The sequence below is a fragment of the Chenopodium quinoa genome, unplaced genomic scaffold, assembly GCF_001683475.1.
Source record: "Chenopodium quinoa cultivar QQ74 unplaced genomic scaffold, ASM168347v1, whole genome shotgun sequence".
NCBI classification, from domain to species: domain Eukaryota; kingdom Viridiplantae; phylum Streptophyta; class Magnoliopsida; order Caryophyllales; family Amaranthaceae; genus Chenopodium; species Chenopodium quinoa.
The window spans coordinates 9447371-9519459 of NW_018743331.1; the positions used below are offsets into that span (position 1 = coordinate 9447371).

The window sequence follows — 72089 nt, forward strand, 5'->3', positions numbered from 1 at the left end:
GCCGAACCACTGTTGGGCAATGACCTTTAGTGTAGCTGGGAAGCATCTACACCATGCGACATCATCCAACCCTTGTAGATACATGAAGTTGGTGTAGGCCATCAGGTGGTCTTCAAGGTTGGTGGTGCCGTCATAGGCTCCAACCAAGACATTCTTAACCTTGGCCGGCTGTGCCGCCTCGGTTATTTCCTTGAAGAACGCAGAGGGTTGTTCTCCAAGTCTCAGCAGACGTAGCAGTCAGTCTAGGGGTTGGACTTGATATGCCGCATGTCCTCAAAGAGGGCAGGTTGCTGATAAGGTTGGGCAAACAACCCGTATGTTTGTTGGGCACATATGGAACCGAGCCTATCATTTGAGGACCTGTGTGGACAGACTAGCCGCCTGACAGATGCTCCTGTACAGATTAGGAGTAACTCATCGAGGTATTCCTGAAGTTATCTGGCATTGTCGGCGTTGAAGCTGTGTCAGACGGTTGATTGTTTCGCTTTTGCTGAATGAAATGCCGAGCATCGGCTTAAGTCTTCTTGCTGCCATCCGGTTATACATGCCAAATGGGCTTTCTCTAATTCGCCCCTGGGAGACGAATATTCGTCCAGTCAATTAAGGGTCGGTCCCCCTCCTTCTGTTTTGGATACGGAGTGGGCTGCCTGTCCTTGACCGGCTTTGTCTTCCCAGAGTGAGAAGGTTTCTTGGACGACTATCCTTTGCTTGGACCAATCGTTTGGGTCTTGATGGGATCTCTCATCTCACCTTCAAAATTCGTCATGAACTTGACAAACTCCCAATGGGTGATGTGAGCAGTCTGTCCTGTAATCTAAGGCTAGCCGGCTGACTTGCTTGGACCTGCCTGATTATCGCACCGTACCTTGTTGTCCTTGGAACGGATGCGTCTGGTGGTGAGGGATCATCTTCGGCCGTAAATACTTCGACCTCTGGATCCGACTCTGTATCATGGTCCGAACGGACCTCAGCTGACGGATGCTTTTCCTCAGGAGGCGGTACAGTCTCTTGAGAAACCATCTTAGCTTAGAGGTACTCTCCCCACAGACGGTGCCACATGTTTCAGGGTTTTTTGCGAGATATCCTACGGGAGAGTTACTTCACCAAGATTGGCCCCTCGCTCGGCTGTACCTGCAACAAACAAAAGCTCTGAATGTTCGTAGTTTCGCCTCCGACGATCAAGTTAGTGCGTGTACGGAGAGTAAATGCAGAAAGTAAGTAAATCTTCTCGGATCCCGAGATCAGGTGTTTTCTCTGATGTGAGAGAATTGATTGTGATGTAATAAATGAGTGTTGTCCCCAAAATGGGGTAAATGTCCCTATTTATAGTTCATTGGGAATAATGCCCTTACGTAGGTCACTTAACCTAGATTTGGTGGGTTGCGCCGCTTTTGCGGTTTCTCGGGAAATGGGCCTTGAAAGCCGTCATTCTCTTTGAATATATGTATGCCACGTGTCAAGTTCAGGTAGGTCCATTTGGATTCCTCCTAGGGTGACACGTGTCACACTCTCATTGGTGCACGTGGCTAGGGTAAAAATCCCCAAATCACAAAAGCTAAGCCGTTTTCTCCAATATTTCTTGTGTTTAACACCTCCGAACATAGTTGATGTGTTATTTGTGAACAATGTAAATATATGTGTGCTATTTTATTGTTGATATTTAATTTTTATTTTTTTTTAATTTGGTCAATGAGTTGAGATTTGATTTAAACTTGTTAATTAGTATTTACGGAGACCGTTTAATAAGTTGAGGTGTCTATTAGAGATATAGAACCTAGTCCGCCCTTTCTTGCTGCATTATTTGGGATATTGAGTTTGTTAAAGTTTACCAAAATAGCCCTTTTTATATCTCATTTTGGTGTATTCTTGGATGATATCATAAAAAAAAAATTTAATATTAATTGTCTGATTGTCTGATTGATATTAATCATATAAAAAAAATTGTTTTGTTTAATACAAGATATCATTCATTCTCTAGATGATATTAATTATATTTAAAAAAAAAAAATTGTCTTTGTTGGATGCATGATATCATTTATTGCCTGGATGATCGTTAAGTATTTAGGCTAGATGGTATGATCAATTGTCTGGATGATATCATTAATTGTCTACGTTGGATAATATAATTAATTGGCTAAATGACATGGTTAATTGTCTAGATGATATGATTAATTGATTTGATGATAACTTTAAGTGTCTAGGCTGAATGATATGATCAATTAGATGGATAACATGGTTAATTATTTGAATGATATAATTAGTTAGATACATATACGGTATATTCTAATTAATTTTTTATTTTTTTTTTGTGAATTTTTTGAGTTACATTTTTTTAGATTTTTATTTAATTTTTTTGGCGAATTTCATTTATGTTCATATTGTATATAGATAATCTAATTTCATATTAATTTTATAAAATTTCCAGATTTATTTTCATATTGTCTAGCATTATGGAAAAAATAAATAAATAAAATCAGGTCCATCAAGTCTAAAACTGGACCGAACCAAACTGGATGATTCAGGTCCCGTCTCCGTTTTGCATGAATATGTGATTCCGGTGTCTGGTCGGTAGAAATATGTGTAATAAAAATGGCATTCAACAAGTTGTTTTCCACTAGATCTATATGCACATGACAATAGTTAAAATACAAATTAAACTTTAAAAAATTGTTAGTGCCATCTTCAAAAGAAATTAAAAATAACTAAATGTACTTACCAATAGCAGATTGCGAAAAATTATGTAAATTCCACAACAGTTCAAATGACTCTTCCCTTTGAGAAATGTTGACGGGGTGTGAGAGGCATATGTTTGCTCTGTTTGGAGAAATGTAGAAACCCTGACTCGGTTAGCAAATTTTTCTATGACGTCGTTTTTGTATGTAGACGTTAACAGTCCCTTAACGTTCGTCGAGTAACATTTTTTGTTTGATAAAAGTTCTTATGTGGCAATATATATATATATATATATATATATATATATATATATATATATATATATATATATATATATATATATATATATATATATATATATATATATATATATATATATTTATATATATATATCCAAAGTCATCACATTGTTAAAACAGCCTTACTCCCTTTGATGCCAACTAAAAGACTGTTATGCTCCTAGATTGTTTTGTGTTAATCAAGTAAACAAATTTGTATTTTCTCCGGCATATGACATGCCTTATCATTAGCTCATGTGGCGTTAAGTCATGTTTGGACTAACAGACACTACTTGAACTAGAGAGAAGCCCAATGTTAAGCGGGGTTGATATAATCCATTTGCAATTGGATGCAGCTAGACCACGCCCTATAATATGAACATTTAGTAAAAAAAAAATATAACACGTAAAAAAATGAAAATTCAGTAATAAAAAAATGAACACGTAAAAAAATGAACATTTAGTATTAACATGTTAAAAAAATGATTATTTAGTATATTAAAAATGAACAGATTATCATATAATCATAAAATTATGGACCACGACCTTAAAAATGAACATTTAGTTAAAAAAAAAACGTAAAAATAAAATGATCATCTAGTAATAAAAAAAATGAACACGTAAAAAAAATGAATATATAGTAATAAAAAATGAACATGTAAAAATAAAAAAAATATATGAAAATTTAGTATAATAAAAATAAACATTTATCATACAATCATAGAATAGCTGAACCATACCTTATAAAATGAACATTTCATTAAATTATATGAATAGATTATATGAAATGAACATTTAGTACACAAAAATAAACACGTAAACAAATGAACACGTTAAAAAAAATCATGAACATTTAGTATATTAAAAATGAACATGATTTTCATATATTCATATAGGTTTAAATTCATTGTATATAATAATCAACAAAAAATAAAGATAAAATATATCGTTAAATTATGTTCAAATTTAAAATACTATATGTTCATATATTTTTTTTATTTACAGAACACAAATTCAATTATTATTATTTTAACTCTAAAAATTTGAATATCTACCTTAAATCTAATCTAGGTTTATTATAAAGACAATAATTATCGATCTATAACATAATAAATTAGGAATCATAAATGCAAAATTGATAAAAAATAACAATTTTACAACATTCACATATTTATAATTATAAAAAAATAAGGGAAATTCTCAACGGTGACCCCCAACTTCTGCTACGCACTAATGGTGATCTTTTTTTTTATTATACAAAATGACCCTAATTAAGAAATTTATCACACATGACATTAATGAGTATGATTGATTTTAAAAAATACTAACTATGGTTAGCTTTACAAATAAAAAACTAAATAAAAACCACCAACCCAGCCACCACCTTCACCCTCATCCCCACCAGATGTAGTCAGCACCACCTCCACCCTCACCGGAGCCACCATCTCCACCTTACCTTAGTGTTGCAACCACCGCCCAAACCAACCACGCAAATCACTCGCAATCCCCTGCTTCCCCAATTCACCAACAACAATAACAACAACAGCAGCAAAACAGCAACAATTCACCACCACAATCAACATCAATTCCCAACAACCACCACCTTCCCCTGCTTCCTAACGCAAGCAACACCAGCCACCTCCCTACCTCCACCTTCAACCCATCACCGCACAACCCCAGCGCAACAACTCCCTCGCACAGCAGCCCGCAACCAACCTGCAGTCGCTTCCCACGAGACAACCACCGTCGGCTGTCGAATTAACCACCAGCCACCTCCAATTCGACCACAACAACCACCATTGCACTCAATCCAGAGCAAAGCCACCGCAAGAAGTCGCGCCTAACGCTCCAATTCAGCCAATGAATTAGACCCTTCAGAGCGGGCGCTCATTCCATTGAAGCGGTCGCTCCTAGTTTGATCTACAAAATCCAAATCGTGTTTGGGTTTGGCGGTCTGGGGGTGGTCGTGGTTCTGAGTTCGGCGACCTAGTGGTGGTGACGGTGAGAAGGATGAGAGGGAGGGAGGGTTGTGGGCGGGGATTTGGGAATCTGGCTTGGCTGTGGTCGAGGTGGAGTTGGCGCAGTGTCATCGGCGGTCGGGGGAGTCTGGGTAGTGTCGGCGGTGATCGATGGAACCTGGGGCAGTGTCACTGGAAGGAAGATGGTGACTAGGAAGGTGGTGGCTGGTTTTTGGTGGTTGGGGTTAATTTTTTTTTAATTTTTCTTTTATTTTTTTAAATAAAAATCTAACCATAGTTAATATTTAATTAAATAAGTTTATGAGTGAGATGAAATTTTTAACTAAGGTCATTTTGTATAATAAAAAAAAGGGAGGTCACCATTGGTGCGTAGCAGAAGTTGAGGGTCACCGTTGAGAATTTCCCAAAAACAAACTCAAAATTACCTCAAGTTTCAAGATCGTGACGAAGAAGATGATGATGATGATGGAAAATACAATGGTGACAAATTGGAGAATACCCGAATTAGAAGGACAAAAGAAATATAAAGATTGAAGGAAACTGAGGTAAGAAAGAAAATTAACTTATAAAAAAGGGGGAAAAAGAGGAGAGAGAAAATTTCAAATTGTGAAGAAAACAGAGGAGAGAGAAAATTAATAAAGGGAAGAAAAACGAAGACAGAGAATTAAGATATAAAGAAAGGAAAAAAAACGAATATTCACTTTTAAATTACTATATGTTCATATATAGGTGCAGTGGTGTACCTAATTTAGCTGCACAAGTGTGTAGCTAAGAATTTTTGATTCATTTAACTATTCAAGATGATAAGTTGACCTAGCATTGTTGATCACTCCCTTTAGTTAAGCAGAATGATAGTGTCACATGACTTTTAAATGAATTTTAAAAAAAAGAAAAAAAAATGGGGACTTAATAGAGAAGGGCCAATATTCAGCGAATATGAATATTAAGCCCAAGCCCACCGAGATCCGACTTTCTAAGAACAATGTTTTTTTTTTTTTTTTTTTTTTTTTTTTTTTTTTTTTTTTGAAGAAACAATGTTTAAATAAAGCATATATGATTTAGCTTGAAAAAATATGTAGGAAAAGAAATTGTGAGTAATTGTTTAAATTACAAAACCAAGTCAAACTCTGAAGTCTAGGTCAAGGGAACAAGCATTAGTACCACCTCTCTTTCTCTCCTCTTAAAAAAAACCAAGTCAAACTAAAATTAGAATCTTAAATTTATTTTCACAACAATGTTATTATGCATGACTATGGTTTACAAGTAAAATTACATGGACTTTTTTTTTTTACCTAAAATTGATGAAAGACAATCGGAGCGTCAAATTGTGGTCTAAGACCTCCAATGGTCGATGGAGCATGAACATAAGATGGTGAAAGCTCGAAAGAGAACCGTTGTAGAATTAAGGCCAATGTCATTTTGGCTTCGATCATGGCGAAATTCGATCCAATGCATATTCTTGGCCCCCAACCGAATGAGAAAAATGACATGTTCCCTTTTGTTGCCTTGGAGATGCCTTCACTAAACCTTAATGGGTTAAATTCTTTAGCATCATCACCCCATAGTTTCTCATCTTGTTGGATAAGGGCTATTGGAAGATTGACTAACACTCCTCCCGGTAAGAACACATCTCCTACTCTTATATCATCTGTAACCGTACGACTTATTTCTAAAACCGGGGGATATAATCGAAGAACCTCTTGAAATATCATATTTACCTTAAAAGATAAGACAAGAAATAAGTTATAAGAACATGTTAATTTCAATACTATGATTTATAACATTATATGTCACTTTTTTTTCTTTTTTTTTATTTAATATACTTTGTATAACCTTATCACTTACAGTCTTTAGATGATTCAATCCTTGAAAATCCGGGATGCGATTTCCGAATGTGTTTAAGATCTCTTCTCGTGCTCGCGCTTGCCATTCTTGATACTTTCCTAGCATAATTAGTGTCCATACAAGTAATGTTGAAGTGGTGCCTTGGCCAGCTAAATAGAACAACTTACTTTCATTAATCACCTCTTCAATACTCAATTCAATTTGTTTTTTATTATTATGTCCATTGTCTTGAAACTTTGATTCCAATAACAATCCTAGCAAGTCATCCTTTGGTTTTTCTCCTTCTTTTATTGCTTTCTTTCTCTTATCAATAACACCTTTTAGTAGAGTGCGACATTCCTTGTCAATTTCCACTATTCTTCTATTTGCCTTGGTTGGAATAAATCTAAACCACAAAATGAACAATTCCAATCATATACTAAACTTGAAATAGTGCCCTAATATAAATGAATATGTTAACTAACATATAATATAATTTTGCAAGAGATCGAGGTGGGAAAAACACTAAAATAAAGGATACGTTCATGTATTTCAAAACACAATTTTAGGCATAGATATGAAATTCATGAGATTGAGAGTGTTTTGTGGTCATCATATATGCATTGACTAATCCTAGTACAAATTGGTAGTTTTTGTTTAGTTCTCTTTAGTAAAGATAAGGTTTTTCAAGTAAAATTCTTCTTCTGATCACTATTATTGGATCCTCATTTTTATTTTGTGTTCATTATATATATCTGCGTTATTTTGCTATCAACTACACAATATGTAAGCCCATGATCCAAACAAGTGAAATAAAGAGCAAAGTTTTTAATTTTACGTGCGACTAGCTAGATTGAAATTAACAAGTTTAATGGACGACAGAAAGGTGCATATCGAAAAGTTTATTGTTAAAGATTGAATTCATTTTTAAGCTCTAAGATGTAAGTTGAGATTAAATTATACTCTGTATGTACCAAAATAATTTGTACAGAGTACTAATCTGTGGAACATTTAAAGTTATTCTTTTTTTTCATATTATTATATCCGTATTATTATTGTTTTGGTTTTTGCGAAATTTGTAAGCCTTTATTCTAACACGTACTACCCTCGCACATGCATTCAATATAACATACGTAATTCAAAATGCTGGAGTATAACGTACGAAGTACCAGTTTTGAATTACCTCCAGCCGGGGATATAAACTGCATTAAATACAGGAATCGCAATTTGTATTTGTTCGATTAATAGCTCGAAAATTCGCTTCCCTTCTTCGTAACTACTTCCGAACGCAGCTCTAGAAATAAGATCAGCAGATAGTTTACGCAAATATGTCCACACTTCTATTTCACATGAACCTGTTTTCGATGCCATTTCTTCCCACTCTTTCACCATAGCACTGGAGCTCTCCCATAATGCTGGAAGCATAAACTGCAAAATTTACCAAAATAAAGAATAATTTCTAACACGTATAGTATAAAAGAATACATTTCTTGTGAAAATAATTACTTAAGCATTGTTAAATACTTAAATTAATATGCAATAAGATAAAAAATGTACCATCAATAAAATAAATAATTTTTTGACAATTACCACCAACAATTGTTGGTGTTTTAGTAATTACCACCTACAGTTTGTTTTTTTTTTTTTTTTTTTTTTTTTTTTTTTTTTTTTTTACCACCAACTATTTTAACAAAATAAAAATTTCCCACCTAATTGCCTACGTGACGTCATTGTGGGCCCCATCGACGAATTTTTTTCAATTTTATTTCTTTTTCTAACCTTGTTTTTCGATTTTTAAATTGCAAATCCAAATTATGCAAACAAACCACTAAATTATGTACCTAATTTACAAAATTGGGGCTAACTATAAGATGGTGTTCATCATTTAGCTAGGGTTTTGAAATGAAATTAGGAGTTGGTTATTTAGTGATTAATTTATGAAATTGGGACTACTTTGCATCGATTAAACGTAGTATGTCTTTAATTAGTACCGAAATTGATATAATTGTTAAGTAATTATTACTAATTATTGATATGAAAAATTAGGGTTCATATGTATTGTAGGGATATTTTCTAATCAAACGTTTTTTCTAAATTATGATTTACAATCGTAAATTGAGCATATATATTTGTTCTATACAGAGTTAATCAATGTAAATAATGCATAATTTGAAAAATTATCTCAGTTTTAAAATTCCCCAAATTTGGGATAAACCCTAAATGAAGAAAAACAAATTATAATTGACACATATTAGTGACTTAATTATGTTCGTGTGAGCTTGAATTATGTTAAATCGACTACTAGATGCTTTTCCGTAATCTAATTTTAATTTATATTGAAAAAAAATCAATGAACATGAGAATAGAGGAAGAAGAAGGCATGATGACGTCATGTATGAGGGCTTGGGAAATTTGCATGTTTTTAAAAATAGTAGGTTATAAAATACAAAAAAAAAAACAAAAAAAAAAACAAAAAAAAAACTGTAGGTGGTAATTAATAAAACGACAACAATAGTAGGTGGTTATTTCCAAAAATTCATAAATAAATGAATAAAGAAATAAGAAACTCTTGTGTTACATTTACATGTGTAACCAATGCTTTTTAAAAAAAAAAAAAATTGACTTGAATAATCCCAACTTTGTCCCATTCGCCCAAAATAATCCCAACTTTAGATTATTTTTTAATAATCCGAATGTTGATATGAATTTGCTTCAAACGGTCCCAACCGGTCATCTAACAAGTTAGATGACACGTGTCGGCATCTGATTGGTCAAAAAAATAATAAATATTTAAAAATATTTAAAAATATTTTTTTTAAGAAAAATAAAAAAAATTATTAATTAAATAATTAAAAAACCACCCCACCAGCCCCAACCACCCACCCTCTCTGCCGTCAGCCCGACCACCTGCCCCTAACTCCGGCCACACGTAGACACCCTCCCCCCCGCTAGAGCGTCGCGCCGCCCTCCTCCCTCTGAACCACCAACCTTCCTCTCCTACGAAACCCTTTAAAAACAACGTCCCATCATCCGCCGCTGTTCTTCTCCACTCCCACGCGCCGCCCAACGTCGGTTTGTTCTCTGTCCGGGCTCATTCGACCAATCCGTTGATTCTGCTTTAGCCGCCAATCTTGGACGCCGCCTTGTCTGTTAGATTATTTAGAGTGTTGGTGGTTGCGCGCTCGCGAACCATGAAGAGCGCCCGCGCAGAGAGCACGCCTAAACCGCGTACCTCTTTGGAATTTAGCTATATGGAAGAATGAAGTTGGCGCGCCCGCGCCTGTGGTCGCGCCTAAACCGCATACCACACCGCCTTTCTGTGAAAATTTTGCAATTCAGAAGAGGAGCGCCCGCTCCACCTCAAGGAGCGCTCGCTTCTCCTAGTGGAGCGCCCGCGCCCATCTGTTTTCGCGATTTTCTGACGGTTAAGTTTTTATTAAAGGCTTGATTTCGGATATAGCAAATACACAGAATATTTCTCTCTAACTCTCCAAAGAAATTCTCCTCACTTATTCTCTCAAATTTCTTGCAAACTTTTGTCAGATTTCTCTTGCAATTAATTCAATATAGTGAATTATTCATCTTCAATTCGATTCTTAGTGCAAAGAACAATTGGCTATCTTTTGTATCTCAAAGAGTATTTCCGGATCAAACCCAAGCACCATTGTGGGGGAAATTAAACTCTTTATGAAAGTGTTTACACGCCTAAGATAGTATATCAAGGATTCAGACTCAAGTGGTCATTGTATTTCTCATGTTCATGTGCGTTTGTTAAGGCTTGGAGTAGAGGCAAGTATATTATCTTTCACACTAGTGTTTTCCGTTGTATTTTCTATAATACTTTGATAATTTGGTGTTTGGTTGTAATACATTGGTTTGTATTTGGATTATAGTATAATTTGATATTGATTATACACAGTTAGGTTTTGTTCCCACAATTATTAAGTAGTTCTCGTTCTTGAATTACTGAAAACCTAACAATCTAAAGAGTTTAATTCTTTAGCAAGCATGTCTAGTGTGAAATAATTGACCACAAATTTTTTCAAACTCAAGAAATTTGACGGTGTGGAGTTTCGAAGATGGAAGAAGAAGATGTACTTTCTTCTTACATCTTTGAATGTAGCATATGTCATTAGTACTCCAAGACCTAGTGAACATGAGAATGAATCCTTGGAAAATGTTCAGGAAAGGTCGAAATGGGACAACGATGACTTTATTTGTCGTGGTCATATATTGAATGGTATGGAGGATGATCTTTTTGATGTTTATCAAAATGTTGAATCGACTAAGGAGCTTTGGGAATCCTTAGAAGGCAAATATATGGCTGAAGATGCTTCAAGTAAGAAGTTTTTAGTAAGTAATTTTAATAATTTTAAGTTTTTTGATGGTCGGTCCATAATGGACCAATTTCATGAATTACAACGAATCTATGGGAACTTGAAACAACATGGAATATCTATAGATGAATTGTTTGTTGTTTCAAGTATAATTGACAAGTTACCTTCTAGTTGGAAAAGTGTTAAGCATGAGCTTAAACACAAGAAAGAGGACATGTCTTTGTCCGAGTTGGCCACCCATCTTCAAGTTGAAGAAGGGATAAGAGCCATGGAAAATGCTAAGGATGGGAATCCTAGCTCATCTACAATTAATTTGGTGGAGGAAGGGAAAACTGGTGCTTCCACTAGTGGAAAAAGGAAGAATAATAATTCTTCCAAGGGAAAGTCCAAAAAACAAGCAAACAATAACAAGTTTTTCTTGTTGGGAATGCGGTAAGGTTGGACACCGCAAGGACTGCTTTTCTTTTAAGAAAAGGATGCAGAAAGCCAAGCAGGGCCGTGCTAATGAAAGCAAGGACCCACCCACCAAAGGTAATCCAATTTATGAGGTAGAATTTAATTCCGGTTTGGATTTAAATGCAACGGATCCTAACATTTTTATGGTGCAGGATGATGACTTATGGTGGATTGATTCGGGGGCTTCTAGGCATGTATGCAAGATAAGGCATTGGTTCAAAACCTTTCACAAGGTTGGTGATGGAGAAGATCTCTTTATGGGGAACAATTCAACCATCAAGGTCCTTGGTAGAGGACAAGTAGAACTAATGTTTAGTTCGGGGAAATGCAATCATTCTTAGGGATGTTTTGTATGCTACGGATATTAGTAGGAATCTTGTATCGGGGCCTTCCCTGAATAGTCTTAGCTATAAAATAGTGTTTGAAGCTAATAGGTGTATTACTACTAGAGGAACAAATTTCATAGGTCGTTGTTTTTTAAGTAATGGTTTATTTAAACTTTCTTTGAAAGACTCGTTTGTATTTGATGATGTTTGTTTGAATATTGATGCAAGTGATAATCATATTAATTTAAATTTGTTTGACTTGTGGCATTCTAGATTAGGACATGTTAATTATAATAAAATGCTTTTTATGTCGAAACAAGAATAAATTCCTTCTTGTGATATTTCTCATAATAAGTGTTCTACTTGCATGTTGAACAAGATCACTAGAACTCCTTTTAAGAGAGTTGAGAGAAGTTCTAATATTTTAGAACTAATCCATAGTGACTTGTGTGATTTTCATAGTACTCCTTCTTTGGGGAACAAAAGATACATGGTTACTTTTATAGATGATTATTCTAGGTTTTGTTACGTGTATCTTTTGCATTCCAAAGATGAAGCTTTAACCAAGTTTGATGTTTATAAAAGAGAAGTAGAATTGCAAGTAGATTCATTTATTAAGAGAATAAGAACTGATAAGGGAGGGGAATACTATGATCCAGCATATTTCCAATCTTTGGGTATAATTCATGAGACTACAGCTGGTTATGCACCACAATCAAATGGTGTAGCTGAAAGGAAAAACAGAACCCTTGAAGAAATGGTTAATTCCATGTTATCTTACTCTGGTTTGAGTGAAGGATTCTGGGATGAAGCAATGTTAAAAGCATGTCACATTCTTAACCGGGTTCCCACAAAGGGAAAAGAATCCACTCCCTATTAACTTTGGTACAAAAGAAAGACAAACTTGAAATATCTCAAGGTTTAGGGTTGTAGGGTAGTCGTAAGAGTGTCTGGCAACAAGAAGAGAAAGCTCGGTGAAAGGGGTTTGGAATGCAATTTTATAGGTTATGCTGAGTTTAGAAAAACCTATAGGTTCTATGTAATAGAACAAAATGACTACATATCCGTACATTCGGTTATAAAGTCATGAGATGCAATTTTTTATGAAAACCGATTTTCATCAATGAGTAGACCTAAAGATCTACAAATAAGTGCCAATGATAGGGAGATAGTAGAGTTGGATGTACAACTTGAACCTCCTCATGAAGAAACATTCAATGAAGAGAATGTTGAGCATCCTCGAGTTAGGAGGAGTACTAGGGATAGGGGACCTAAGAACTATGGTGATGATTTTATAATCTACCTAGTTGAAGGTTCTCGGGATACCCTTAGTTCTACTACTCCATATTGTTTCAATATGAATAGTGACCCAAAAACATATAGTGAGGCCATATCTTCCCAAGATAGTGCATTTTGGAAAGAAGCTATAAATGATGAGATGGACTCCATCATGGGAAATGACACTTGGATCTTAGAGGATTTACCTCCCAGTTGCAAACCTCTTGGTTGCAAGTGGATTTTCACTAGGAAAAGGAGACCGGATGGCTCCATAGTGAAATTTAAAGCCAGATTGGTTATCCAAGGCTTTAGGCAAAAGTATGGTGTTGATTATTTTGACACCTATGCACCGGTTGCAAGAATAACCTCGATAAGGTTGTTAATTGCAATGGCTTCGGTATATAATCTAGTGATTCATCAAATGGATGTCAAAACGGCATTCCTTTATGGAGATCTAGAGGAAGAAGTGTATATGAAACAGCCCGAAGGGTTTGTTTTGGAAGGACAGGAAAATAAGATGTGTAAATTAGTTAAGTCCTTGTATGGACTTAAACAAGCACCAAAGCAGTGGCATCGGAAATTTGATGACACAATTTTGTCCTTTGGATTCAAGGTGAATCAAGCTGATAAGTGTATATATAGCAAATTTGATGACAAAGGTCATGGTGTCATCATTTGTCTATATGTTGATGATATGCTTATCTTTGGTACAAGTCTACAACAAGTAGAATTGATCAAGGACTTCTTATCCTCATCTTTTCAGATGAAGGATTTGGGGGAGGCGGATGTCATTTTGGGCATCAAGATTGTTAGGGACAATGGAAGACTTATCTTAAGTCAATCGCATTATATTGAGAAGATGATCAAACGGTTTAATATGTTTGATAAGTGTCCCGTGAACACCCCCATGGAACCTAATGTTAAATTGGTTAAGAATTCAGGGAAAACGGTTTTCCAATTGGAATATTCAAGGATAATTGGATCCTTGGTGTATGCCATGAGTAGTACAAGGTCGGATATTGCATTAGCTGTGGGAAAACAAAGTAGATTTACTAGTAACCCGGGTGCACAGCATTAGTTTGCAATAAGGAGGGTCTTGAGGTACCTTAAGGGTACGTTAGACTATGGTCTATCTTATAGTGGATTTCCTTCGATTTTAGAAGGATTTTCGGATGCTAGTTGGATCACTTACAAAGAGGATGATTCTTCTGTAAGTGGTTGGGTATTCATGTTTGGGGGAGGTGCCATTTCATGGTCTTCCAAGAAACAAACTTGCATCGCTAATTCCACTATGACAGCGGAGTTTATTGCTCTTTCTTCAGCTAGTAAGGAAGCTGAGTGGTTGAGGAATCTCGTGCTAGAGTTGCCTTTATTGTCAAAGCCAATGCCACCGGTGGCAATCCATTGGGATTCCAATTCGGCGTTGATAAAGGCTTATAGTCAAGTGTACAATGGTAAGTCTCGGCATATTTCACTTAGGCATAGCCTAGTGAAAAAGCTTATCAATGATGGGGTCATAAGTCTTGACTATGTTCCAACAAAGTTGAATTTGACGGATTGCTTTACAAAGGTAATGCCAAAGCATTCCATCATATTTGCCATGAATGGAATGGGTTTATGTCCAAAAACACGAATTTGTGAAACCCAATCTAACACTTGAAGAAACATCAAGTCTTAGATTCAATGTGATTGAATTACATTTTTGTTGTTTGTTAGCAATACTTGATGACCCATATTGCTATGGTACTTGTGATGTGCTAGGTAGCGTCAATTTAAAGTTCTCAAAGGTTTAGAGTTGAGAAACTGTAAATGTAAGTGTCTTGTCACAAGGGCACATTTACGTATATGAGAACCTACCTATATAAGTTCGAAGTTTAGCCGCTTTAAGAAGTCTAGATGGACATATAGACTTTGATGAACTTATGAAAGATATGGACACATGGCTGTATAAAAGAGTCAAGTGATGATTAATTCGATTTATCTTATGTGTACTTCACCTTCGAATGGTTGGATATATCTGTGTGATTCAATTCATATGGAAATCATGGGATATGATCATCGTTAAGTGTGTTGTACTAGGTGTTAATTCAATCCGAAGGGACATTAACATTGATGCATAAGATGTGGTTTAATTGTAAGACCTGGAGAATGTTTTAAGGAACACTCTAAATGGGGGAGGATTGTTAGATTATTTAGAGTGTTGTTGGTTGCGCGCTCGCGAACCATGAATAACGCCCGCGCAAGTTAGGCGCGGTCGCGCAGAGAGCGCGCCTAAACCGCATATATGGAAGAGTGAAGTTGGCACGCCCGCGCCTGTGGTCGCGCCTAAACCGCGTATCACTCTGCCTTTCTGTGAAAATTTTGCAATTCAGAAGAGGAGCGCCCGCTCCTAATACAGGAGCACCCGCTCCACCTCGAGGAGCGCTCGCTTCTCCTGGTGGAGCGCCTGCGCCCATCTGTTTTCGCGATTTTCTGACGGTTAAGTCTTTATTAAAGGCTTGATTTCGGATATAGCAAATACACAGAATATTTCTCTCTAACTCTCCAAAGAAATTCTCCTCACTTATTCTCTCAAATTTCTTGCAAACTTTTGTGAGATTTCTCTTGCAATTAATTCAATATAGTGAATTATTCATCTTCAATTCAATTCTTAGTGCAAAGAACAATTGGCTGTCTTTTGTATCTCAAAGAGTATTTCCGGATCAAACCCAAGCACCATTGTAGGGCAAATTCAACTCTTTAGGAAAGTGTTTACACGCCTAAGACAGTGTATCAAGGATTCAGACTCAAGTGGTCATTGTATTTCTCATGTTCATGTGCGTTTGTTAAGGCTTGGAGTAGAGGCAAGTAAATTATCTTTCACACTAGTGTTTTCCGTTGTATGTTCTGTAATACTTTGGTAATTTGGTGTTTGGTTGTAATACATTGGTTTGTATTTGGATTATTGTATAATTTGATATTGATTATACACAGTTAGGTTTTGTTCCCACAATTATTAAGTAGTTCTTGTTCTTGAATTACTGAAAACCTAACATTGTCCACGTCAATTGTTTCTCGGTCCGAGGAGATTGTTGATACTGTTATAGCTCTTGTTCTTGGGCTTTTGCATCGGATGCGTCGAACCACTGACGTCGATAACCAATTGTGGGTGTTGGGCTGGGGAGGTAGGGTGGTAGAGGTGGCTGGGTTGATGTTGGTGTTTGTGGCTTAGGGGAGGTAGGGTGGTGGAGGTGGCTGAGTCGTTGAATTGCCTCGTTGTTGGTCTTGGTGGTTGGTGTGGTTTGCAACATTAATTTGCTTTTTTTCTTAAATTAATTTTTAATTACTTAGTTTTAGATTAGTTAATTAAGTGTTAGTTTTTTTAAAAGAATAATTAAGTGCTAATTAGTAGCAAATTGCCAAACAATCGTGTTTTTGTCAAAAAAAAATTAAAATTAAATCTTATTTTTGATCAATCATGTGGTGACACATGTAAATTAAACCCTTTAAAAAAAATTACCTATTCAACAGGTTGCCGGTCACTTGGGACCATTTAAAGCGAATTCATATCAAAGTTCGGATTATTAAGAAATAATCCAAATTTGAGGTTATTTTGGGCGAATGAGGCAAAGTTGAAATTATTCTAGTCCATTTTTCCTTTATTTATTTATTTATTTTTATTTTGGAAAGAAAGAAGTAACCAATGCTTATGAACCCAAATTTGATATTTTCATGAGAAGTCAATACTTCTTTTTTAACACCATGGTAAGAAACTCTTGTATATATTACATTTACATGTGTAACCAATGCTCTTTTTATTTATTTTATTTATTTATTTTTTTTTAATTTTTTTTTTTTGGAAAGAAAGAAGTAACCAATGTTTATAATTATGCACCCCATATTTGATATTTTCATGAGAAATATTTGATATTTTCATGAGAAGTCAACACTTCTTTATTAACACCATGGTTCACATAGTGATTGGTGCATCAAGGTAGTACATTTGCTTATTTGATATATATATATATATATATATATATATATATATAGGGGAGGGATCCGGTAAGAACCCCTCCTTATATAAGAACCCTAGTTATATAAGAACCAATCTCAGCCGTAGGATTAAGGTAATTTAGACGGTTAAGATTAAAACACGTATTTTTCCTTATACCCTCTACCAACCGATCAAAATTTTCTCTCTCCTCTAACTTTCTCTCTCTTCGTGTTCATCACATTCTCTCTCTGCAAACCCCAAAAATCTCCATAGAAATTGCAATTTGAAGGATTTTCGACTCAGGTTTGTTTTTTTTTTCGATTTTGTTCAAATTTCCATGAACTTAGCATGATGTTCATAGATTTTGCGATTTTTTGATTTGATTTTTGCGATTTTATGTTTCCGATTTTTTGATTTGATTTTGCGATTTTGTGATTTGATATTTGCGTTTTTCTGTTTTGATTTTAATGAATTTCGCATGGAGTTTGATTTTTTTGAGTTCGATTTTTTCAAATTTCGCGTTCGAATTTAGGGTTCTTTTTTTGCGGATTTAGGATTCTAATTTAGGGTATTCGAATTTAGGATTTAGGATTCAACACACAACAAACCGCTTGTTTTCTCTCTTTTTTGTGCAATAGTGTGTATAGCACAATGATTATATTAGTGGCTTTGCAGCCATTTTTCCCTGCTTATATTCATTGTTGTAATGTTCTGTATCAATTTTGATTCATTGATTAAATATATCAGGTTTTGGGTAATTAAACTCGTGTTATTAAAATTGAAAAACATTTATTTTTTTCCTTTTTTTGTTGGTCATTAGTTCAGTTCATAGCAGTAGTCATCCAAATTATGGTGTAACAACTACTTGTGTATAATGCCTACCCCGATACACTCAAGAATAAGAATAAGTTCTGTTAAAAATTGTTTGTTAAGTAAACAATTCAGGCTAAACAAAACTTTTAAACTCGATTAATGAGCAAGCATAGCTTGAACAACTTGGCATTACTTGTTCTGCTTGCATCAATTCGTCATGTCTAAAAACAAATCTGGCTTATTCTCTATGTTCTATTTTTTCTTTTTTTTGCGGATCTATAGTTCGAATTTAGGGTTCAATTTTTGCTGATTTTTTCGAATTTTGATTTCGAAATTGGTGATGTTGGTGCGATTGCCCCTGCTTGTAGGGGTTGTGGTGTGGTGGTTGATTTATGCAACAACAGCTAATTGGTTAGGGGTTGTTGGTTGTGAACTTGTGATTGCAGGGCTGAAAATAAACTTTAGAACATAGGTAGAAAAAATTTGGAACATAGAAAAAAATTAGAACATAGGTTGAAATAATTTAGAACATGGTGTTGATCTTTCCACGTTGTTCTTGTCGATATGTTTATAGAATGTCAATGTTATGATCTAAAATACACTTTTAAGATACGCAAGCAACTGACATAGCTTAGCATGTTCTAAACTCTTTTTAAGCATGTTCTAAACTCTTTTAGAACATGGTGTTGATCATTGTGGAAATATATGAAGTAACCAGCATTATTCGTTCAACACTTCTGGTTATTCTCCATTTTGTTTTATGGGAAGTTTTGAAGCTACATGTGGTGCTCTTCCATTCTGGTCTAGACTGGTCCTCTTCTCTTTTGTGAACTATAATGATTTGGTGTTGACTGTTGTTGCCTAGCTGGGTTTGCTCTTTTCTGTTTCTTGCTCCTATCTGTGTCCTGCTCCAGCTTTCCTGCTTTGTGCTGTTATGTGCAGCTGTTGCTTGGTGTGCAGGCTGGCTTTCTCTGTTTCAGGCTGCTGTTTGTGGTGCTGGTTCAGGCTGTGATGCCTGCCTTGCTGTGTGTTGCTAGCTGTTTCCTGGTGCTGCTGGTGCTGTTCTTGGTGTTAGCAGCCTAGTCTCCTGCTAGCTGCTGTTTCTTTGTGCTGTGTTGCTGTCTGGTGCTGCAGCTGGCCTTCTGGGCTCGGGTTGTTGCTGTTGTCCGTTTGGTGGTGCAGCTGGTCTGCTGAGGTCTGTTTCTGGTTGCTGCTGCTGTTGTAGGTTGGTGCTGCTGGTTCCACTTGCTGCTCCTGTTTCTGCTTGCTGTTATTGCTGTTTCCTGTTTTTGTTCGGGTTTTTTTTGGCAGTTTCTAGGCGTTGGTGTTTTGGTTTCTATTTGTTATTTTATCTTTGGCCTTTTCTTTTGTTCCCCATTTCTGGCAATAATAAAGAGTATAGTTCATTCTATATTATGGGACTGCTTTAGCCTTCATTTTTGTGTTGTCGATATTGTTCGCATTCAACTGTCTTGTTTTGGTAGGACAATAAGCTGGTGCATTCGAAAGTCTGAGCCTCTTATTGGAATTCCAATGGTTAAGGTGATGACTTCCCGTCTTGGGTCAGTAAACACAATGAACTGTCAATTAAACTTTCAGTTGTGTGTTGCAGGGATTATGCTCATTCAGGAGCGGCATGTTTAATTATGCTTAACTAAACCTAGATTATGTAACGGTAATGACACGATTGGAGCATTGTCTCATATTAGGGAAAGGTTAATTCACGGCTAACCTTTGATTCAAATACACCTAATTCCTACATTGAGTGCCGTTACTTACTCGTTACATTCTACTATCCCAAATTTTGCACAAATTATTGACATTGTTACTAATAAAACTTTAGAACATAGTTAGTAAAAATTTAGAACATAGAAAAGAAAAACAATTTTAGAACATAAGTAGACTAAATTTAGAATATAGGCAAAAGAATTTAGAACATAGGTAAAAGAATATTTAGAACATAGGAAAAAAAAAAACTTTAGAACATAGGTAGAAAAAACTTTAGAACATAGGTGTAGAATATACGAACAACTTTAGAACATAGGAAAAATTTGGAACATAAGAAAATGATTTGCAACATAGTAAAAATTTAGAACATAGGAATATAGAACATTGGGAAAAAAAAAAGATCATAGGAAAAAAAATTGAAAATTTAGAATATTGGGAAAAAAAAAGAGCATAGAAAATAAGTTTAGAACATATACTAAAAATTTAGAACATACGGTGAAAAAAATTAGAACATAAGGTAAAAATTTAGAACATATGATAAAGTTTAGATCATAGATAGAAAAAATTTAGAACGTACGGAAAAAAAAATAGAAAATAGGTAGAAAAAATTTTGAACATAGGATAAAATTTAGAGCATACAAAAAAAATTTAGAGCATATGAAAAAAATTTAAAACATACGAAATAAATTTAGAACATAGACAAAAAAATTTAAATATAAGATATATATTTAGAACATGGACAGAAAACTTTAGAACATAAACAATAAAATGTAGAACATAGGAAAATAGTTTAGAACATACATATATTTAGAGCTTAGATTGAAAAATTTAGAGCTTAAGCAATAAATTTTAGAACATATGCAAATAATATTTAGAACATATGATAAAACCTATTAGCTCAATTGGAAGAGCATTATGCAAATGCATAGAGGATGTAGGTTCAATTCCTTCATAGGTTATCTTTATAAATAACTAAAAAAAACTTCAAATGTTTTTTTTTTTTTAAAAAAAATCCAATAAAACAAATTAAATTAGCACTAAGTTATATGAGCAGAAAATAAGTAGACTAAATTTTGAACATAGGAAAAAAAAAAACTTTAGAACATAAGTAGACTAAATTTAGAACATAGGAAAAAACAAATTTAGAACATAGGTAAAAGAATATTTAGAACATAAGAAAAAAAAAAAAACTTTAGAACATAGGTAGTAAAAATTTAGAACATAGGAAAAAACAAACTTTAGAACATAAGTAGACTGAATTTAGAACATAGGCAAAAGGTAAAAGAATATTTAGAACATAGGAAAAAAAAACTTTAGAACATAGGTAGAAAAAATTTAGAACGTAGAAAACAAAACTTTAGAACATAAGTAGACTAAATTTATAACATAGGGAAAAAAAATTAGAACATAAATAGACTAAATTTAGAACATAGGAGTAGGCAAAAAAATTTAGAACATAAAAAAGAATTACAGAAATGCCATTACTAAAGAAACTTTAGAACATAGGTATTAAAAATTTAGAACTTAGGAAAAAAAAAGTTTAGAACATAAGTAGACTGAATTTAGATCATAGGCAAAAGAATTTAGAACATAGGTAAAAGAATATTTAGAACATAAGAAGAAGAAAAAAAACTTTAGAACATAGGTTGGAAAAATTTAGAACATAGGAAGAAAAAAAAAAAAAAAAAAAAAAAAAAAAAAAAAACTTTAGTATATAAGTAGACTAAATTTGGAACATAGAAAAAAAAAATTAGAAAATAGGTAGACTAGATTTAGAACATAAGAGTAGGCAAAAAAATTTAGAACATAAAAAAAGAATTACAAAAATGCCATTACTAAAGGATGGTTTTAGATGGTTGGATCAAAACTAATAAATAGTTGAGATTGGTTCTTATATAAGATTGAGTTCTTATATAGAGGAGGGTTCTTACATGAGCCTTCCTCTATATATATATATATATATATATATATATATATATATTTGGCTCATTTTAAATTTTAAAATTTAAATACACTCTGGTGTATATTAATTTTTTTTAATGAGAAACTCTTAATTTACATCAATATCAAAGAAAAAATTTTACATGAAACTACAGTCATCTAAAAAACTAAAACTAAAACAAAACTACAAAAAAAATCACACAAAATTTAAGTTAGTTAATGGATGAATTTTTATTTTTTTTCAATATATTATCTTATCATATATTTGAATGTGATGTGTTTTTTTCAAAATTGAACCTTATCGACTTATCTTACACTAGTCGAGAAAGCACAGTGCCAACTTTGATTTAAAGTCATATACTTGTCAAAAATAACAAATTTAATGTCAAATACAATAGATGACAACAATAACCCACCATAAAATTGGATTGGTTCTATTAATTTCACTTCAATCTATTGATACATGCCCTTATAAACTCGTATTCTAGAATTATAACTTCCACAATTTCCTTAAATTTTAATTCTTCTAAACCCCAATTACACTTTTCTTCAAGAGCATATTCTAGATGGCATTTCACATGTTCAAACAGGCGCAATCTATTTCTAATCTATATCATACTCCGTAGTATATAAATCAATTTTTAATAAACATGAATGCTAGAATATTAAGTTGCACTTGTAATTTTATACGAGTACAAATTAGAAAATGTAAGAAGTATAACCTTAAGCTTGTCCATGTGGAAAGCTGGAGTAAGAAGTTTCCTCCGAGTAGCCCAAAATTGGCCCTCTAACATAACCAAACCAGAGGCAACCTTCTCTAAAAGAGGGTTAGTCCTTGGCTTTTGAAACTCGTGGATCTTCATGAACACTTCTCTTATCAACTCTGGTTCCGCAATCGTCACTAAGGGCACTGGTCCATTCCATACAAAACATCTTCTACCTGTAAAATTTAAATTATACGGAGTAATGTTTTATAATGTATAACAATTGCCTTAAAAAACATATCGAGGGAATATATAATAATGTTTAATATGAGCAAATCAGTTTAACTCATTAGCACAAATGAGCAAATTGGTTTTGTTCTTATAACTTGACGAATATGATCATTCAGTGCAAATAAGAAAAATCAGGCGAAATGAACGAAACAACTCCTCTTATTTTTGTATGCAAAATGAACAATATTCATCTGCTCATTTTGTTTAAGCAAACATGATAAAATCATAAGAATTTAAAAATCAATAAAATTGATATTATTTTTAGAGCCAACATACCATACTTGTTCAGAGTTTGAAGGAAGAATGGGAGGACACGTGGAAGATAGTCATTGGACGAATCAGGCAAAGGAGGGCTTGTTCTGGCTTCTATAGTCATAGTAGCTCTATCCTTAGTGTCTCCATGCAATAGCCTGTAAGAATTACCTTTAAACCCTTGATTTCTAAGGCATCTCTCTAATCTTTTTGGCTTAAACCATACCCAATTTAATACACACCATGACACACTCACTAACACAATACATACCAAAGAAATTGCTATTGACATACTTGTTACTTCCATATATGCTATATCTTCTTCGGAAAGTACAGTCGGTTTACCGGTTTAGCATTTAAATAAGACTGCCCCAATTTTTGCGTATTTTCATTTAAAAAAAATATATAAAATAAAAAAAAAAAAAAAAATCTTAGTTTCAATATACAAGAGAAATGAAGGGATAAAAAGTAGACTATGAGATATGGCAATAAAGATATAGTATGTAGAATAGAATAATGAGTGGTGTTGTTTATAACTTATAAGGTTTGAATATTCAAATGGACCATGCAACTTTCACTAGCTTAGGCATGAAGACAAATGCAACCGCCTATGATGTTTCCTTCGTTACGTGTAACAATCCAACGGAGTATTTTAATGAAATATGATTTGTTAATTACCTTATAATTAGGCATTAGTGTAGTTGTCAGATTAATTACGTATTCGTAGTAAGGAAAAGTCTTAAATCAGAATATTAGCAGTATTAGACACTGACTTATCGACTACAAACATCGCAATTAAAGGCATCGGGATCTCCAATGGCAAATCTATTACGTCACTAGTGACGTTTGTGCTCTCCTCGATAACTCTCATGCGTTTGAAATTTCTTTACAAGTAAATGACGGTGCAATTGATTGGATTACTAGTGTCGGTCAATAGATTGGATTACTGTTGTCAGTCACTCGATCATCTAATCCCCATAGTTAGACACCAAGTATTAACCACTTTTTTTATCCCGCACATATCTTTAATTATAAAACAACTTTATAGCAATTTATCAAAATAAAAATAAGTAGTCTCTTTGGACTTTGGAGACATCTGAAAAAAAAGAATTAAAAAAAAATAAATAAATAACAAATCCTCTCTCAAAAAGAGAATAAAAACCCTGTCTTTCATAGAAGATTAATCTTCTTAAAAAGAAGAAAAATAACTCGTTCTTTCAAGTGATGAGAAATTAGAAGAGGAAAAATTATTATTATACTAAAAACAAATAAAAACAATGTAGAGAAAACACGCACAAGAAATAAAGAGTGGACCTTTTAAATGATAAATTCGATGAAATCCTCTCTAAAATTCAACACTGAAGGTTAGGATTTTAGGGAGATCGAGGAGATAGGAGAAGTATTACTCACTCTGTTTTTTTTTTTTTTTTTTTTTTTTTTAAAAAAAGCATCGTTTGACCGGCACATTTACCAAGAAATAACTGTGACCATTAATATTTTTTAATTGTATATTAGTAAAACTTGTTATAAAATTATATTATTAAACTAGACATTGTCACGAATCTAATGATATATTATATAATAACATTTATTTATTTTATAATAGCAAAAAAAGTAAGTCAAACATATAAATAATAAATAATGCAAAAGTTAAATTGATGCATTAAAAGAAAAAAAAAAGGGAAAAAGGGGGGGGGGGAAAGTTGTAAAAAAATTATACTTTGACTTAGCAATGTTACATGCCCCAATCCCTAAATAAAGTGATTGTGTATGACAGTGTGTAGTGGGACGGAAGGGAACTATTTTACAAGTCTACATATAGATTTACGTGGCTAATATTAATAGGTGTTTTTTTAATTTTTTTATTAATTTTATTTTTAATTTTTTTTTTACTCCTTTGAATAATGAAAGACAAAAAACGTAAAGAAAGAAAATGTAGAAAGCAATTTTAATTCTCCCACATTTAAAGTTTTAGAGAAGGTATTGGGTGCATATTGTCGCACGCATAATTAAGTGCGTCAGGTTTAGCCAATATATATCATTTGTTGGCTAATATGTTTTATTTGCTGGCTGATATGATTTTTGTGTTGGTTAATATATTTCTTGTTGGCTGATAAGTTTTTTTTTTTTTTATATGTTCTTTTGTTGGCTGCTATAAGACATCAGTTGACTGATATTTTTTTTAGCCGGCTAATACATTTATTGTTGGCTGATATATATATTTTAATTGTTGGCTTACATGTTTCATTGTGTTGGCTGATGTGTTTATTTTGTTGCCTTACCAGCTTGTTGCTTTTGTTTGCTGATTTCATCCTTTTGTTGGCTAATATGCTTCATTTCTTGGTTGATATGTTCCTTTTGTTGGCTGATATGTATCTTTTGTTGGATGATATGTTCCTTTCGTTGGCTAATATGTTTCATTTGTTGGCTGATATGTCCCTTGTGTTGACTGATACGTTTTTATTAATATCTGATAGTCTCTAATGTTGACTGATATTAGACATCAATTGGCTGATATGTTATTATTTTAATGTCTGATATGCGTCATTTGTTGGCTAATATGATTAACAATATACAATATATTTTTATTTCCTTCTATATCCTCTTTCTCCCTCTCCTCTCTTTCTTTCTCTCTGTTTCAAATAAGAATGAGGTTTCTCATTAACAACAACATGAGCGACCAACAACAACAGCACCACCGCTGCTCCCCAACTGCCGCCCAACTAGCCACCATGAACTAGCGAACTCCACCAACAGAGAACCGCCATCAATCAGTCACAAACACTGTCCACAACGGCCGCGACCTGTAACTGCACCTCCCTTGCGACTCACACCAGCGAATCGCGGCTGAAGTACACTCCACCTCGCTGTAATTATCCGCCCAGAACCACCAGTCAGCCGCATCTCCAACCAAAACCCAAAATCGACCACTAATCGCCACCAACCACAAGCAGAGCAGGCCCTGAATTTCCAGCCACCAAAACCCGCATCCCCACAACAACCACCTGCAACAAGCTAGCATCGGTCTTCGCAATGGTATTAAACTCTTATTTTCTTGCGATTTTTTAGGTTTTTATTGGCATTTTAATTGATTGATTGTAAGTTGCTTAGGTTTGTTTATTTGATGTTAGGGTTAAGGATGAATATTTTGATGTTGAGGTTGAATACTAGGATTTGATGAAATGTTATAGGACATGAGTTCTTTGTACTTGGAGAAATTTGAAGACGTTGAGTATCGTTGCCGCTGCCGCACAAACTATTGGGTGCGGACTGCTGCACCCAATAGTTTGTGAAATTTTTAAGTCAACTTCACATATCACACTCAATCGATAACCCCATCAAATTAATTTTTTTATTTTATATTTTTATTCGGAAGACAGGAAGCCCATCAAATTATTATCAGTAAGATAATTGTCAAATTAGTTTTTTATTCCCTATATTACATAAGATTTAAGCTTTTTCATTCAGTAAAAAAAAATTAAGCTAATTCTTTTAAAATAATCTAATCTTTTGATTATTCTAGAATAACCAACCTTTCATACCCAATTACATATAAACGAAAATCGAATTTATTTATACTTATTTTTTAAACATGAAAGGCTAAGAATTTTTTAAGTGTACGTTGTCTGGCACTGTTAATGGTTCTTACTAAAGGAAATGTGTCCTCGACTCTCATGCAATTACTAAATATAATATGGATCGTATTATGGAGATAATAAGTTCGTTTAGTTGGGTCGCCGTCTTTATGTCTTGATAGATACATATATTGATCAATGGGTTAAATCAATCAATGACAACTACATGGATCCTATGAGGCCACACGTTATAATGTTAGGTCGAACAAGGAAACCGAATCCAAAAAATGGATTTAGTGAAAGACTGGATGGCCATAAGAAGGGAAATGAGTCTTGCCCTAATTAGATAATATGATTATATAATAAAGGATTTAGGGAAAAATAAAACATATATTCATCTTTCACAAAAGAAAAAAATAACGAAAAAATATTTTTCCCCTCCCCTCTCTCTCTACAACCGGTTAGAAGTTCTCCATAGAAGAGGAAGATTAATCTTTCCTGTCCAACTAGCATTGGTGGAGGTTTGATCTACACTTGTGGAACAATAATAGAGGAGCAACAATTGGGGCTCTAGCCTCCGCAAGAAGGTTGAAGAAAGCTTGGGACACTACTAGAAAACAGGTCATTTTCGACAGAGAAACTCTGTCGGAATCACCCTGAATTCCATCGGAAAACCCGTTTCCGACGGAATATCCGTCGGAACCGGTTGTCGGAAACCCTTTTGTAGGAAAAACGACCATTTTCGACGGAATTTCCGTCGGAACAGTTTTTCTAACGAAATTTCCGACGAAATTTCCGACGGAATTTTTTCGTCGGAGGAGAAATTCCGGCACCAGAAAGTCCGTCGGAAAGTTCCGACAGAATACAAATCTATCGGAAATTTCCGACGGAAATTCCGTCGAAAACTACTTTAAAAAAACAAAAAAAAAAAAACGCCTCCCACCACCCCCACCACCAGCCCACACCACCAGCTTAACCAGAACCCATCCACCAAACCCACCTAACCTGAACCCACCACCTTAACCCTCCCAGAAACCACCCAGATCTAGAACAAATGGCCACCCACAACCACCACCCAGACCCACGCCACCAATCCCACGCCACCAAACCCACGAAACCACCAAAACCATAACTAACCCTAACCCACGCCACCAAACCCAACCAGACCACCTAGAAACCCAAAACCACCCAGATTTAGAACAAACGGCCACCCACAATCATTACCCAGACCCACGCCACCAAACCCACGAAACCACCAAAACCCTAACCAAAACCCACAAAACCACCAAAACCCTAACCAACCCTAACCCACGCCAGAAACCACGAAACTACCCAAAAATTTACAAATCTCCACCCACCACCAGCCCACACATCACACACGCACACATAACTCAAAACCCCAAATTTTTTAAAAAAATAAAGAAAAAAAACTCAAAAAAGCGCAAAATTAAAAATAAAACATACCTTGAATTTAAATGGGCTTCGAATTTCACCACGAAATCGGTTTAACAAAGCCAAATTCGGCCATGAAAAGTCTATATATAGGCTTTTAATGGTCGAATTTGGCCTAAAAAACCTTCAAAATAATCAAAACAAAACTCATGGTTGTGGTGTTGATTGCGCAGCGACGGTGGTGGTGTTGGTTGTGCAGTGGCGGTGTTGGTGTGAGAAGGAGAAAGAGAAGGAGAAGGAGAAGGAGAAGAGAGGAGAATTGAGAAGGAGAAGAGAAATGAAGGAAGGAGAAGGAGAAGAGAGAGAAAGAGAGGGCGGAGGAGAGAGAAGGGGGAAGAGAAGAGGAAAGAGTAGAGGAGAGAGAGAAAAGATCAGAGATTAAGGGGGAAGGTTGGTTTTTTTATATATATATAATTAAATTCCGACGGAATATTCCGACGGAATATTCCGTCGGATTTTTATTCCGTCGAAAAATTAAATATTCGACTGAATATTCCTTCAGAAATCCCATATATTTCGGCGGATTTTTATTCCGGGCGGAAATTTCCGATGGATTTTCGACGGATTGTTAAAATTCGTCGAAAATTTTCAACGGAATAAAAATCCGTCGGAATTTCTCATATTTCCGATGGAAATACATGTTCGTCGGAAACAGTCCATCGGAAATCGGCCTATTTCTAGTAGTGGGAATTCACGCATCAAAGGTTAATTTTAAACTATTATGTGATCCTTTATTGTATATGCATGAAATCTTGTTTAGGTGTGTATGAATGAGATTCATGAAATTCCACTTAGAGTACCCAAAACCCTACACTTACTACCTCTATTTCATATTATTTGCAACATTTGACATAAAGTATTAGTAAAAAATGTCTAATCGTTACAAATAATATGAAATAGAAGTAGTATAATTTTAATTGTTAATAATCTAATCGAATAAATGGTAGACAAATTTGGTGGGTCATTGTACTGTGGACTAAAATGTTATCTTTACTGGATCCAAGATATACGGAGTACTTTGTATTATTCATTAGACAAACTTTCATATGTGGCTGGCGACACGATGTAGCCAGCCACACTTTTTTTTTTCTTGTACTGTATTCCCCTTTCCTCCTACTCACTTTCTCTCTCTTACCTTACAACAATGGCAGGAAAACACCTTCACTCTTCTTCTTCATCATCCCCAATCATCATTTTCAGCAAAATTCTTCGCAACAGCAGCCTTCTTAAAAGGATCATGCAACAACCCCAAATTAGAATTAACAACATATGATTCACAAACAACAGAAACCCTATAATCAATAAGATTCAAACACAATTTTGGTTGACGGAATTTAGTGGAAAAGGGAGCTTGAGAGAGAAAGTAATGGAGGAATCGGAAGAGGAGAAAGGGAAGAATGTCATGACCTGCAAACAGAGCAAAGTCAAAGAGTGCCAATTTTTGGATCGAGATGATCGATGATAGAATGTCGACAGGAAGATTGGACTACCGTGAGTTCTGCCCACCGCCGTTGCTGTCGCCGAAAAATAGTGGACATCGTAGGCTTCATGCACCAAATAAATTTTCCATTTGAAGAAGAAGAAGATGAAGAAAAGGGGTTACTAGGTCAGTAAGGGCTTACTTGGTCAGGGGTTATCCGGTCAGGGTTACTTGGTCAAAGGTTATTCAGTCAGGGGTTACTTGGTTAGGAGTTACTCGGTCGCTCAGGGATTACTCGTGTGTTAGCTGGCCACACGGTGTGGCTAGCTACACACAAAAGTTGTTGCATTCATAAAGTACTCACTTAGTCCCTTCCAAAGACTTATGAATACTGCTTTTCCTGTTCTTCATGCATACTACGTAGATTGCTAAACTTTTCTAATTTGTGGCGTTATTTCAATTCAATTTGTAAAACAATCTTTTCAAATTTTATAGTATCCTCTAAATTTATACATGCACTATATGACCTTATTACTCCGTAACAAGTATTTTATTAAAATTATTTTTTTAAAAAAAAATTCTTAACATGTTACCAATAAAGGTGAAAGTTCGGATTAAGGTATAATTTATAGTTCAAACTGTACTAATTTGATTTGGGATTTTTCAAACCGAATCAAACTGTGTTACTATTCGGTCCAAACACAGCACAAACTAAACCATTTCTAATTCAGGTTTTTTTTTTTAAAAAAAAAGGAAAATTTCAATAATCTCAACTTTATTTGCCTCATTTACTTTCAACAACATTCTCATTCAATTCAACAACATTTAGCAATTTTATATATTCTCTTAGTTACCCTATCAAAAATCGTATAAATTACCAGGCCAGTAACGTCGTTTGAAAGAACAATGTTAACATCGACCACAAGGGAAAAAAATACTCCATAATATGTATGAGTAGATATAGAGGTGTCAATTTAGTACAGTTAACTAGGTCGGATTGGGTCAATAGTATGTATTTCAAAGTAGAATCATGCTAAATGATTGTACTGTACTGTGTCTGTGCAAGTTGAGATCTGAATTGGGTAATTTTGAGTCTGATTATATCAGGTTAGTTTTTGACACCTCCTCTAAGTATATAATAAAAATCACTCGCTTCATCTATCCTCCAATCTCATTCTCTTTCTCTCTTTCTCTCTCTCTCTCTCTCTCTCTCTCTCTCTCTCTCTCTCTCTCTCTCTCTCTCTCTCTCTCTCTTATGTACGTATTTCCTCGGTTCTTTTTTATCTTTCCATTTTTATTTTGCACAAGTATGTTTAACTAAAGCATACATACTTTTAGCATGAAAAATAATGTAAGAAAAGAAAAGAAATTGTAAGTAATTGATAACAATTAAAACCATGTAAAATTTAAAATTACAACCACGAATTTATATTTTACAACAGTGTTATTATGGCTATGATTTAAAAATAAAAGTACATGAATTATTTGTCCTATAATCTATGGAATATGATTGGTGCGTCGAATTGTGGTGTAAGAGTTCCATTGGCGGATGGAGCATGAGCATAAGATGGTGAAAGCTCGAAAGAGAATCGTTGTAGAATTAAGGCCAATGTCATTTTTGCTTCCATCATAGAAAAATTTGATCCAAGACATATTCTTGGCCCCCAACCAAATGAGAAAAATGACATATTCCCTTTTGTTGCCTTAGAAATGCCTTTACTAAACCTTGATGGGTTAAAATCTTTAGCATCATCACCCCACAGCTTCTCATCTTGTTGGATAAGGGCTATTGGAAGATTGACTAACAACCCTGCAGGTAAGAAGATATCTCCTACCCTAATATTTTCAGTAACTGTACGATTGATTTTAAAAGCCGTGGGATATAATCGAAGAACCTCTTGAAGTATCATGTTTACCTAAAAAGATAAAACAAGTGATAAATATCTAAATTATGATTGATTAAGGTAATATAACAATTATTTCAAGTTAATACACTTCGTATAATCTTGGCCGTTACAGACTTACAATCTTTAGATGATTCAATCCTTGAAAATCCGGGAGGTGATTCCCAAATGTGTTTAAGATCTCTTCTCGTGCTCGAGCTTGCCATTCTTGATACTTTCCTAGCATAATTAGTGTCCATACAAGTAATGTTGAAGTGGTACCTTGGCCAGCTATGTAGAACAACTTACTTTCGTTAATCACCTCTTCAATAGTCAATTCAATGTGTTTTTTGTTATTATGTCCATTGTCTTGAAGTTGTGACTCCAACAGCAATCCTAACAAGTCATCATTTGGTTTTTCTCCTTCTTTTATTGCTTTCTTCCTCTTATCAATAACACCTTATAGTAGAGTGCGAATTTCCCTATCAGCATCCACTAATCTTCTGTTTGCCTTGGTAGGGATATATCTAAACCACAAAATGAACTATTCCAATTAAATACCCTTTTTAGTACTATTTACATGATCTTGGCATGGTTATGAAACATTTTTTTTTAATAATGGTTATAAAACATTTAACATAGCATAGATAATTAGCTAGGTAAGTATCATTAAAAATGAGCTTAATAATTAGATAAAAGTTTAATAGAACATTTTAATTAAAGTAAATTAAGTCTAGTTTCTTAAAAAAAATAAAGATAAAAATAATGCCAACTAACCTAATTGGCACATATTTCTCAAACCTTTTCAGAATAAATCAATCAATCAATAATAACAATATACTAAGAGACACACCAGCAATGACACGTGTCATCTCCTGGTGTGTCCTTAGTTTTTTTTTCAGAAAAAAAATTCTATTTAAGAAACAAATCTTTTACATATATAAAGTAATAATTACATACAAAGTATAATAAAAGATTTGATGTATCTTTCCTAAAAATAAAAAAAAAATAATGAAAGAAAAAATTAACATTATTTGTGACATATGGACTATTTTTTTAAGGAAAGAAATATTATGTACTACATTTTTTTTTTTCTTCGCTCTTTTTATTATTTTAAAATTATGTAGTAGAAGCTACATGCTTAAAGAATGAAATGTGAATATAAAATCAATGAACAATACTTTTATTATTTCCTTGAATAATTATGATTGGAATTTCAATCAATTAATACTCTATAATTAACTATACATACTTCAATAATACTTGCCAAGAACGACACATGTTGATCATTCTTAGTGTGATTTTTTCTTGCCATTTTTGTTGTTTTTCAGCATTCAATTGATATGAATATAACATACAAAAGTCAAAAAAAAATTTATATAGTGTAATTAATGTTAATTTAAAAAATAGTTATTGAAAATTACCGTGCATGACACGGGACCTAACCTAGTACTATATACTAAAGTAATCACTAGATAGGACACTTAGCATAATTTTGTGAAAATTTTTCCATCCAAAATGCTACTTGTACTTATTTTTCCCTCCAAGATTGATGCTAATTTAAGGATTATATATATATGTACCAAAATAATATGAATCAATCTGTTGAAAATTAACAATTTTCATGTCTACTACATCTATTTTATTTTTAGGAAATTTTGTCAGAAAAAACCTTTTAAAGCAACTTTTTTGTTGGAAAAAAACTTTTAATTTTTTTTTGCAACTAGAAACGAGATTGTACTTTTTTTTTGTTCAAGACAACCAAGGCTCACATTTTGGCATTGACTTGGTTATTTCCGGTGTTGACCCCCCATGTGCAGGTCACATGACCCTTTTTTTTATACTAATCCCACTCCTTTTCTTTTAATTTCCCCTCTAATTTCCCTCTGACCTCTATTGTTTTTAATCTTCCCCCTTTTCTTCTAATTTTCCCCTATCTTCTCTCTCCTCTCTTACTAGCTAGGTTGTTCTCTTATTGAAGATCTTTGAAGCATGGTAGTTTGAATTAATTGCAGTAATTGTTTTTGGCAATTAATTTTGACCAAGGATACACTTACATTATTTTGTAATTGTTACCAAGTTCATCAATTTTGCAGGTATTTGAATATTTAGGGTTTTTTTTGCCCCTTTTTAATTTGCGCTAACAAAATCTATTTATCTCAATTATGTAGCATCCATGGCTCCATTCAAGTATATGGGTTTATGTATAACTTTGTAATTGGTCTCCCTTAGCTTCTTAGAACATGACGCAACTCCTTTCCTCCTTCCTTCCTTGCTTTGTTTTTACCCATGGCAAAGCAATTGCACAAAATTTCATAAAATAATACCCAGAAAAGAAAATAAACATCATTTAAATACTATAAATTAATTAAACTTATTGTTTAGGATGGGTGTAAATTAACTTCACTCCACATCTTCATTGATTAGTTTGCAAGTTTATGGTGAAGCCATGGCAGAGAATAGGTTGAAGATGATTTATTATCTCATTTTTGAAGAGAGGAGAGAGAAGATGGGGGACAATTAGAAGAAAAGGGGGAAAAAAAACAATTGAGGTTAGAGGGAAATTAGGGAGGAAATTAGAAGAAAAGGGGTGGGATTAGTAAAAAAAAAAAAAAAAGAGGTTATGTACCTACACATGGGGGTCAACGCCGGAAATGACCAAGTCAATGCCGGAATGTGAGACTTGGTTGTCTTGAAAAAAAAAAAATTCAATCTGATTAGTTGCCAAAAAAAATTTAAAAGGTTTTTTCCAACAAAAAAGTTGTTTTAAAAGATTTTCTCTGACAAAATTTCTTTTTTTTATAACAAAATTTGGGAGCCTTTAAAACATCTATCTTACGAAGTATACTCGTTTGAATTACCTCCATCCAGGGATATAAACTGCATTTAAAACCGGAAGCACAACTTGTATTTGTTCAGTTAATAGTTCGAATATTCGCTTCCCTTCTACGTAACTACTTCCAAACGCAGCTCTAGAAATAAGATCAGCCGAAAGTTTACCCAAATATGACCACACTTCTACTTCACATGAACCTGTCTTGGATGTCATTTCTTCCCACTCTTTAACCATAGCATTGGAGCTTTCCCATAATGCTGGAAGCATAAACTATAAAATACACCAAAAAAAGAATAATTTTTAATACGTATAGTACAAAGTAATACGTTTCTTGTGAAAATATTTACTTAATTATGCAAAAAAGTATGGTAAAATTAATATGCAATATTTACATTTACATAAAGTCTTAAACTCATCCTCTCTTTCTCTTTTCTAGGGTTTTTTAATTTTTTTGACCGTTTGGCCGTTTAGGCCGGAAATAGTCTAATTTCTTTGGGAATTAGATAATTTCCGATCCTTTTCCCTTAATTTTCTTTGATTTTTCTTTTTAGGTTTCAATAAATGTACACGAGTAGTGTAGATTCGTCCGTCTCCCTGTGGTGGAGTGTCTCCCTATGGTGAAGTCGTTAGTTTTTGTTAGTCTAGTTGTTTGTTTTTGTTTAAAGTTCATTTGTGTGTTAGAGTTTTTCAAAAAGGTAATCATATTTTTCCATATTGTCAGTTCGTTAATGAAATTTGTTCGGTCGCAACAGTTGTCGAATTTTCTAATACGTTCAAGTGAATTAGATGAAAATCATCCTTACGGCTACAACAAATCGTTAGACTATCTCTCCGAAAAAGCTGTATATTCTAGCGATATGTGCGAGAGAAGTACCACAGTGCAAGATATTTTCAACGATCATAGCTTTGATGAAGAAAACCCTTATTTGATTCAATTTTATGTAATTGTTGATTTAGATTTCTTTTGTAGATATTGTATAGCTTTTTATTATTGAATTGATTTGATTCAAAAAAAAAAAAAATTACATTTATATATATGTAAGTGTGTAACCAATGCTTATCTAGAGGCGTCAATTCGAGTGTTCAGGTTTGGTTTGGAGAAGTCGGGTCAGGTTGGATTCAATTCAAACTTAAATCATGCTAAATAATTATGTCCATACGAGTCGAAATCTAATGAGATTTTTTTTAGGTTGGTTACGAGTCGGATTTTGACACCTCTACGTCATGCACCCATATATCCACAAGAAATTCTTAATTTACATCAATATCAAATAATAAAGTAGGATATATGAAAATTACAACTCACTAAAAACCTAACAAAAATAAATAATAGACAAAAAAAAAGCTCACAAAAAATTTATGTCAAATTCTCCCTCATTTTCTAAATAATTGACATGTTTCACTTTTTTCACTATTAAAAAACTAACTTTAACCATTGTTTTTTATTTATAATGTTTAAAAGAATTATCATGAAATATATTATTAAACATGGATTAATATATATATATATATGTATATATATATGTAAATATATATATAAAGTTTCATAATAGTTTCAACTTCCAACCACACCTTTTTTTTCCTCTCTTTTCGGTGATTTTCAACTGCTTTTTCTTCTTATTATCTTTTTATCTCTTTGATCAATCCACATGCACGATTTTACTCACAATCATGAGGTTTAAGAAATCTCTAATTTTCGTGAAAAACCCCAACGAGGACGTAATTAAGGGACGGATGAGATATCATATATGATATGCATATTATATATATATATATATATATATATATATATATATATATATATATATATATATATTATTTGTTTTTATTTTCTATTGGGTTTTCTAATAAGCTATACCCCTAATGTAGTCGAGTTTCTAAAGTGTATCCATGCTTTTTCGAGTTTCTAAGTCGTGCCCTTCAACTGCTTATCAATACTAAAATGTACCCTTATTAGTTGTTTAAAAGTTAATTGAGTTTTTATTTCGTGGCTTCAGTTTTCGTTCTTAAGGTTGCGGTGGCTAAGATTTCTTTCTCCTATCATTTCCTTACCTTTTATCATCTTTTTATTAAATTTATAGTTAACTTTAGGTGACGTGGAAGTCCCAAGAAGGATATCATTCATTAATAATAGTGAGTTGAGGGGCACAATTTAGAAATTTGAAAAACTATGGGTACACCTTAGAAACTCGACTACCTTAGCGGCATAACTTACAAAAACCCTTTTTCTTTTTTTTACGTAGTATTTATTTTTATTTATATTGAGCCTTATCGCACAGACACTAGTTGGAAAAGCGCAGTCAACTTTAACGTCATCTACAAATATTTGTCATATCAACAACAATTACCGGGCTTGACTTTAAAGTTGGATTAATTATCTAAATAGAAAGCTCTTCTATTCTATTCACTTCTATCGATTGATACATGCCCTTTTAATTCTTATTCTTTAAAATATAACTTCCACACTCTAAATAATCTCTAGATTTTCTTAAAGAATTATGTAGCAGTTGTAATATTATACAAAAAGGAAGTAGAATGTATAACAATAATGAAGTATAACCTTAAGCTTGTCCATGTGAAAAGCTGGAATAAGATAAGCTTTCTCCGAGTAGCCCAAAATCGGCCCTCTAACATAATTAAGCCAGAGGCAACCTTCTCTAAAAGAGGGTTACTCTTTGGCTTTTGAAACTCGTGGATCTTCATGAACACTTCTCTTATCAACTCTGATTCCGCAATCGTAACTAAGGGCACTGGTCCATTCCATACAAAACAACTTCTACCTGTATAAATAAAAAATACGGAGTAATGTTTTATATGATACTTTGTACAATATTGTTTAAAAAAAATAGAGGGAGTATATATATGTAAAAAAAAAAAAAATGGAAAAAAAAAAGAAAAAAAACCTATTACCCTTTATAATATTTTAATTGTAAATGTTAATTAGCTTGGCATGGTACAATCGTTGTTTACTCAGTTTAATCATTGGCTCAAATTTTGCTCATTTGCATATGTGAGCAAATTGGTTTTGTTCTCAGAATTTGACAAATTTGTTCATTTTGTACGGATAAGAAAAATCAAGCAAAATGAACTAAACAACTCTACTTATTTTTGTATGTAAGATGAACGATATTCATTTGCTCATTTTGAACTAACATGATAATATCATAATAATTTAAAACACACACGACAACATACCATATTTGTTCAGAGTTTGAAAGAAGAATGGGAGGGCACGTGGAAGATAGTCATTGGACGAATCAGGCAAAGGAGGCTTTGATCTGGCTTCCATAGTCATAGCAGCTCTATTCTTAGTGTCTCCATGCAATAGCCTATAAGAATTACCTTTTAAACCCTTGATTTCTAAGGCATCTCTCTAAACTTTTTGGCCTAAACCATACCCAATTTAACACACACCATGCCACACTCACTAATACAATACATACCAAAGAAATTGATATAGACATGCTTGTAACTTCCATAGATGCTAGAGACTTTCCAAAATAAAGGTCGGGTTTAGTATTGTACAGAAGACTGCCTTAACTTTTGTGTACTTATCCTAATCCGAAAGCAATAAAGGAAAAAGAAATCTTAGTTTCAATACACAAGAGAAATGAAGAGAAAAAAAAAAGGAATATGAGATATATGGCAATAAAGATATAGTATCATTACTATTATTTATAACTTTTAAGGTTTGAATATTCAAATGAACCATGCAACTTTAACTAGCTTAGGCATGATGACAAATGCAACCACTATGATGTTTCCTTTGTTACTTGCTACAATTCAACGGAGAATTATAACGTAATATGATTTGTTCAGTACCTTATCTTTTCTTTTTATTTATTTATTTATTGATAAGAGCTTAAGCAGAACAAACAAAACAACAAAAAACTAAAAGAAAAAAATTAAAAGACGATAAACTAATATTTGCTGTTGTAACAAGACCATGGGCTCTCTCTACCGATCCACGATCCACCTTATGAATGCTGCACCAATCAAAATTGTTGCTGATACGTCGAATACGAGCAACCGTCCGGATGATGGAGATATCTGAGACCCGTAAATCTCGGAGACACTGGACCATTGAAGTAGAGTCTGTATAAAGAGTGACCACATGCAGCGACCTTCTGACCGCCCGCTGCAAACCAGCTAAGCACGCATTCATCTCTGCATGTAGAGCCGAGTTAGCTAGCCCAAAAGAAGTGCCTCCTAACCAACCCTGCTCCCCGTACTCTCCAAATTCTAGGAACCAACCCATCCCCAACCTGTGAGTGTGTAATTCCATGAACCGTTTACCAAAATAACCGTTGGTGCCCGCGAGATCCCGGTGTCTGACTCTTGTAAGATAGCACGCATAAACCCAGGTGGGTAATCTGAGACCTATTCCAGAGGGTGAAGGGATCAAAGATGACCTTCCACCCTTGCTGAAAAAACTCCCCGTTGTCGAAGTCCTTCAGAAATAATCGCCGGTGTTGACAAATAAGCCTCGCCTGATATGTTAAAAATCCAATTATTACGACGTAAGCCACAACCCCCAAAGAGTTGTTATAAAAAAGGCCGTCCTATGACCATCGTATCCGTCCTGGCTTAGGAATAGCCGGATATAGTACACAATCCAGGCCTATTGGCAAAGTTGTCTGCGTTAGCTTGTGAGTGGATTTGTAGGATTCCACCCCTCCATGCATCCTGTGCAGATTTGCAGAATCTGAACAGATGATGTACTCTAGACCTGGCAAACTTGTTGTGTTGTGTTCATTTTCGTGTCGATCGGAAATTAAACGGGTTGGGGAAGGTCAACACTAACCCAACCCATTTAATAAACGTGTTGTGTCGTGTTGATCTAATTAATTAATCGTGTCGAAAACCCTTAACACTAACCCACTTATTTCGTGTTCGGTTCGTGTCGTGTTGTCGTGTTGAATTGGAAAATATTGGTCTTATTCAATATATTTATCAATAATTTCATAAATTATTGTGTTTTTATATTATGCGGGTTGGGTTGTGATAATTTCGTGTTGAGAATCTCAACACTAACCTAACCTGTTTAATTAAACGTCTCGTGTCGTGTTGACTCGTTTAATTAAACGTGTCGAAAACCCTTGACACTAACCCGTGTTTTCCGTGTTCGATTCGTGTCGTGTTATCGCGTCGTGTCAGTTTTTACCAGCTCTACTGTACATCCTCTTCCTGTGTCCCACATAGGTCGCAATGTATAGGTCGCAGATTCGTTAGTGTAATTGTCGGACTAATTACGTATCGAAGTAGAGCTGAGAAAAGTCTTCATTAGGCATTAGTGTAATTGTCGGACTAATTACGTATCGAAGTAGAGCTGAGAAAAGTCTTAAATAAGAATATTAACAGTATGACACACTGATTTATTTTATTTATTTATTTTTGTGTGACATTAGGTGAAGAGTCTTTTGATCAATGAAAGACAAAAAAATAAAAAGAAAGAAAGAAGTAGAGAGCAATTAAGCCAATTATGATTCTTCCACATTGAAGTTTTACGGCAATTTCTCATATCACACTCAGTTGATAATCTCATCATATTATTAGTTTACTAGTATCTATCTCGGGCGATTCCCGAGTTCCTTCCGCACGCAATATATATCTTTATGTTTTAAAATCCTTATTAATAGCCTACTTATAAAATAATTATAAAGTAATAATTATTTTCTCAAAGGCATTAATACTAATGTCTAAATCTATCCACATTTGAAACTTTTGTTGCTTTAAAAGTTCATAATTAAATGAGTAATTTGATTTTACGGTTTCATTGATATTTAACAATTTGAACTTCTAGATTTTATTCAAAACCCTTAGTTCCAAAGTAAGTCTTCGGCTCCTAGACTTTTAGGATTTTTTTTTTGAACGACGATTGCCTATTTGGAATTTTAATTTTGGTGATGATATCAGGTTTGTTATTGAGTTTTTAAATAAAATTTTAATCTACATGCTAAATTTTAAAACAAATCATTGATACAAACATTGTTATATAAGATGTGTATATCCCTTTTGATTTATGATATTTTGATGAAAGATACCATTGATTTATGTAAGAGCACAATATATATCATAGAAATATACACTATGTATGATAAATATGATACGAAAATTCTCTCTTTAATTAATTTTGCTTGATAATCCCATCCAATGTCCTTAAGAAAAAAAAAACAAAAAATCCAATCCAATGTTGCATAATAGTATCAAAAAATATATTGCTATAATCCTTATTTTATGTTAACTATTAATTGTACGGAGTATAGTAAAATAAACTCTTATCACTAAACTTATGGGCTAATTCCACCAACTTTTATTTTTTTTTGAGGAAATTTTTTCATTTACTCACTTATGTCATAATTTTGGAAACCTATGGGTTAAAAATAGATTTATTGAAAGTTATAATTAGTGAAAGGTATAAAATGTTGGTACTTTATTAAAAATAAAACTCTAATCCAGTAATTTTATCCTAAAAGTCTATCAAAATTATATTGAAAATAAAACTCTAAATTAATTTTTTTGTCTTACGAAATCTATGTAAATCTATCCAACATTTTTATCTTATGTGCCATCCTAGTAATTTATTGTTGCCTACGTGGCACAACACTTGGGTTGTAATTAAAGTGGATTGCTAAACATCGCCCGCAAATCTCCACATAAAGCCCACAAATCTATATTGAATTTACCTTATTGCCCTAAAACTAAAATAAAAAAATCTAACCCATACCCACACTCTAATCACCCGAAAATACGGTAATGTCGAGGCGGCAAGGTAAGGACTTGGCGGCCACAGCGGCGGAGGGAAGGACGGCTCACGGTGGCAGGGTTTTTTTTTTAAAAAAAAATTTAAAAAAAACCAGAAGTGGTGGGGCGCCTGGCCAGGACGCCCAGCCCCCGGTTGTGGCGTCTGCTCTAGCCGCCGGAACCAGGGGGCTGGCGTCTGACCTGGATGCCTAGCCACGGTTGTGGCGTTTTCTAGAGGCGCCACCGTCGTGGCTGGGCGTCCTGGTCAGACGCCAGCCCCCTGGTTCCGGCGGCCGGAGCAGACGCCACCACCAGGGGCTGGGCGTCCTGGCCAGGCGCCCCACTACTTCTGTTTTTTTTTTTTTTTTTTTGTCTAATTTTTTTTTTTTGGAAAATCAGAATTCTTTTGTTAATGTTTAATATTTTTGTTTTATGTGTTAATGTTTTTATTTCTAATATATATAAATTTTTTTTTTGAAAATCAGAATTTTTTGTGTTAATGTTTAATTTTTTTTGTTTTATGTGTTAATTTTTCATATGTGTTAATTTTTTTGTATGTGGTAATTTTTTGTGTTAATAAATAGTGTTTAAATGTTTTACATTATGTAAAATTTTTATTTGTAAATTTCATTTATATATATAATTTACACATACAAAATTAAGCATAATTTTATTAACACATATTTAAAACATAATTTCAAATTAAAACAATTTTTTTTTGAACTTATTAACACATATTTAATTTCAAACTTATCAAAGTTAAAAAACCACAAAAAAAAAAACAAAAAAACAAAAACTTTAAATAAAATTAAAAAAAATTACAAAAAGTTTAAATAAAATTACAAACAAAAAAGAAAAAAAATAACAAATTACAAATTACAAAAAAAAAAATAAAAAAAAAAATAAAAAAAGTAGGGGTGGCGTCTGGCCAGGACGCCACATCCATGATGGCGGCGTCTGGCCAGGACGCCACAACCATGGTGTCGGCATCTGGCCAGGACGCCATAACCGTGGTGGCGGCGTCCTTTCCAGGCGCCACTGCCACGGTTGCGGTGTCCCGGCCAGACGCCACCGCCATGGTGGCGGCGTCCTGACCATACGCCACCCCTACTTTTCGTAATTTTTTCCCCGGATTATCTCGCTTTTCGGCGACGATGACGGCTCTCCGGTGTCCCTCGGCAATCCACTCCAACTCCACATTCTTCGTGAGAGGGAATTACGGTTTCGGTAAAAATTAGAAAAAGGGCAAAAGAGTCAAAGTAAAAAAAATTGTGGGCTTTATGTAGAGATTTGTGGGCGATGTTTAACAAATCTCAAATTAAAATGCCAACTGTCGCTGTCTCGTGACTTAGCTAAAAGTTTAGCTTTATATATTACTAGTTTTGTGCCCAGACAATGCCCGTGCGGGTTGTTTATTGAATTTAAAGATAATTTATTTTTCTATCTATATGCCAAAATTTAAAAACATATCATTGATACAAACTATTATAAACTACACTATTATATATTTTTAATTGAATTTTATATTTTTAAATCACTAATTTATTTAATATTGTACTTTTTATAGTTTTGTTTGTAAGTAAATATCTATGTTAAAATTGACTTTAAATTATTTTAATTGAACTTAAATTATTTATACTGAACTGAAAGTATTTTCACATAGCTAAAATTATTTTTACTAATCAAAACTTATTTTTATTAATTTTCTATTATTTTTTAAAATAAATTAAAATATATCATAAACGGATCTTGTTTTAAAGTACTTTTTAATATGTATTTTATGATGGAAATAGAATTGAGTTTATTAAATGTTATAATTAATTTTCTAGGTATGAAATAGTAGTAGTATATTGATGATAAAATTTTATACAACTTTTTTATCTTAAAAAAAATTATACCTGTGAATGGTTATAACATAAATTGAGAAATTTGAGTTAACATGAAAAAGCAAAAGAAAACTAATTGTAGTATTAAATTTAGTAGTACCTTTTGCCGTTTATTGCTTCTATTCTTCTTTAAAAAAGATGGAAAAAAATATATATATGCTTAGCGTAAAAAAATAATTTTTTTTATTGAAATGTATTTTAAGTGAAAAACCCATTTAGTTTTGTATTGTACAGTTTTTGTTGTGTTCTAATTTTAGTAGTTTTTTTTACTTCTTTAATTTCATTACAAAATCACAAATATACACAAAAATATTAAAACTGAATATGAAGAATACTTTATTCAAAAGCTTTAATGGTAAATCAATAATAATTATATAAAAAAAATTAATGATAAATGGTCATATTTATAATTATAATTACGTGGTTGTATAGGAGTATAATTCTATTGTTAATTGGATATTCATATTAATTATAATATGTGGTGAGTTAAAAAATTCCAATGTCAAAAAAAAGATAATTTTTTTTCAAAATAATTATAAATTAGTTTGTGAATACTTTTTTATCCTAAACAAATCTACCCAATCTAATCTAATGTGACACCTAACCTAATCACAATAATATCTATTTGTCGCCTACGTTGCTCGACACTTGGCGAAAAATTAAAATGTCAAGTGTCACTATCTCGTGGCCTGGCTACGAGATCAGCTTTATATATTAGTGACATAATATGATTATTATTATTATATGATTACCAATAGGACAATGACATCCTTCTCTTTGGGGCTTGGCCCTCAAGTTCACCCCCCCCCAAAAAAAAGGAAGCTAATTGCCAAATTAGCCTTTTATGTTACATAAGATTTAAGCTAATCTTCCAAAATAATTTATTTTTCGATTATTCCTAAATAATCCAATTTTTCGTATCCATTTACTTCTAGAAGAAAATCAAAAGGAAGAATTATTTTGAGAAGAATTGAACAATAATTAGATTATTCTAGAAAAAATTTTCTAAACAAATTTGTTTATTAATACTCCCTCTGCCTCCTTACTTTTGTCTCATAGGTATAATGTTAGCTTTATTAATTTTGGGTTATGTAAAATTGGTGAAAAAGAATAATGGTTGTCCAATTTTTTTTTTTCAATATATGCCTATATAGTATGAAGCCAAAAAAAGATATTGGTGAAGCAAATATTAAGGGGACGGAGCCACGAAGGGAGTACTGATTCCTTAAAAATGAAAAGCTAAGAACTCTTCAGTGCACGTTGACGGTCACTATAGATAATATGTTAATATTTTTTTTTTTATATAGAAACTTTAGGGCGGACTTATATTAAAATATTTTCCACCAAAGTTAACACACTTTGGACAAAAACGCTCATATAAACTAATTAGGGGTGAAAGTTCGGTATTCGGTTTGGATTACACCCCAAACCGAATCCAAACCGAATTATTTCGGTTTCGGATTTTTGAAACCGAATCCAAACCGAATTTGGATTCAATCCAATCCAATCCAAACCGAAATAATTCGGTTTTGAGAATTAAATCCAATCCAAACCGAATTTTTATGGGCTGCTGTATTGGGCCTTAAAATCTGGGCTTTTTATTGGGCATATAATTTTGGGCCTTTTAAGGCCTAAATTTTGTACCTGTTCCTGAACAAAATTAAAGCATAAATTTTAACATACAACTTTCACAAGTCACAACCATATGCCATACTGCCATAGTAACTAAATTGTCCAGCCATACTGTCATAGTAATTAAATACACTTACACATTGTCCACATTGAGACATAAGAACTTAACAAGTCTTAAAACTATCAAAACAGTCCACATGATGAATTGATAATAAAACAGATAAACAGTCCACAAATGAACTAGTTCAACCAACAAGGCAGCTTCATTCTTAGGCTCTTGGCAGAAACTTCAAGTCTTCAATCAATAGGGCAGCTTCATTCTTGGAAGCTAACTCTCAATCAAGCTCAACCAAGTCCGGGTTTTGACCACCAATTGTCATATTCCTCAAGTCTAATAACATTAAAAAAATAAACAAGTTACATAATATATATGAAATAATGAAAAAAAATAACATGATAATTGTTGTTTTATGTTACCTTCTTCAAGATCTTCAACTTCTTGTAAACACTCTTCTATATTAGGAAAGGGAGAAGAACGTAGCCAATTTTGAGCACAAACAAGTCCTTCAACGACCCTTGGAGTTAAGGAGCTCCTAAATGGGTCTAGAACCCTACCACCAGTGCTGAATGCACTCTCAGAGGCTACTGTTGAGATAGAGACAACAAGTATATCACGGGCCATTCTTCCAATTGTTGGAAACCTAGCACTATTAAACTTCCACCACCCCAAAATATCAAAATTTTCACATTCCTCCTCCGTTTCCTCTTTTAAATATTTGTCTAACTCAATTTTTGCTTCTCCATCTTTCTCACACTTATGTTTCTTATACTTACTCTTCAATACCTGAAGCTTCTTTTGTTTGGGAGAAAATTGGGAACTGTTCATACTTGAGGACACTTCCTCCCTAATCACATCACCAGAAGAACCACGATACTCCTCATACAATGCATTCAAAGACTCTTTCAAATTATTCACCAAAACAAATGCATGCTTAGAATCATAAATTTCAATTAACATCCACTCAACATAATCTAACTTATAACGAGGATCAAGCACAACAACAATAAAAATCAGCATGTTCATTTTCTCCGGATCACCCCAATATTTGTCATATTTCTCCTTCATTTAAGTAGCCATAAGACACATCTCCACATCATCATTTGTCATCAAATCTTTCAAAAGGACAGCAACACTCACCAATTCATGGAAAAATAAATTGGAAGTCACATGCAAAGACCCAGAGACACGCAACGTAAGATCATAAAAGACTTGTAAAAATTCAGAAAACCTTCTGACTGTTTCCCAATCCTCAGAAGTAGGGCAGCCCTTCCCCTCCCTCTCATTTAACTCAATCACATAATGAGGGTCCTCCTCAGAGTACCTCTCAAAAGCATACTCAAACACCAAAGCAGCATCCAACATTAAAAAGGTGGAATTCCACCTAGTAGGCACATCAAGGCACAACAACTTTTTAAAGTTGATTTTTTCTTCCACAACACATTTTTTAAACCTTACCAACCTAGAAGGGGATTGTTTGATGAATCTTACAGCTTGTCTCACACGAGTAATAGACTCATTAACAATTTTCAAGCCATCAGACACAACCAAATTCACAATATGAGCAACACAACGCATATGAAGGAACCGACCCTTAAGAACCCCAGCTTTCCAACCATTTATTTTCCTTCTCATATATCCTATTGCGGTATCATTTGAGCTAGCATTATCAACAGTTATGCAAAATACTTTCTCAAGTTCCCAATCAAGCAAACATTTCTCAATTTCTTTCCCAATTTCCTCCCCCTTATGACTTGATATAGGACAAAAATTCAGAATACGTTTTTGCAAATTCCAGTCATTATCAACAAAGTGAACAGTCAAGCACATGTAATTAATTTGCTGAATAGATTTCCATGTATCGGTTGTTAATGAAACCCTTGAGTTACACTTTTTTAATACCAATTTCAGCTTTCTTTTTTGAGTTAAAAAAGTTTCATAACAATCTTTAGCCACAGTAATTCTGGAAGAGACATGAAATCTAGGCTCCATTACATTACAAAATTGTTTAAAGCCTACTCCCTCAACAAACTTAAAAGGCAATTCATCAACTATAACCATCTCAGATAAAGCTTTTCTAATTACAGTTGGATCATATTTCACATAAGACAATCCACTAGTACAACCACTTTCAATTTTATTGCTTTTGAAAGACAACAAACTTTGTTTTGATTCTTTAGGAGTATTATAGGGGTAATTACGACATCTATTTATATGAGCCCACAATGGACTAGTGCCATTTCTCTTTGTACCACACTTGTATCACATACCACAGTACTTGCAACGTGCTTCCACTCCAGTGTGTGTTTCTTCCTTGATAAAGTGCTCCCAAACCTCGGAACGATCCTTCATTCTCTTCCTCTTGGGTTTGGATTTTTCATTGTCAGATTCATGCTCCTCAATAGGGACATTCCCTTCAACATTATCCATATTTGTGGACATTCTGATAATCTGATTTAAAACAGAAAAAAGAACTCACTCAACAACCAACAATTTTTATGAAAATCTATGAAAAACAATCAATCTATAAAAAAAAAACATGCAATTCGAGCATAATACTATAATAGAACAACATATATTCTGAACTCTGAAGGAATATCAGCAATTCGAGCATAATACAATTCGAGCATAATAACTATTCAAAGAAAACAATCTATCACCAATTCGAAAATAACAAAGAAAACATGCAATTCGAGCAAGAAAAGAGAAGTGCAAGTGAAATCTGAAATTCAAAATAACAAAGAAAACATGCAATTCGAGCAGGAAAAGAGAAGTGAAATATGAAATATTGAAATTAAAGCATACCGGAACACTCGAAAAGGTGGTCAGCGGCGGCCGGCGTTGGAACACTCGAACGGAACACAGGTGGTAAGTAGGAAAGCAGTAAAGCAAGAAGTAGTGAGGTGGTGGATTGGTGGTGGTGGACGAACGGAGTGAGGTGGTGAGAGGGAGAGATGAGGGAAAATCTAGGGTTTTAGTGAGGGAAAGAGAAACGGCTGACTGAAACTCTGAAAGGGAAAAGGGAAAAGAGGGAAATTATTTAGGGTTTGGGTATATATATGTAGGAAAATGGGCTGAGATAATTGGGCTTATAAATTTCGGTTCGGTGTTCGGTTTTCGGTTTTTAAAATCCCAAAACCGAATCCAAACCGATATAATTCGGTTTTCATTTTCTCAAACCGATCCAAACCGAAAACCGAACAAAACCGAACCGAATTGCTTATTCAGTTCGGTTTGGTTCGGTTTTCGGTTTTTATCCAAACTACTTTCACCCCTAAAACTAATTCATTGTTATCACAAGTGTCCCATCTAGCTATTAAATGAGCCATCGTATTCCCTACACGTGTCTTAAAAAAGAAAAAAAAAAAGCTTGTAAATATCATCAATCAATAAAAAAAGGAGAGATCGGCCTTGTGCATTGTTGTTGATCCTCTTTGTGACATTGAGAGAGTCACTCTCAACCCAAACACTGCTATACCCCAGCCTCCTAGCAACTTGTAGACCATATCGAACAGCGGCCGCTTCAGCATGATCAACCTCCCAATCCCCTGAGAATTTACGGACTGCAGCAACCAAAAGCTCACCCTGACTATTTCTGATCGCAGCTCCTATTGTAGTGTACCCATTAGCAAGGTGGGCATCCATATTGATCTTCGCTGTTCTAGCAGGAGGGCAATTCCATCTTGAGATCAGACCTGTTTCCACCATATTGGCCTTGTTGAAGACCTTATGCGCGTAGCCATTGTACTCCATTACATTCTTTACAAAGGTTGTAGCCGTGTAATTAGCATTCAGTGATCTGTTCTCAAATAAGAGCTTATTTTTGCAGAACCAAATTGCCCAAACCATAGCCAAGAGACGAGACAAGTGTGCAGGTTCGAGCTTCCTAGACAACCACAAGAGCCTTGATTTAAAGGAGACAGTAGGAGCATCTTCAAGTAAGGATGAAAAATCGCTACCATCCCATACTGTTTTTGCTGCACTACATTCGAACAAGACATGATTCATAGATTCAATCTCAACCCCATAGCCTACACAAAGCTCATTAGGTGCTATGTGGCGATGAAATAGCAGCTCTTTCACAGCAAGGTTGCCACGGCATGCCCTCCATACAAAGTGGTTTAACTTAGTGGGCCTGTTAGACTGCCACACCACACGCCATATTTCCCTATCCTCGTCAGTAAGCTGAGTGGCAGCTTCATCAAGATGGCCTAAACGCCCCAGCCAATAGCCAGACTTGACTGAGTACTCTCCCGTCTTTGAGGGCCACCAAAATAGCTCGTCATTTTGTTGATGGATTGCAATAGGAAGTTGCAAAATTTTGTTGCTGTCAGAATCAGAGAAGAGAGATTTGATTAGAGGCACATTCCATTCCCTACACTCGCTGAAGAGTAAGTCTGCCACTTTCAATTTCGGATTATAATTGGGACCATGTGATGGGACAGCAGTAGAAGGTTTTCCAAGGTAGCCAAGAGTTAAGCCAAACACGAATATTTTCACTACAAGAAAATTGTCTTTTCGTAGCGATTATTTCATAGCGATTTTATATTCGCTGCAATATGCACATATGTTTGTGAAATAGTAGTGGAATCCGTATTATTTTACAATCGACATAGTAAACCCATATGAAATCGATACGAAAAACATAATAATATTTATTTACCATTTTTATGCACATTTATAAAATTATGGAAAAGCGTATCGTTATAATCGCTACTAAAACCCAAAAATCAATACGAAAAACCTTTTTTATACTAGATTTTAAATTTTTGTTTGACAAAGAGAACATAAAATATGTCATAGCTTCTTGGATATACATTTAATATTACAGCTTGAGGTTGTATGTTCGAATCTTGTATAGATCATATGTAGGGATTTTTTTTTGTGGTAGAAAATGATTTTTTGGTAGAGAATGAGTTCAACATTTGTAGCGAAAATGAGTTCAACATTTGTAGCGATTATAATCGCTACAATAATCACCATGATTGAATGTTGTTTTCCATATCGATTAATAAGGACAACCTCAGCGAAAGCGAAAAACACTACTAAAAGCTATGGCAACGGCGGATATTTTATCGAATAACCATTCGTTGAGATTTGTTTTGTAGCAATTACAATCGATACGAAATGTTAAAATAATCGCTACAAAAAGGTATTTTTCTTGTAGTGTTTGACCATTGTCCACTCTCCATTTAACCCCATAAAGAATTAATGATTTCGACCCCCAAATGCTCCTCCATGAGTAGCTTATTGGGCCATACCCTCTATAGCCTCAAGAACCGGGCAATGTTGAAGTAACGGGCCTTTAAGATAGAGTGCATGAGAGAGTTGGGCATAGTATGTAAACTCCACATGTGTTTGGCAAGAAGAGCTTGATTGAACACCTTAAGATCACGGAATCCCAGTCCTCCCATAGATTTGGGTTTGCAAAGAGAATCCCAAGTATGCCAATGCATTTTCCTCGTTGATCCATTCGTACCCCACCAAAAACAAGCAAATAGTGCATGAATCTCATCAATCAACCCATCCAAAATCTTGAAGATGCTCATCATGTAGGTCGGGATGGCTTAGGCTACGACTTTTATGAGGACTTCCTTCCCGGGTCTTGAAAGCAATTTCTCCTTCCAACCTTGTATTACATTCCATACTCTTTCTTTCAAGCCTGCAAAAATCGCCTTTTTTAACTTACCAATTATTGTAGGTAAACCAAGATATTTTTCATGTTTCTCTACTTCCTTAACACCTAGAATATCCACAATTTCCTTTCTCCAGGCTGCATTTACACATTTGCTAAATACGACATTGGTTTTGTTTAAATTGAACTGTGACCAGATGCTCTCTCATAAGTGTTGATAATGTCAGTTATCAAAGAACATTCACTAACCATCGCCTTAGCAAATAAAATGTTATCATCTGCAAAGCATAAGAGAGAAATTCTAGGGGCCCCATTACAAATTTTTGCAACATGAATACGGTTCTCATTTGCAGCTTTCGATAACAAAGTGGAAAAAGCATCAGCAACAATTAAGAACAAACAAGGAGAAATTGGACCCCCGAGTGACCGAACTTGAAATGCAGCCATTGACCTTGAAAGAGAATGACACACTAGATTAGCAATCCATGATCCTTAGAACCCAACTGTCACTGAACCCCATTTTATACATAACTCTTTCAAGAAAGACCCATTTCACCTAGTCATATGCCTTGCTCATATTAAGTTTTATCGCGATTGACCCATCTTTACCCCCCCTTTCCTCTTCATAGCATGGATAAAGCATTGTCCATAAATAACCTTTTCGGGATAAAAGCACTCTGATTGATTGAGATAATTTTATCCAAAAAAGGCTTCAGTTTATTGGCCATTACTTTCGAAATTATTTAATAGAGCATATTAAAACAACTTTTTAAATTTAGTCATATATTTCGGTTTCTCACATTTAGGAATTAAGTCCACACAAGTTCTGTTAACCTCATGCAAATCCACATTTCCACCCCACCAATTTTTCTCAAAGCATACAATCGATAACGTATTCCGAGGCTAAGGCTGTGCGTTGCAACGTGCTGTGCGTGCTTGCTAGCGTAGCAGCACGTCACTGCGTGTTCTAGCGCTATGTGCGTGTATGGCTAGCGAGCAAGGCCAGGCACCAGCACCTAGCAAGCAAGGCCAGGTACCAGCGCTGAGCATGCATAGTGTGCCTGCTGCGTGTGTGCGTAGGCTGGCTGGCCAGCAAGCCCAGCTTTGGTGCTAGGCGCCAGCTGGGCAGTCTTGGCAGCCAAAGCAAGCTGCCAGCCAGCCACATGGGATATCCGGTTTTGGGCTAGTGGGGACCAAGGCTTGGAGCATTGCCTTGAGGAGCAAGGCCATGGTCCCCCCCTTGGAAATGGTCCTTACCTAACCAATCATCCTCCATGTGCCACTTGTTGATTGTTGATTGCATTGTTTATTAATTTATTTTTGATTAAAATCAATTAGTAGGAAAATGCAATTGTCCCACATTGATCATGAATGGGATGACAAGTTGATTTTCCCTATAAATACCCAATGGTTGGGCATTTGGGAAGACACTTGAGTAGAACTCAATGAGGCATCTCCCTTAAGGTGAGAAAACATCTAAGTTCGTAAAACTCCAGTTTTTTTATTGGTCGGGTCCCGACTAACCTTCGGGACTTGGACCGTTCGGGTCGGGTTCGTGGGTACGAGCCATTGGAGGCGTTCACACTTGTGACGCTCGAGCTTTCGAAGTAAGAGCTCGATTTGCGAGCGAAGCACGCATCAAAGGTATAATCTTTTATCCTTTCTTATGCTTTTAATTATGTTTTGCTTGTTAATTGCTTTCATTATGGGGGCGGGTCTTGGCGGGTTTCATTCCGCGTAGTGTGGGTCACTACGAAACCCAACAGCGGTATCGGAGCCACGCTCCTTTTAATTTTTGCAATTATTTAGTAATTAAGGTGTTTTATGTAAGATTTAATTTCTGGTTTTGCTTTTCTAATTAGATTAGAAGCTCGTTTTAATTAATTTTAAAACTCGTATTTTTTCTTGATTTAGCTGTCGAACCCAGGTTTTTGCTCAAAAATAATGTGTTTTTTGGGTGGAATCGACATTCAGGAACAGATTCAACCCTTTTAGGACTGTCCAGAAGCCAAATTCGAACCAGAAATCCAAGTGTTTGGGGTTTTTTCGTTTTTAACCAAAGTTTTAAATCTTTAAGCCTTGATTAATGCAAGCATTTAAAGGGTAGATTAAATGCATTTTGCATCCCTAATATACTGTTTTTTTTAATTATCCTTAAGCATAATTATGGAGTTTTAATTAGTTCTTAAGTAGATATGCTCTATTTCACATAAACTTGTTTTTCACAAATTATGCAAATAAATTGCATTAATGTGTGAATGTTTGATGTGAATGTGTAATTTTATGTTCCCAAGTATGTTAAAGATCTAATCTTTAAATGTTTAAATGATTGGAACTCTAACCCTAAATTCCACATTGAACAAAATTTGGATTTTTTCATTTTGGTTGATTAAAATCCATGAATTTCAAATACTTGTGAGTAAAATTTTGATTAATCTTCATATTGGAAGATGTAATCTTGTTATTTTACACAAGTATGAAAGTTGGAAAAACTTTATCATTAGATGGTTAATTTATTTTTCCAACTCCCATTTGTCAAATCCATTATTAATTTGCATTTTGGTTAAATTAATTATGGATGTAGCCCTTCAATTTTGTTGCATCAAGTTAGACCTAAAATTGATTCAAAGAATGGTTCTTGAATAATTTAGGCTTGTGCACTATTAAAATTGAATTTATTTAAGTTAGACTTGTTATATTTTCACTTTGCTCTAAATTAATTCTAAAATAAATTTAGAATTAATTTTATCTCACACGAATATTGGGATTAAAATCCTGAGTCAAAAGCGCACAAATCGAGGCAAAAGACACCCAAGCACCACCAAGGCTAGCCGGGCTGCTCTCGCAGGGCACATGTGGCTGCCTTGATGCGCATGGTGGTGCTCCCACCTCGCTGTGTTACTGCTGTGTGGGGAGCAAGCATAGTGCACCAAGCGTGCTGCTGTGTGTGGTGTGTGGCTGTTGGGCACTGCTTGCAAGTGCTGCTAGGCAGCGAGGTAGCAAGCCACAGCAGGCCAGCCACACCTACCAGCACACATGCGCGCATGCAAGCATGATGTGTGCTGGTGCTAGCAGGCGCAGCAATGCCTTGCTAGGCAGGCTGCCTGCGCCCAAGCACAGCACAGCAGCAGCCATGATGCTAGGCCTTGGTTTTGTGTGGGATATTTTTGGATGCATGGGCTATGTAATTTTTGCGAAAATTTTGCCGTTTTAAAATTATTTATGTAATTATTTTAACAAGGTTAGACCTCGGTTTTTCCGGCTTTTGCAAAAATTTTTGTTGTTGACAATTTATGGGTTATACCAACTTAATTAATCGGATTAATTAAGTATGGATGAGGAGTTTAGTAGGAGCTTAGTTAATTACGTGAGCAATTTTCTTTTAGAAATAATGGATTAAACAACTTTGACTAGTTTTAATTAGTCGCGTTAATCAGATTAACCACCTAAGTTAGTTACTAGTTTTGCGTGTTTAATTATGTATTTCGTAAAATGCATGGGACATTCACAAATAGTGAATGGGTGAATGAAAGATTGTTTTCAAAACAGGTTTTTGAAAAGGCAACTGGTGGGGCCCGACTAGGATAGAAAATACGGACTGCGTTCCATTATGTATTTTTGTAAATCTAAATACGGTCTGCGAACCGTTAAGTATTTTTGTACTATTAGATTATTCTTAGTCGTTCTAGCTAGTTATTTTATTTTGACCAAAATGTCTCAAGACGGCGTTTCGATGAAGACAAGCCAAGATGAAGACCCATGGAAATTGAAGATTTCAAGGGGTCATGCTAGTTGCCAAATGCATCTATCTTATGCTTTATATATATTGTTATGCTTATATATATATATATATTTGAATGCTAGATGCATGTTTAGGATTTCAAATGTTGTGATGATTAATTAAGTTCACTTAAATCAACCAACATAGAAACCCTAGGTCCCTTAAAATATTGAGCTAAAATTTGTCGTTCCAAGAACAACACTTACCGAACTAATGCGCGTATGTGATGGATTACGCCAAAGCGAGGCATCACTACTTCCCTAGGAACGTAAGGTATACTAGGTATACAAGTTGTCTTGTTTAAGCTCAACGATATCAGTAAGGAGTCCTTAGATGTCGTGGCAAAAGAGATAAAATGTCAAGGATGCATTAGATGCGAAATTTTATCAAACCGAGAGTAGCTTAGAGCTATTAGCAATTGGATTGCTTACCCTAAAATATTAAGTGTTAAGACAAGCCAAAGCATGCTTAATCACTTTCTGATTTTTGGGATCTTGGAATTGTCTTATTCTCGCCTAAAAGGGACAATTTTTCAATGCGTGGATAAGACGCATAATAAGATTGAAAATTTACATGTATGCTTTGAATTTTAAACTTATTATGATCTTGATAAATGGTTAAACTTTGCACTTATATATTAGTAGAATTCTTAATCATATTATATTATTTCCATTGATTGGTTAAAGAAATCTTTCGAGAATGGTTCTCAAAGAAAGGAAAGGGCACTTCTAAGATACAGCTTCTCATAATCGACTAAAGTCCGAAAGGACGGTTGGATATCATGTTTTCAAAATACTAGGTAGTTTTGATAAACATGAAATATTGAGTTGAAAAACTCAAAATTGTCAATAGTTGACAACTATTATATCTTTTCACTTCATACACAAATGAGTAAGACTCATTGATGTAGCAATTCAAGTACGAATTGAAAGAAAATATGGAACTTTGTTTCACGACGCATTAGATGCTTAATCATGCCTAACAAAGTGTAAAAGTCGAAGAACTTAAAGAAATGATTCTTAAAGTTATGACATGATGTACTATAAGAAATATAGGAAACAAGGAACAAAGAAAAGAATGAGATTCCTTTTCTACGCTTGAGTTCATGTTATTATGGTCAACTCAGCAACTCGTTATCTTCACAAGTATTGGATACTACTTGAGTGTTCCACTTTGAAAGTGACCTCAAACTATTGAAGACAAGCTAAGTTATTGAGTTAAAAGCTTAGAATAAAGCAAGTAATGCTACATCAGTTGTAAGGTCACTTATCTTGTTTAAAGTCCTTTTTTAAAAACTAAGGCTGGAACAAATAACGGTTATTATGTTCCATAATAAGCAAACGATCTGTTTACACACGGAAAGACTCATATTCAAAAGTAAAAGCAATAGTTGCTAGGTTTACTTGAATGACATGGTCGCATAAGCCATGAGTCAAGAATGCTTGATTTTAAACAAACATTTCTAAACCATAAAACTTACAAAGTTCAAATCATGGACATGATTTGTGTTCCAAACCCTTTTAGCAATGTCACTAACAACAAGAACGTACTCAAGGCTCTATTAGATAAAATCTTGATAGATGATCGATTCGGAATCGTTCTAAGACAAGCAAGTCTTACTTTTTTAAATCAACAAACAAAGGAGCTATTGTGCTTGGAAAAGATAATTGACTCCAAAAGCTAAAGAGGATTCCATTACTTCAAAACGTCTCATAAGAATTTGAAATAATGTGGCAACAATCATCAAATGTGAGAAAACTGGACCTTGAGTAGCTCAAATGTTCAGTGAAGTATAGAATCGACTTGGCAAGATATCACAACGTATAGCTAGATTAGATCGAGCGATGTTTGCTTGAGCCAAGTGTGATCACATCAAACTTATAAATTGAAATTTCACAATAAACTCCACAAAGAACATAGTGTGTCTTAACGGAGACCTCGATGCCATTTGGAAATGACTCGAATGATGATGAATCACATCCCTTCCTATAAAATTCTTAAGATTTGCACAAATGACTAAATGTTACACTAAACAAAAGTGTCGAAGCTAAGAAAGGACACCATATTTAGTTATGGATAGAAATAGTTTCTAGCGTCTTTTCAAGTATATATCTAGGGCTCTTAGCTCAGTGGGAGTTCATTGACTCAGTGGGAGCTAAGTGGCTCAATAAGGGCTAAGATAGCTCAAGAAGGAGCTAACTATTTACACAAAGACAATATACATGTCTCTTTGTAAGTATTCAAGTGAGACTACGAGCTTACCTCCACAACCTAATTGAGAACATAATATTTGTTTCTCTAAACGGTGTCTTTTTGAAAAGTAACACCTTTCCAAAATGACAAGTGGGAGGAAAATTGAACTCGACGAAGTTCGAGAGGACGAGCAACAGTGTCAACCTGATAAAACTGACAATCAAAATGCTTTAGAAGCAGTTGATAAGATTGGTTAGAATCAAACAGACAATGTAAATGCTCTAAATCGAACTCGACGAAGTTCGAGAGGACAAGCAATAGTGTCAACTTGATAAAACTGACAATCAAAATGCTTTAGAAGCAGTTGATAAGATTGGTCAGAATCAAACAGACAATGTAAAAGCTCAAAATCGAACTCGACGAAGTACGAGAGGACGAGCAACAGTGTCAACCTGATAAAACTGACAATCAAAATGCTTTAGAAGCAGTTGTTAAGATTGGTCAAAATCAAACAGACAATGTAAATGCTCAACCTATTACCCCGTATAGGTATAGAATTCACCAAAGGCTTGGATTGATCCTATAAATTTCTATTAAGTTAGAAATAAACCTAAGAGTTACAAGCATACCATTCATCATTAGATGGTGAGGGAATAGTGTCTTGTAAATTAGCTACGACAAATCCAAATTCCGAATAATGGTTAGAAGCCATAAAATCCGAAATAGACTCCATGTTTGCAAATCATGTTTGGAACTTGATTCATTTGTGTGAAGGGTGACAGACCCATCAATCGCAAATAAGTTTTCAAGAAGAAAACTGACAAATGTGGAAATACATAAGCATACAAAGCTAAATTGGTTGAAAAGGATACAATTAATTCACGGTGTTGATTTTAATGAAAACCTATTCACCAATCGGAACGCTAAAGTCTTTTCGTGATTGTTCTAGAAAAATTGCGCATATGAAATATGGCTAAATACGAAACCGCCTTCCTAAAATTGGATTTTGGAAGAGACTATGGAAACAGTCTAAGGGTTTTGTAATTCTAAGTAATGCTAGATTTGAAAGCAAGCTCAAGAAATCCATAATGGGATTAAATGAAGCATTGCATGAAGGAATTGGAATATGTATTCTCATAAAGCCAATAAAAGGTTTGGCTAATGGAGAATCATAGAAATTCTTATAAACAAGAAGTTTAGTGGGAGCAAGAGTCAATCTTGTATGGTCCAAACAAGAAGTTTGTGAACTCTATTGTGAAATGACTATCAAATGCTAAATGCTTAGATTTGAAAGGATTTTTGACAATGGATCAAGCAAAAAGGCGACACTTAGTACATAATGGGAATTAAGATCTATTGGATAGACTTAATGAAATGTTTATACGAGTAGAGGAATTTACTGTGTTAAACTTGAAGGACTTGAAAAGGCTTTCGACCCATATGTATAAAGCTAAGTAAATGTTTGAACTAAGTATAAGCTGGGAAAATAGTAAGTCAAACAAGAAAGACTCTGGTAGAGACTTTCAACCATGTCACATAGCAAACGATTTAGCAAGACTCGGTGAAACTGGATGTGCTAAAGGTTACATGGATGGAATAACATTGGGAATAATTCTGCAATTAAAACCATCATGTATGCTATGATATGGAGTCGTCACTCAACTTACATGCTTAGAGCATGAGAAGTATGAAATACCAATCAATCCAAATCTAAGTGATGAATCATTAGATTATGGTCAAGAAAATCCAAAGTACTTTGATAAGTAAAAGGGGATGAGTTCTTGACGCGTAGAAACAATTGTAATTTGAGAAATTGATGTTGCAAGCACATACTTAGCAAGGATTAGATCCTTAATAAGGAAGCCATTTATAAGCACGAGCTAGAATGCGTCTTAGCTTGAGAATGGTAACATGGACAAGAATCCATGTATAATGTGCGGAAATTTAAGGTAAATTTCCATAATCACAAGTGATTAGGGTCTCCCAAATCATTGTGAGTCGTTCGGAATAAAATCCGAGCAAAGCAACATCAGAATGTCTATTGGAATATACGTTGAGAATATTGTTGCCTGGAAGACAATAAAAAGAAAGTGGTCAATGGAAAGTTCGTTTTCGAACGTTGATTGTAGGTTGTCAAGATGAAAGGTCTCAAATCATGAAAATCAGTGGGAGCCATCACTTGGACAATAAATCCTAAATCACATATGATCCACAACACTCTCAAAATCTTATTGTCTTATTATGAAATTATTTGATAATCAAGATGCTAAGATTTGCAAAGTAATAGTGGCTAAACCTATGCAATAAGTGAACGACAACATTTGCAATTGCATAAAAGAAATCAAGCATATTAAGTATGAGTGTGATTTTTATAAATGTTTAATGAAGAGTATTACTCTTGAAACATTTGAAGAAAGCCATTTATCATAAGATGAAACATTAAAGAGTTTCATCGTGGAATTAAAATTTTGCTAATAAAATTCCACAAACTATTTGATTATGGTTTGGAATCAAATAATGAGTCCATTCGATTTGTGAAAATATTCAAAACAGGGTATCAAGACCACGTCTTGGATAAAGAAACACCTGTTAAGTGAACATTGAATATTTAAATCAAAAATTGTCCCTAATCGAGGTCATTTAATAAATGGACGATTAATGACCACCAGAGATTAGTGTGTAGTATGATTTACAGCACTGTTTCTTGTGCTGCAAGGACATAGAAGTCATAAATCATTTGCACAGGTGCTAGTTTGGAACTACACCGGATCGACCTATGAGAGTACTTTAAGAGATTTAAAATCGTCATAAGTACAATTCTCATTATGACTATCGGAACCTCTTTCCTCGACCATGAGTATTGTGAAGTTCTCTTGTTTGAGTACTAGTCTCTTTGATGTTGTCCAACGTCTACCGTAACTCGGGATCATAACGGCAACACTCGGGTGACTAGGTCCTCTTAGTAAGAAAGCTTACAATACAAGACTGGGAATGTTCCCCTACTAACAATAGGGAATATGTCTTTGTTGTTTACAAGGCCGCTCGAAGAGCGAGACTGTGAAAATGCATGGTCGTGCTCAGATAGATTTTAGAAATCATCTACTTATTGACAGTCGAACTCGGAGATCGAGAAACACTTCTGAACGTAATAAGGATGACGATGAATCTTACCTTATAGTTCACGAAGAGACATTAAGCGACATAGGAAATGGGCTATACACTATATGCACACTTGTCCGGAAGGACAAGTGGGAGATTGAAAGGAATGGTTTCCTTCCAACAAGTGTATTATTCCGATAGAGGGTTCAGAATTATCAAAATGCTAATTCTTCAGTAAGGTCAAGTGATCGGAATGTCTAGGTGGAGGCTGCTTCCGATCAGTAATATTAATGTACAATTAATATTCAGCTTAATCTTGATTGAACCCTTCGGGTCGAACCCAATAGAACAACCGATCCGAGACGACGAATCAATCTGAAGGATTTGATGAGTCGTCGGAGTTTTACGAACAAAGACGTCGGATATCGAGCTTAGAGCGTCGAGATCGAGCGTCGCAAGTCGAGTCGAATTTAGAATTCGACGAGACAAGAAAAAAAATCAACAAGCAACAAGTATGTGCTAAGCCGTAGCCTCGCATTGGCCAAGCCATGTGAGTGCTAGGTTAGCCTAGGCCACACACCCATACCGAGCTTGTTAGTAGCGCATGCATGCTAGCATCGAATGCTAGCAGCGCTTGCTAGCTAGCTGGTATGGCAAGGCTAGCATCGCTGGCGCACTAGGCGTGCTAGCATGCTAGCGCCTCGCACATAACAGCACCAGCGTAGCATCGCAAGGCCAGCTGCAGCATGCAAGTGTTGGCCCTCGCTAGCAACGTTATGCGTGCTTGTGCATGCGTGCGTACTAGCCAAGCAGCATCAGCTGTTGCAACGTGCTGTGCGTGCTTACTAGTGTAGCAGCACATCACTGTGTGTGCTAGCGCTATGTGCGTGTATGGCTAGCGAGCAAGGCCAGGCACCAGCACCTAGCAAGCAAGGCCAGGTACCAGCGCTAAGCATGCATAGTGTGCCTGCTGCGTGTGTGGTAGGCTGGCTGGCCAGTAAGCCCAGCTTTGGTGCTAGGCGCCAATTGGGAAGCCTTGGAAACCAAGGCAGGCTACCAGCCAGCCACATGGGATGTCCGGTTTTGGGCTAGTGGGGACCAAGGCTTGGAGCATTGCCTTGAGGAGCAAGGTTATGGTCCCCCCCTTGGAAATGGTCCTTACCTAACCAATCATCCTCCATGTGCCACTTGTTGATTGTTGATTGCATTGTTTATTAATTTATTTTTGATTAAAATCAATTAGTAGGAAAATGCAATTGTCCCACATTGATCATGAATGGGATGACAAGTTGATTTTCCCTATAAATACCCAATGGTTGGGCATTTGGGAAGACACTTGGGTAGAACTCAATGAGGCATCTCCCTTAAGGTGAGAAAACCTCTAAGTTTGTAAAACTCCAGTGTTTTTATTGGTCGGGTCCCGACTAACCTTCGGGACTTGGTCTGTTCGGGTCGGGTTTGTGGGTACGAGCTATTGGAGGCGTTCACACTTGTGACGCTCGAGCTTTCGAAGTAAGAGCTCGATTTGCGAGCGAAGCACGCATCAAAGGTATAATCTTTTATCCTTTTCATGCTTTTAATTATGTTTTGCTTGTTAATTGCTTTCATTATGGGGGCGGGTCTTGGCGGGTTTCATTCCGCGTAGTGTGGGTCACTACGAAACCCAACATGAAATCAATGACTTTTAAGCGTATTCTTGTATTTACTGATGACTAATTATTTGCGTTGCTTGTGGTGGTAGGTGTGTACATAAAATGGGTGGTGATGAGTACCTTCACCACAAAGAGGATATGGATGATGAAGACGATGGTAGTTCTCAATATGATGACCAGTTGTATGATATCAATAAGGAGCCAGATTTGGGTGAACCAAAAGACCAAGCTCATGATGAGTTGCAGAGTAGGCTTAACGATTAAGAGATAGCAGCTGAATGTGCCCCCCCTATTATGGATAATGTTATTTCCCAGTTTGTACGAGATTCACTAGGGAAAATGCACACACAACATCAAGTGAAAACCACCGGTGGTGGAGAAGGGTTAAAAGCACCGGTGAAAAGAAAGGTTAGGGGTGCAACAAAAGCTTTTAAGAAACCCGGGGAAGCCATGGTTCTTGAGTTTGACGAGTTGGGTCAACCTACTGGGAAATGGCGTTGCAAATATTCTACTCACATTGGCAGATTGACACATAAAATACCTATTACACTTGACTGGCCCAAGATACCTAAAGGGTTGCTTCAAATGTTTTGGGATGATACGATGGTAAGTGTTTTTTATTTGAGTTTATGTCCAAAAACTTTGTACCAAATATCAATGCGCATTCACCAAAATTCACCAAAGTCACTAAAGTCAGCAAAATTCACCAAAGGTTGGCTGTGCAGGCTGCCTGGGCTTGCTGTGCAGGCTGGCTAGGCTGCCTGTGCAGCTGCCTAGGCTGGATGTGCATGTTGCCTGGGCTTGCTATGCAACCTGCCTAGGTTGCTGTGCAAGTGGCTGGCCTGGCTGTGCAGCCTGCCTGGGCTTGGCTGTGCAGCTGCCTGGGCTGCTGTGTAGCTGCGTAGGCTGGCTGTGCAGCCTGCCTGGGCTGCTGTGCAGCTGCCTAGGCTGGCTGTGAAGGTGCCTGGGCAGCTGTGCAGGTACCGGGCATGTTTTTTTTCCTTCTTTTTTTTATGACCTTGACTAACATGGACGTTTGCCATTCTTACATAGTGTGTTTAGTATTCCTAATGAGCCGGACAAGAGAAAATCGTTTGAAAGTTTTGTACAAGAGAGACTCAAAACTTCAAAAGTTCGTTGAAAACAAGATGGATCCATAAGAAACAAAGGCATAAACCGAAGAAAATTGTGATGGGTAATGCAGGAGAGGAGGAACCTGAGAAGAAACCGTGGGATGTATATCCACAAATAACGGTGAAGGACTGGGAGAAGTTTGTGGCGAAATCAACTACTACTACTACTACGCTTGTATGTAGTTTCATATAACTTAGAGTTGTTTCCTAAATTTTGCTCACTACAGATAATGATGTGAACATTGTTAATGTGTAGGAAAAAAGTCAACAAGCTACGAGCAATGCTGAGAAGAAAATGTATAGCCATCATATGGGTTGTAAGACATCTGCGAAAAGTAGACCAAAGTGGATCGAAGAGGGTCTATACCCCACATCCAAAATATCATCATCTGAGAAACAGCTTTCGTCCACGGTCACAACTTTGGTGAGTCGTGCAAATGACTGGTGGTGTGCTATGCATGGGATCGACAAGAAAACCGGGAAGTACGTCATCACGCACCCGGATACAAAAACAGTAGTAGATGCACTTGTAAGCACCCTATGACATTTATGCTAATATTACACCGTTATTATTATATATTTCCATAGAACGTACATCTGACTTAGAACTGGAAAATTTTTGTGTTGTTGCAGCTCGATCATACGTCGGAAGTGGTTGAAGGCAAGCTTACTCTAAGCATAGAAAACGATCCTTTTACCTTGGCTTTGGGAAAACCATACCACCCTGGGCGAGTAATTGGTTCGGGAGGGAAATAACTAGGGTGGGAAAAGGTTATGGGTTCAGAATACACTAGATCAGGAAGAATTAGATCTAGTGTTAATTCGCCATACCGTATGGATGCAAAGGAAAAGGAATCAATTAAGACGGAGATATGCCAAGAGGTGCAAGAACAATTGCAAAGTCAATTCAATGCCATTCTGAAGCACATGAACTTGCCAAGCTTGTCGTTGCCCCCGATAACCCCAATGGACTCATGTTGTCACCCAAAAGACGTCGGGGATGATCCACTTGTTGAGAGCGAGGTAATTGCATTACAGTTGAGAACATAAACTTCATATCGTCAAACGAGGCCTTATGTAGCATTATTATTTACTATTGCAGATGCCTAGTCCTACGCATGCAGACTCAAGGGGGATTGCAAACTAGACACCTGATCCTTTTCCAGATGTTAAGGTAAATTTCAAGAGCTAATGAAATGTCCTTGTATTTCGCTGGTTAATTAGTTCATAACTTGTCCTAATCCAATGTGTAGGAAGAGACGCCTTGTGAGCTTCTTCATCCCGGGAAAAACATGGATGGAGAGTTGGTGGGGTATGGTAGCGCACAGCCGTTTGACAAGGTCCATTTCAAGTCTAATACTAGTACCACCTATATCTCGGTCGGGATCAATTCCATAGTACCCGGGTTTGAGGACTTGCCACTTCCGGTGCCTAGAGAGGAATATGACTTCATCATGCTGCTTGATGCGAAAAGTAGCTTTGTGCAATGGCCACGTGATCGGGTGAGGTTGATAGGAGGGGTAAGTGTACACTACTTAGCTTGTTTTTAAAACATGTCGCAAATAACTTGTACTATAATCATGTGCTTTTATGTTGCAAATAAAAATCAGTCCTCTAAAAGGAAGAAGGTGGAGAAGCCAAAATCTAAGAATGTCCAACCTACAAAGAACATGGAACAAGGACAAGGGTTGAAGAAGAGTTCAAGAGGTTCTGCCACGAGTTGTACTCCACTAGTAGAAGTCGATGTCCTTTATTTGCTCTCTAAAGCTTGTACTTTTCTTCACAACCGTGTTACTGAGTTGCCTAGGGGTAGATCTATTGAAGTGAATTCACCTAAGGCATTGTTCCACTATGATGAGGATGGGATCGCATTTATTACAAGAGTGGATGTGAAGGAATTTATATCCGGTGCCATGCTTAACATTTCCATCATTCAAGCTTTCAAGAGGTAATTCAATGCCACTATTCCTAATCATATTGGTGTTACTTTTTCGAATGTAAACAATGCAATTAATAATTATTCCCCAAATTACTGTCATGAAGGGCACTACAGGAGCACTTTATTAGTGGATGCAATTCCGAGGCTGCAGTTGGGTGGTTTTGCCCCGAGCAGACCTCCATTACCAGATGCTTATGCAACCCTCGCGACGTGGAAGATTACCTTGAACGGAGTATTAAGGAGTCAACGCGTGTGGGAGATAAGTACATATTAGCCCCATGTTTTGAGGAGTACGTCTAAAAATGTCATAATTCAGTTGTTAATTTTTTCCACATTCTGAAAATGCAGTTAACTGTAGAGTGTATATGTTGACGTTTTCTAAATACATTATGCAGTGCTCATTGGAGCCTTTTGGTGATTTGTGTTTCCAATCACACAATCTACCACTTTGATTCGGCTCGTGACAATCCACCACGAAAGCTGCTAGTGAAGAACCTACTGAATAGGTACATATTGCTTCCTATTGTTGATTGACCTCACCTAAATCATTACGTATTTATGTTTCTAACTTCGAACTTATTTTCCTAAAGTGTTACGAAGAAGCTAAATTGTCGTTCAGTTTCGGGTCCTACGTGGAAATATGCAAAGGTAATGCCTTGAGTTAGTGATATGTTTAATAAACTTGGCTTCGGTTATGGTTATGCATGATTAGATTACCTTTGTGGCATGTCAGTGTGCGCAACAAGACAACGGACTTGATTGTGCCCTATACGTGATGAGGTTTATGCTTGACATAGTCAATAGCTGCACGGAAGCACAACACCTAGATGAGGTATGCTTTTATTCAATCTATTACTTGCTTCCATTATTGCACCGAACAAAACGCAAGCATAACACACAGGCCACTTCAATTCTAGTAGCTCACTTATGCCATTCTCTCCTACTTATGCTCCTATAACCATGTATTTGCATGAAAATGATTACTTTTATGCAATTTCAACCTATAACCATGTTAAATACAATAGATATGAGGTCTTAGAATAAGTAGATGTTAGTTTACAAAGAAAACAAAGAATTTGGGTAAGTTAGAAGCTCATTTGAGCCATTTTCACCTACTAATGCTCCTATAACCTTGTATTTGCTTAAATATGATTACTTATTAGAAGTTTCAACATGTTTACATGTTAAATATACTAAATATGATGATTCTGAATGAGTACACGTTAGTTTACAAAGAAAACAAAGAATTTGGGTAAGTTAGAAGCTCATTTGAGACATTTTCACCTACTTATGATCCTATAACCTTGTATTTGCATGAAAAGGAATACTTTTAAGCAATTTCAAACAATACACATGTCGGATATACTAAATATGAGTTTTTAGAATGACTAGATATTAATTTATAAGGAAAACAAAGAATTTGGGTACGTTAGAAACTCATTTGAGCCATTTTCGGCTACTTATGTTCTTATAACCTTGTATTTGCATGAAAATGAATACTTTAAAACAATTTTTACCAATAAACAAATTAAATATGCTAAATATGAGTTTTTAGAATGAGTAAATGTTAGTTTATAAGGAATACAAAGAATTTGAGTAAGTTAGTAACTCACTTATGCCATTTTTTCCTACTTATGCTCCTATCACCATGTATTTGCATGAAAATGATTACTTTTATGCAATTTCAACCTATAACCATGTTAAATATAATAGATATGAGGTCTTAGAATAAGTAGATGTTAGTTTAAAAAGAAAACAAAGAATTTGGGTTAGTTAGAAGCTCATTTGAGCCATTTTCACCTACTTATGCTCCTATAGCCTTGTATTTGCATGAAAAGGAATACTTTTAAGCAATTTCAACCAATACACATGTCAGATATATATTTAATATGAGCCAAGACAGCTGCAGCAGCCCAAGCCAGGAGCCAAGGCAGGCTGCCCAGGCAACTGCAGCAGCCAAGGCACGCTGCCCAGACAACTGCAGCTGCCAAGGCAGACAGGCCAGGCCACTGCAGCAGCCCAAGCAGGCAGGCCAGGCAGCTGCAACAGCCAAGGCAGTCTGCCCATGCCAGGCAGCAGCCCAGCAGCCTCTACATGCACGAGATTTGGTGCATTTTGGTGATTTTGGTGATTTTCGGTGATTTTGGTGATTTTCGGTGAATTTTGTGCCTAATTGTTTGGGAATTTTGATGCCTAAGTGCTTGCTTATTTTGGTGATTAATTTTGAAATGTTTTACATAGTTTTGTTGTGATACTCATGACAATGTTTGGTTTTTTTTTTCTCTAAAGTTTTGCAAGGTTCAAAGGGAAGGCCCGTTAACAAGCAAGGAAATCAATGAAGTTCGCGACATGTGGGCTTTTTTCGTCACATTTAATGGCATCTAGAATTGTCATAATGGCCGGTTATATTGGTTGGTTAGCTTGACTTTATTAATTAGTTATTATTAACATTATTTAAAGTACGTATTAGTTAACAATGTTTTTAATATATTAACATTAATTTATAAGTAGTACGTAGTATTTGTAATTGTACTCTTAATATATTTTGGTGTAATTAAATATTGTTGTTCACCAAATATATTAATGATGTTACTTTTTATATATATAATTATTTCGTGTTATATATATCATTGTATTATTTTGTTTGTAATATTAATATTATTATTAATTAATAATATTAATTTTATTATTAATTAATAATAATAATTTTATATCGATTAATAATATTATTTTATTATTAATTAATAATACTATAATTATTGTGAAAGGTCACTAATAATATTATTATATTAATATTATTAATAATACAAAAAAGGCTAAATTGGAAGCGGTTTGGCGCCAAAACCGCTTCCAATTACATTATACTTTTTAGGGGGGAAATGGTAATTGGAAGTGGTTTGGCGCTAGAACCGCTTCCAATTCTCAACTAATTGACATTGGCAAGCCCCCCAAACCGAAGGGGTTCAAAACCGCTTCCAATTATGGGATTTGAACAGCTTCCAATTTAGTTTATTCTACTAGTGTGATACCCTATTTTGAATATTTTAAAATCGAATGGACTCACCATTTAATTCTAAACCACAATTAAATAGAAATGGAATAAATAATTTGCAAAAAATTAAGATTACTCCATAAATGAATGGTTTAACTTAGTGGTTTATATTAAAATCTCTACAACTTAATTAAAACACACAAACAGGGAAATTAAAGTTAATCTCCGACATGATTAATTCCCATTGCCTCAACGTGCTTGTTGTATTTCACTTGAGGCAAAGGTTTAGTGAGTGGATCGGCTACATTGTCGTCCGTTCCAATCTTTCAAATTCTGATTTCACCCTCGGATTTCCATTCCCTTATCATGTGAAGTAGCCTCATAACATGTTTGACTTTCTTGTGTTCCCTTGACTCCCTTGCCTGAGCAATAGCTCCACTATTGTCACAATAGAGGTCTATCGGTCCCTTTATTGAGGGTAAAACACCAAGTTCACCAACGAACTTACGAATCCAAACTACCTCCTTAGCTGCTTCAGTTGTAGAATTTTCTTAAGTTGTAGAATCTGTTGTCGTGCTTTGCTTAGCACTCTTCCAATTGAACACTCCTCCATTAAGACAAAACACGTATCCTGATTGCGACTTGAAGTCGTCTTTGTCAGTCTGGAAGCTTGCGTCGGTATAACATTCAACAACCAAATATTTATTTCCAATATAGACTAGAAATTTATCCTTGTTCCTTTTCAAGTACTTTAGGATATTTTTTGCCATAGTTCAATGCACCTCTCCTGGGTTTGATTGGTATCGACTCGTAGCACTCAAGGCATATGACACATTCGGCCTTGTACATATCATGGAATACATGATCGATCCAATAAGTGAAGCATATGGAATGTGATGACTCATTCTCTCTCGCTCATCAGGTGTCTTCAGACACTGTTTCTTGCTAAGAGTTATGCCGTGAGACATGGGTAGGTGTCCACTCTTGGCTTCCACCATATCAAATCGTGGTAGTACCTAATCAATAAAAGTACTTTGGCTCAATCCAATCATCCTCTTAGGTCTATCCCTATAGATCTTGATGCCCAATATGTATTGTGCCTCTCCTCAGTCCTTCATTGAAAAACACTTTCCAAGCCAAGTCTTTACAGACTCCAGCATTGGAATGTTGTTTCCGATGAGCAATATATCATCGACATATAAGACAAGGAATGCGATGTCACTCCCACTAACCTTCTTGTAGACACAAGATTCATCTAGATTCTTGATAAAATCAAACTTACTGATGGCTTCATCGAATCGCAACATTGTTTGGATCTACAAAACCTTTGGGCTGTATCTTGTACACAATTTCTTCCAAAATCCCATTGAGGTAGGCGGTTTTGACATCCATTTACCATATTTCATAATCATAATATGCGACAATTGCTAGGATAATCCTTACGGATTTAAGCATAGAGACTAGAGAAAAGGCTTCATCATAATTAACCCCGTGAATTTGCCTGTAACCTTTTTCCACAAGTCTAGCTTTGAATACATATACAACTCTATCTTTGTCGGTTTTCAATTATAAAATCCATTTGCAGCCGATAGGTGTATAACCTTTGGGCAAATCAACCAAGTCCCAGACTTGATTCTCAAACATAGAATCCATCTTGGATTTCATGGCTTCTAGTCATTTAGCGAAGTCGGGGCTCTTCATAGCTTGTTTGTATGTCGCTGGCTCATTTTCATCCATAACTAGGATGTCTTGATTCTCGGTTAAGACAATACCGAGGTATATGTCCAGTTGAAACCTTGGCCTTTAAGACCTACGTTGGGTAGTAGATTGAGCATTTGCATTGTCAGTTTGACTTTGAATATTGTTGAATTGACACTAACTTTTATCAACAGCTGCTTCCACAAAACTTTGATTGTCAGTTTTTTCAGTTTGACTTTGTTGCTCATCTTCTCGAACTTCATTAAGTTCGATTTTCCTCCCACTTGTCGTTTTGGAAAGATGCTCCTTTTCCAAAATGACACCATCTCGAGCAACAAATACTTTGTTCTCAGATTGGTTGTAGAAGTAATACCCCTTTGTTTCTTTTGGATACCCCACAAAGAAACATTTGTCAGATTTTGGTGCAAGCTTGTCGGACATGAGTCTTTTGACATATGCTTCGCAACCCCAAATCTTAAGAAAAGACAACCGTGGAGGTTTCTTTGTCCATAATTCATAAGGAGTCTTTTTGACAGCTTTTAACGAAGCGCGGTTTAGTGTTAGTGTCGCGGTTTGAAGTGTGTGTCCCCTTAAAGAGATAGGAAGATCGTTAAGACTCATAATGGAGCAAACCATGTCTAACAGAGTTTAATTTCTCCTCTCGGACACTCCGTTCCATTGTGGAGTTCCGGGAGGTGTCAATTATGAGAGAATACCATGTTCTTTCAGATGATCGTCAAATTCGTAGCTCAAATGCTCGCCACCTCAAAACTTCTCAAAGGATTCAGATTTGTGTGACATTAGGTAGACATAGCCATATCTACTATAGTCGTCCGTGATAAAATAGCAATAACCATTTCTTGCGGTTGTGCTCATTGGTCCGGATACATCCGTGTGTATGAGACCCAATAGATCACTAGCCCTTTCTCCTAACTTGGAGAATGGTTGTTTTATCATTTTGCCAAGTAGACATCCTACACAGTTTTCAAACGACTCTAAGTCAAATGGATCAAAATTTCCTTCCTGGAGGAGTTTCTTGATGTATTTGATGTTTATATGGCCTAGACGACAATGCCACAAGTAGGTTTTATTTGACTCGCTGGTATCATCATAAACCTGTTTGTCTAGTGAAAGCACATGTATAAATGTGAAATATCATAGAACATTTAATCAAGACATGTAAAGCAACCATTGTCATTGTCTTGTGATAAAAAACTACCCGGCGTCCAACTCCAAAGATCATAATACGTTCAATGATAAAGCATAATAAGTTCTATTACATCTCGAAAGACAAATATTCACTACACGAAACCAGCAAATTGGCAACGGTTCAAACCCCCCCAAAGGCAACGGTTTTGAACCGTTGAGTATTTGAGGGTTGCCAAATCCCAAAAAAAATTGGCAACGGTTCAAAACCGTTGCCAACTCAAGCAATTGGCAACGGTTAACCGTTGCCATTGACCATGGCGCCCTTTTTTTTTTTAAAGTAATTGGCAACGGTTAACCGTTGCCAAAGACAATGGCAAGCCTTTTGTTTTTTTTTTTTAAAAATATTGGCAACGATTAACCGTTGCCATTGACCAAATAATTGGCAACGATTAACCGTTGCCAATTGCTTGAATGGCGCGCCTGTTTTTTTTTTTAAAAATATTGGCAACGGTTAACCGTTGCCATTGACCTGTATTGTTTTTTTTTAGCTGCACTAATATTGACCTGTTTTTTGTTTTTTTTTTGCTGCAATATTATTATTAATAATAATTATTATTATTATTATTATTATTATTATTATTATTATAATATTAATAATAATAATTATTATTATTAATATTATAATAGTAATAATAATAATGATAATAATAATAATAATTATTATTATTATTATATATAATAATAGTAACAATAATTAGTATTATTAATAACAAAACATAAATAATTAATAATAACAATCGCAAGAGATGATATAAATTAGAAAAATGTTTCATGTATAGTACATAATTAATAAGCTAAGGCTAGGATTGATGAAGAGATGATATAGTACAAAAATGTATGACGATATTTACAAATTAAATGTGATGTAGATCGCCAACATCTCCCGAATTACATGGAGTTCCTCGCTCGTGTATGGAAGTCCCGTTTGCCCCTTGCAAAACTTAGAATACACAAAACGTCAGTTAGTAGAAGTGAATTAATAATAATTGGGGTTAGTTATAGGTTACTAATGCTTGAGATTACAAGAAAAGAGCAAGTAAGAGGTTTTGGGACACAATTTCAACCAAAATGGCTCAAGTAAGGCCATTTTGGCTACTAGGATGCCTATTTTCTATATTTCTTGTCTATTGAACTCATAACTAGTTAAAACATGTCATTATAACTTAGTTATAGGTGACTAATGCTTGAGATTACAACAAAAGAGCAAGTAAGTGGTTTTGGGACGCAATTTCAACCAAAATAGCTCAAGTAAGGCCATTTTGGCTACTAGGATGCCTATTTTCTATATTTATTGTCTATTGAACTCATAAATAGTTAAAACATGTCATTATCACTTATTTATAGGTGACTAATGCTTGAGATTACAAGAAAAGAGCAAGAAAGTGGTTTTGGGACGCAATTTCAACCAAAATAGCTCAAGTAAGGCCGTTTTGGCTACTAGGATACCTATTTTCTATATTTCTTGTCTATTGAACTCATAACTAGTTAAAACATGATATTATCACTTTGTTATAGGTGAATAATGCTTGAGATTACAAGAAAAGAGCAAGTAAGTGGTTTTGGGACGCAATTTCAACCAAAATGGCTCAAGTAAGGCCATTTTGGCTAATAGGATGCCTATTTTCTATATTTATTGTCTATTAAACTCATAACTAGTTAAAACATGTCATTATCACTTATTTTTAGGTGAATAATGCTTGAGATTACAAGAAAAGAGCAAGTAAGTTGTTTTGGGACGCAATTTCAACCAAAATGGCTCAAGTAAGGCCATTTTGGCTACTAGGATGCCTATTTTCTATACTTCTTGTCTATTGAACTCATAACTAGTTAAAACATGTCATTATCACTTAGTTATAGGTAACTAAAGCTTAATATTACAAGAAAGGAGTAAGTAAGAGGTTTTGGGACGCAATTTCAACCAAAATGGCTCATGTAAGGCCATTTTGGCTACTAGGATGCCTATTTTCTATATTTCTTTTCTATTGAACTCATAACTAGTTTATACATGTCATTATCACTTATTTATAGGTTACTAACGCTTGAGATTACAAGAAAAGAGCAAGTAAATGGTTTTGGGACGCAATTTCAACCAAAATGGTTCAAGTAAGCCCATTTTGGCTACTAGGATGCCTATTTTCTATATTTATTGTCTATTGAACTCATAACTAGTTAAAACATGTCATTATAACTTATTTATAGGTGACTAATTCTTGAGATTACAAGAAAAGAGCAAGTAAGTGGTTTTGGGACGCAATTTCAACCAAAATGGCTCAAGTAAGGCCATTTTGGCTATTAGGATGCCTATTTTCTATATTTATTGTCTATTGAACTCATAACTAATTAAAACATGTCATTATCACTTAGTTATAGGTGACTAATGCTTGAGATTACAAGAAAAGAGCAAGTAGTAGTTTTGGGA

General features: G+C 35.1%; 2 protein-coding genes, 1 long non-coding RNA gene and 1 pseudogene across 3 annotated transcripts; 1 reads left to right on the forward strand and 3 right to left on the reverse strand.

Annotated features, from left to right (window-relative positions):
* Positions 1-5987: 5987 nt before the first annotated feature.
* LOC110737906 (cytochrome P450 CYP72A219-like) lies at positions 5988-23331 on the reverse strand. The gene is made up of 5 exons (XM_021918253.1): positions 22878-23331; positions 22329-22546; positions 7938-8182; positions 6776-7160; positions 5988-6648 (listed from the first exon to the last, which is right to left on the reverse strand). The coding sequence occupies exons 1-5, from the start codon at positions 23158-23160 to the stop codon at positions 6223-6225; spliced, it is 1557 nt and encodes a 518-aa protein (XP_021773945.1). The 5' UTR covers positions 23161-23331; the 3' UTR covers positions 5988-6222.
* Positions 23332-24530: 1199 nt separating this feature from the next.
* Positions 24531-29818, forward strand: LOC110737908. The gene is made up of 2 exons (XR_002514516.1): positions 24531-25889; positions 29032-29818. It is a non-coding gene; the product is annotated as an uncharacterized LOC110737908 (long non-coding RNA).
* Positions 29819-30684: 866 nt separating this feature from the next.
* On the reverse strand, positions 30685-38873 carry LOC110737907 (annotated as a pseudogene).
* An 8814-nt stretch (positions 38874-47687) lies between these two features.
* On the reverse strand, positions 47688-48188 carry LOC110737618. Its single transcript, XM_021917951.1, has one exon. The coding sequence runs from the start codon at positions 48186-48188 to the stop codon at positions 47688-47690; it is 501 nt and encodes a 166-aa protein (XP_021773643.1).
* Between the last annotated feature and the right edge of the window lie 23901 nt (positions 48189-72089).

What these genes read in the sequence shown, in the direction of transcription:
- LOC110737906 (XM_021918253.1), bottom strand. Translation starts at nt 23,160, where the DNA reads ATGGAAGTAACAAGTATGTCAATAGCAATTTCTTTGGTATGTATTGTG. An exon ending in TCAAACTCTGAACAAGTATG is followed by an intron (nt 22,547 to 22,877) that starts GTATGTTGGCTC and finishes TAAATTTTACAG; the next exon opens with GTAGAAGATGTTTTGTATGG. An exon ending in GATTGAATCATCTAAAGACT is followed by an intron (nt 6,649 to 6,775) that starts GTAAGTGATAAG and finishes TTATCTTTTAAG; the next exon opens with GTAAATATGATATTTCAAGA.
- LOC110737618 (XM_021917951.1), bottom strand. Translation starts at nt 48,188, where the DNA reads ATGGTTTGGGCAATTTGGTTCTGCAAAAATAAGCTCTTATTTGAGAAC.